The sequence below is a fragment of the Periplaneta americana genome, chromosome 15, assembly GCF_040183065.1.
Source record: "Periplaneta americana isolate PAMFEO1 chromosome 15, P.americana_PAMFEO1_priV1, whole genome shotgun sequence".
NCBI lineage: Eukaryota > Metazoa > Arthropoda > Insecta > Blattodea > Blattidae > Periplaneta > Periplaneta americana.
The window spans coordinates 149498077-149570165 of record NC_091131.1 but is presented as its reverse complement, the minus strand read 5'-3'; the positions used below and the strand labels follow the sequence as shown (position 1 = coordinate 149570165).

Here is a 72089-nt window from a genome sequence, read left to right as displayed (position 1 = left end):
GAGAAGAGAATGATTATTGCAAAATATTATTTACAGTATACATAAATTTCTTAGTGCTGTTAACATTAAATAAGCAATTTGAATTGTTCACCTGCGCTGGCACACAACTATGAACTCTAATAAAATATAAACACAGTAAATTCACTCTCACAAGCAGTCAAACACAATATTTTATTAGGCTACAATTGACAAGTTGAGCTGCCTGTATACAGGACGACCTGTGAGCTTGAAAGAAGCGAGTATCCCCACCACTCCACCGTGCGCACGCAGAGAATTATAGCAGTAACTCTCAACCGGGGATGTTCTATTGTACGGTCAGGACAACCAGACCAGACCTCATTCCACTTCATCCTGCAGAGCGTAGCCGTTCTGGGGATTGTGTGCACATTCAACCAGCAGGCATTCAAAATATTTAAATGGTAATAAATCAAAATTAGTCTTGAAATATATACGTCAATATTCAATGAGATTACCATGCATTAAATTGTGATAAATTAAAATTGTTGTAACTTTATATAAAAGAATTAAAAAAATGAGATTATCGAATTTACAGAGTATCCAGTGCACATTGATATGAATTTACGGGGAAACGGACTGCAAATGGTACAAGGGAGTTCACGGCTGAGCACCCGTAGAATATCTTCAACTACTGGAGTGAGTCGTTCGCGTTTATGGCGAATCCTGCAGCTGTAGTACAGTTCATGGAATCCATAAGAAGGGCAAACTTAGTCATTTGTTTTCTATGATTCTTTATTTTCTTACTGGGTTACCACTTAATATGAAACAAATTTATTGGAAGAGCACAAGATGCAGCATTTTGAATCATGTATCATATTACAATGTTCTGAAACATAGGATGTTTATAATGCCTATCTCCATTTAAAATTCCGTCAATCAATAATGTCCCAGTCGTTACATTTCGGACATAAGTATGTCAGGTTAATGGGCGATATACAGGCTTGAGAGTGGAGCAGAGATGGTGGCTGCACGGCGTGGCATGATGGTTGGCTGGAGGAGGAGACGTGATGGCTGCCCGGCGTGGCATGATGGTGGGCTGGAAGAACAGAAATGGTGGCTGCCCGGCGTGTCATGATTGTGGGCTGGAAGTTCAGAAATGGATGCTGCCCTTCGTGGCATAATAGTTCGCTGGAGGAGCACAGATGATTGCTGCCCGGCGTGGCATGATGGTGGGCTGGAAGAGCAGAGATGGTGACTGCCCGTCATGGCATGATGGTTGGGTGGAGGAGCAGAGATGGTTGCTGCCCGGCGTGGCATGATGGTGGGCTGGAAGAGCAGAGATGATGGCTGCCCGGCGTGGCATGATGGTGGGCTGGAAGAGCAGAGATTGTGGCTGCCCGGCGTGGCATGATGGTGGGCTGGAATAGCAGAGATGTTGGCTGCCCGGCGTGGCATGATGGTGGGCTGGAAGAGCAGATATGGTGGCTACCCTGCGTGGTATGATGGTGGGCTGGAGGAGCAGGGATGGTGGCTACATGGCATGGCATGATGGTGGGCTGGAAGAGCAGAGAAGGTGGCTGCCCGACGTGACATGATGGTGGGCTGGAAGAGCAGAGATGGTGGCTGCCCGGCGTGGCATGATGGTGGGCTGGAAGTGCAGAGATGGTGGCTGCCCGGCATAGCATGATGGTGGGCTGGAAGAGCAGAGATGATGGCTGCCCGGCGTGGCATGATGGTGGGCTGGAAGAGCAGAGATGATGGCTGCCCGGCGTGGCATGATGGTGGGCTGGAAGAGCAGAGATGATGGCTGCCCGGCGTGGCATGATGGTGGACTGCAAGAGCAGAGATGGTGGCTACCCGGCGTGGCATGATGGTGGGCTGGAAGAGCAGAGATGGTGGCTGCCCGACGTGGCATGATGGTGGGCTGGAAGAGCAGAGATGGTGGCTGCCCGGCATGGCATGATGGTTGGGTGGAGGAGCAGAGAAGGTTGCTGCCCGGCGTGGCATGATGGTTCGCTGGAGGAGCAGAGATGGTAGCTGCCCGGCGTGGCATGATGGTGGGCTGGTAGAGCAGAGATAATGGCTGCCCAGCGTGGCATGATGGTGGGCTGGAAGAGCAGAGATGATGGCTGCCTGGCTTGGCATGATGGTGGGCTGGAAGAGCAGAGAAGGTGGCTGCCCGGCTTGGCATGATGGTGGGCTGGAAGAGCAGAGATGGTGGCTGCCCTGCGTGGCATGATGGTGGGCGGGAAGAGCAGGTATGGTTGCTGCCCGGCGTGGCATGATGGTGGGCTGGAAGAGCAGAGATTGTAGCTGCCCGGCGTGGCATGATGGTGGGCTGGAAGAGCAGAGATGTTGGCTGCCCGGCGTGGCATGATTGTGGGCTGGAAGAGCAGAGATGGTTGCTGCCCGGCGTGGCATAATGGTTAGCTGGAGGAGCAGCTGTGAGTTGAAAGTGTAAACTCATACCTTATTGTTGAGGGGCTGGGGGAGGGGGCGAGGACGTTTCGTCGTCCCCTTTCTTTGCATCTTGCCCCTGTTCTTCGGGAATTTCTGGAGCTAGTTCTTCCGAGTAGACCCTTTTCAATTCACCGCCCTCCACAACAACAAAGTGGCCGGTGTTTCTCTTGCTGTGAGGAATAAAGATTGGCGGTGGGGTTTCTTCTCCTGCCAACTACCCGCCCTGACCACTCTGGCCTTGCTCTTGTCCTTCCTCTGGTTGTCGAGGTAGATATTTAGAGTAGTCGGTGACCTTGATTTCTTGCTCAGATGGTGAATTCAGGTCCTCCTCCCGCAGTTTCGGGCGCCTATGTCTATCCTTGAATGGGATGTCTTTGGGATAGGGCCCTGAGTACTACTGCGTTTCTCGCCGGTGATGATTTTATATATTCCGTATCCTGTGCCTATCAGGGACCCTACTCTGATTGATGTTGCTCCGATATCAAGTAGTCTTCTGTTATGCGAAAACTATTTTACCGCTGTTCTGAACGAACGGAACATTTTTCCTAGTATTCAGAACGTATGTAACATAGCAACGGAATTGCTATTGTTGTGATGCATCATCTCCATAGAGACCGCAGTTATCGTTTCATGTAGATCAGCGGTGAACAAACTGGGTATCGTGATTACATCGTGTAGTCAAAGTCATTCATACTGGTAAGGGGAGTTTCCTGTACATTGCTCTCTGTCTCGCTCACGTACTGAAGGTATCAGTGTCGGTACCATGTCGCTCTACAAACCCTCTGTCTCTCTACGAGCAGGAAAGAACTTTTCGTACAGAATGAGAAGAGGAATTTATTCGATGTTCTGTCGGAGAAAATGTTAATGTTCAATTAGTAGTCGTATATAGAAGCCACATTACAGAGCATTACGCTGAATACAAGGAGAGGACACGCTCTGTACCTCATATGGTGGTGTGCTGAGTTGTTATCCAGGTAACCTAAGTTCGAATCTTAACTGGACCTATATTTTTTCTTCTTTAAATAACGATTGATAGTGTGATAACAGTAATCTATTTACATATATCATATTTCTCAATGTATTGAACGCTTCATCATGTTTTAAACAAATTACTAATTAACTAACATTGTGTTGTAAAGGATAAACAAGGAAATATTGCTCACGTAGGCAGGTCACTGCGTCTGTTCTGTTTCTATTCGATTTCATTTTGTACATGATTTGTTATTATAAATGACATAAAAACACACAAAACATACATATTTCCTGCACCATGCACAGCAAATGAAAGAAGGTTGTCCAGTCACACACATTTTCCCGCACTTCTGCTGCGAAACAGATATCCTTCACATTCACAAACACTTTCGTTCGTTTATTAATTTTGATGCATACCACGCATATTTCAACATGGCTTTGAATATAGGAGCTGACAACTGAAAGTGAATTAAGGAGTGAATTTTGAGGGCATCCTGCCTTGAAGCAATTTGTCGTCCAGTTTGTAAAACCAAATAGCTATTTCGCAAATATTTGATAAAAAATCTTCACCTGTCTAAAAGAATAAACATCGCAGGACTGGCGTAATTCAGTATATTTGGGTGAAATCACTTTAAGGTTGCACGTTACTCCCTTTTCTTCATTTTTAAATATTTCATCATACAAAGTAGGAGTTACTTGCCCTTTCCACTAGTCCAGATTTAGAAGAAATGGCTGCTCTTTCACATATGTCTTTATTACTTTCTCCAGGTATTGCTTATGGAGTTGAAATGTCAGCTTTCCTGATGAAGAACGTGTTAAAAATAAGTCTACATGAACTTAGGTACATTAAATATATCAGAAAGATACCAAAATTACTTAAGTACTAGCTGTACCCGTGCGCTGCACTGCACGTATTAGAAATAAATATTAAGTAATTACATAATTAAAATTGAAAATTGGGTCCAGGGAACATTCGTGTTTTCATAGAAGAATAAATCGTCTAATGTGCTACTTAATTTAAATTCTGTTTAAATAATTAAAATGCTATCATTTTGGTCCAGAGACCACTCATTTAGTGCAAATATAATTCGTTTAACATTTTTCTAAATTAGTCTTGAATGCATCCTTTAATAATCACTCCAAAGTAATAGAGTTGATTGTGTACGAAGATCATTTCTATGTTAACCTTACTGTGCATCTTTTTTTCTTGTTGTTAAGTTTATTTAATTCACGCCTTAACATCTGTGGTCATGTCACGTGTTTAGAATGTGTGGGTATATCAGTAGGCCGTTTTACTCTTGGGTTCCTGTTTCTATTGTGTGTTGGGATGGCTTGTGTTCATGTAACTGATTATAGACTTTGATTAATGTTTTTGATATTGGTAATTGAGGCGGTGATAAATATTGGCATGTATCTTTCCAATCCGGCATTTGGCTTTATCTACTAAGGGAAATCATGAAAAACCCCCGTCAGATTGATCGGCCACGGGGTTTGAACCCGGGACTCCCGAATGCGTATCTCAAATGCTACCGCCTGAGCCAACTCGCTCGGTTGTATATCATTGTTTATGCAAATAAAAAAATTAGTTACCCTACATAATTATTATTTTAAGAAACACTGGAAAAGAATATGGGTAAATTATGAGCGCAGGAACGCCATTTCATTACATCTTTTAAAATAATTCAGCTCCAGTGATCTCTATGGTAAAATGAATGTATAAAATTAGAGTATTTTATGTGGAACAAATAAAGTTGCAATAATCAAGTTATACAATATTTCGACAGAATATCAAGTTTTCTGTGCGTACAGATTTCTTTTCATCTTACCTCAGTCCTTATTTGTAGCATTACATCCATCTAGAGAAACTACAAATTTCAAATAGTGAATGTTAAATAGATTCTGAGTTTACTTCATACAAACACAAAATATTCTCTATATATCAATATTGATAAACGTCAAGGCCGCCTTAAATAGACGCAGTCATTTGTTTTGATTTCATTGTAGCCATTGTCGTCGTTCCTGCAATAACTCCTATGTCACATATCGATTTTCAATAAATTAAATAGTGATGCAGGAAATAATATATCTACTACATATAACTTAATTATATTTCTTTCTTTGGAAAATGTAAGAATTCACGATGTCCTATGCACTACTGCCACAGAATGAATAAATTTGTTTTTCTTCCTACTAAAAAATTTAATATTTTGCACATAGAAGTTGCGGAACAACGACACTATAATCTGAGGCGGAAGTGTATTGTATTGTTATTTGGAAACTCTTGTATATCCTTAAATATCAGTCCTATCAAAATTTTGCCTGGAATATAACTTATCGGAAACCATTTTTAAAGAAACTTTTGTTATGTAACATTTTTCAAGAAAATCAATAATAAGCGAGATATTTCGGTTTATTTAATTCAGACCGCCTTATAACCCCCCTTTTAAATAAAGTATTTTGAATGCCTTATAGCCTAAAATCTAAGTTACAACGAACTTAATTTTTGTTCCAATTTTTATCGAAATCCGTTCAGCCATTATCGCGTGAAAAGGTAACAAATATCCAGACAGACAGACAGACAAACAAAAATTTCAAAAAAGCGATTTTCGGTTTCAGGATGATTAATTATACATGTTAACACCAATTATTTTTAGAAAAGCGAAAATTACCAGAAATATTTCGCTTACAGATTTATTATTAGTATAGATAGTAGCGTGTACCTGTATCGTTCCTAAGATATTAACATATTATTATTATTATTATTATTATTATTATTATTATTATTATTATTATTATTATTAGGTACTGTAAACGCTAAGTTAAACTGGTTTGCCGTACACCACTGCTTCGATCAGGTCAGGACTTGCGAGAGTCTATCTCGATTGCTACGGAGAACGCGAGAAGCTCGCTATGACGTCACGGAGCATTGAGTTGGAAGTGACTGCTGTAATAATTAAAATACTGTCTCTACTACCTACATCACTACCACTATTACATTTGAACCATATTCTATCAGGGAGTAAAAAGGGATATTTGTAAAGGACTGGTGATCTTATAGAAACGTTGAGGTTTTATATTTGGTTGAAGATCTTATACCGATACTTTTACTTTGAAACAAAATATTATGCAATATTTACATTGAGTGTTACAAATTAATGCAATCATATCAATGCATTACCTCATATTTTTCAGATTTATGCAGAGCGTCTTGGGATAGTTTCTTAATTTTTGTCTCGGGCTGTAGTTGCCTTTTATAGATGTACTTTTCTTTGTGTCTGAAGAGCAAATATAACTATAAATCTCTTGCTTACTTTTTGTAGGCCTGTATGAGTATTGTTTCTATTGCAAGTGACAAATTTATATGAGTTCGGTAACTTAAAACAATATTAAAATTTTCGCAAAAATTTGCCGGAATTTGTCGGAATTCTCTTGCACTTTCCTTCACATCACTTAAGATAGTGCCCCGAGAAGAGGGGCTTAATGGTAACATCACAATCTAAATATAATGTATGTGAAATCTGTTGCCTACTTTAGTGGCTTTGATGTTTATGATAGTTGATGTATAAAAGTTTCTACAGATTCTGTTCAATATTTGTTGTATCTCTTGTTGTGTTTGCCGCGTTGGTCACTACGCGAAGCTGTGCTGCCATCTTTAATCTGCTTCTGGATAGTCTATATTCCACTACAGCTGGGATGCAGTCTTTGAAGAAGCGAACATGCGTTTTCATATGTTTGATTGAACTCCTTTCACTTTCACCGTATGCATAAAGAACACAATTCGTCTCGATTTTCTTTTCTTCACGTATCTGTATTGGAAGATAGAAAAATAATAGAATAGTCATAGAAATTTCTAAGACCACAGTATTAGAACTAATCCTACATGTAAGTCTCAACAATGTTTACTTACGATTTCTTTATTGCTTACATTTTTATTGCCTGAAACAAGTACGTGTTGTGGACAAGATGGCTTCCCATGTCCCAAAAAGAATTCAACCTCTGATTTAACGTATTCCAGTACTGGCTTTGGCACTCACATGGTGGCCAAAGTTGTATTCTTGGAATCGCATTTTCTTTATGGGTTCTCTTATGTTCAAGGCCTAAATTCACTTTTGATTTTCTTTTATTTCTATTATTTTCATTTCTCTCTTTCTCTCAACCAACCTCTCTCTCTCTCTCTCTCTCTCTCTCTCTCTCTCTCTCGACTCCTGTCTCGTTTTTCAGGCGAGAGTTCAACTCCTCGTGAAAGACTTAATCCTGAAAACTGAAAGAGAGGAGGCTTATGTGTTTCTACTTTATGCACTCACATTCCATGATGCACAACACACGATGTTTCCTAATCACATACTAATTAAAACATACCTGTCGATCGCTGTTCGTAACATCTACACCTGTGGAGTAATTGTTAGCGCGTCTGGCCGCGAAACCAGGTGGCCCGGGTTCGATTTCCGGTCGGGGTAAGTTACCTGGTTGAGGTTTTTCCGGCGTTTTCCCTCAAACCCAATATGAGCAAATGCTGGGTAACTATCGGTGCTGGACCCCGAATCATTTCACCGGCATTATCATCGTCATCTCATTCAGACGCTAAATAACCTAAGATGTTGATAAAGCTAAAAAAACATAGCCTGTATCTGGGTTATCATCAGTGTCATCTACAGAGCCGTTCGGGTACATAGAAATAAAATTTCTAAATCACACCTCGAGACTTTACTACTTAAGCAGAAGAACGTCCGTCCTTGGTACATCCATTACGCTGAATACCGAAGTTGTGTTACGCACTATAAATGAGTGAGTTAGAACATCTGTGCCACAAAGCAGCGGCAAGAAAACCATCTGTTTAATACTAACCAACAGAGGTCAGAAACAACTCAAAACATATTTTCTTGCATCAATCAGGGTCACACGTAGCAGCACATAAATCAAATTACGCACAAAGGTGCACTGGGGGAGTGTTGCACCGATTCATTCAAATAAGCGTTAAATTTGTGGATAAGTGTAAATGCTCTGAAATATAAGCGTTTATTGTTTGGTATGTGTTATTACTCTCAGTACAGATGCAGTGAGATACTGGAGGGCGGTTGGAGAAGCTCCGCATTAACACTGCTAATCATTGTAACCTAAATGCATTGTTTTAATATTACTATGGAAACAATTTAAAAATGAAATAAAGCAACTACACGTTTCCAATATTCGTTGCATAGATGTGTTCTTCATAGGAGTATATTAATTTTATTTCGCTGTTGCAATTTAAGTATTAATAAAGTAAGAAGACTAATAATTAAGTAAACATAAATAAAAGCAATATCAAATAGACGTATATAACCCACCGCTTGCAAACACAATCCAGCAAATTACCAACACGCTCTGAAAAAAAAAACAGACCGATGCTAGTTGTAGGCCTATTTCTCTTACAGCTATATTGCTATGTATAGAAGGGTGAGAAAATAATCTTTGTCATTACTTTACATTGTATTATTTTGCTACCTGATAGTTTCTTCTTAGTGCGAACAACAACTTCAATAGCAAATTTGTTTTTAGACTTCGCGTCCTGATTAGATTCACATACCCTGAAATATGTGAATCGCTTATGTAGATCTTGGTTCGGCATAAATTTCATAAGCATGCGTAGGTGGAGACGGGTTACGGTTTGATTCACAGTGATCTGCTCTCTAAAGAGAAATATATTCTTAACACCTCTGAATACAAGCCACTTTCTTGCGCACAACGAACTCATGAATAAGTTACGCGTGATCCTGATAAATTTTGTGATTCACTCAATTCGTATCAACAAACTTGATCCATTCCGAATTTAATGTTTTTAGTATTAACCAAATATATAAATATTCTTAAATGAAATGTCTGCGATGAAAACCTAATTAATTTTGTAGCTCAAACCCATGAAATAAAATTGTTACTTTAATTGAACCTTAAATCTTTCACATCGAATGGTTTACTACAGGGACATCATTTTATTTTTACTTCAATTTTTATTGCACCTGAGTTTTCGAATATACTTCACTCCCACTCCTTCTACTAATGAAGTTCAACCGTCCTCCACACAGATCCAAGACCGCCTTAAATAATTAATTATATATTATATAATATCTTATATTAATTAAACAAACCGATATTTACCATTTATATTGTTATCGTTTTTTAGTGATCCTGTATAAATAATATTGAAGTTATTTATATTCTGTTATCGTTGTTAGCCATATAAATAATATTCAAGTCATCATTTATATTCTGTTATCGTTCTTAAGCGACATAAATAAGATACATTTAATATTAGGTTTGGAACAATACAGTTGCATAATATTGGTGTTAGTTTTTTTTTCTTTTTATATTATTATATTATACCATCTTCAAACACAATAACATGAAAAGCAGAGACGAGGAATTGAAACTGAGACGTTTACATCTAAATTCCGACGTATTTCCGACTGAACTACGAGGGCACAAGTAAAGAAACATTTGCGGAAAAAGTGGCCCAATCCCCCTCCAAGATTTTCTGACGATTTCTACAAGTTCGTCCAGGATGCGGGAGGCAAAGGCTAATTGGGATTTGCCGGTTGTGATCAGGTCAAAAATCCTAATAGAACTAACATTTAACCCTTGCGGTGAATTTCGGTGAAGTCCGGAGGGCCCAATTAGTCAAATTCACTCTCTCACCGCCACGCTTGGGCCCCTGGGATCTATTAAGATTCGAAAGAGACAGTGGTGTGCGGAAAGCAATGGGAAGTTAGCGCATTTATCCTTCCCAAGAAAAATAGCAAAGATGAGCAAAGGAAGCTTTTAACAGAAAAAGTAGCAACCTCTGGGGACTTCTGGAAAAAGAACTAAGGAATAGACTAGTGAAGTGTTTTGTGTGGAGTGTGGCACTGTATGGGGAAAAAACGTGGACATTACGATGAAATGAAGAGAAACGAATAAAAGCATTTGAAATGTGGATGTGGAGAAAAATGGAACGTGTGAAGTGAACAGACAGAATAAGAAATGCAGTTGTGTTGGAAAAAGTGGATGAAGAAAGAATGATGGTGAAACTGATTAGAAAGAGAAAAAGGAATTGGTTGGGTCACTGGTTGAGAAGAAACTGCCTACTGAGGGATGCACTGGAAGGTAATGATGAACGGTAGAAGGGCTCGGGGCAGAAGAAGATATCAAATAATAGACGACATTAAGATATGTGGATTATGTGCGGAGACTAAGAGGAAGGCAGAAAATAGAAAATATTGGAGAATGTTGGGTTTGCATTGAAGGACCTGCCCAATTATGTATGTCCCATGGTGGAAGAATACTGGCGAGGCGGTGCGCAGCTATCGTCCCCTCTCACCTGCACAGATGACGTCACGCTGGAACCAATATCCAGTCTTGCCTTCAGTAAAGCATTACATTGAGGCGGTTGTGATCATGATTATGTTACTCGAAGGCATCGTTGATGAAAATAAATATTTGTTACGGGACATTATAATTATGAACAATGATAATATGCTAACAATTATTATTATTATTATTATTATTATTATTATTATTATTATTATTATCATTATTATTATTGTTGTTATTATTATTATTATTATTATTATTATTATTATTATTATTTCCACATCAATAATATTTAATATATTTGTAAATGCATACATTCAAATGTTTCTACTGCAGTGAGAAAGACTTTAACAAGTATATTACTTTTATGAAGTTATTGTAATGTCAGAACAAACATTCTTGTTTTAAAAATCGTAATTTAGCGTCTTATAAATTGAACTTGTCCGCCCTTTGACAGTGATCCACGAGCTCGCTAGTCGCTCCGTCTTTGTCCTTCTGAAATCCGTAGTATCTTATGTTGTTTCATTTCGTTTTCTTCGAGCCATACATAACACAGCCCGGCATTCTATTGCATATTTCTTTCGCATAGATTAAAAAAATTCGCGCAATCTTTGTCACCATAACTAAGTCTAAAGAAACTGCTGTGCTTGATTCCCAGCTCTGACCTCCCATTGTGACGTCACATGCACAGACCCGACGCATTTGTGTCAACGATCCGCCACACCAGTATTCTTCCACCATGTGTATGTCCAGGCTGCTTGGAATGTCGTGGCTGAGAACAGTCGCTATTTGAAAAGACTCTAGTCGGTTCCATGCCCACTCGACTGCAAGATGTGATCGAGATGTGGGGAAGATAGAATCGTGGCTTTTTGTGGTTTTTTTAACGATTAATTTTTTTAATGTTCTAAGGCAGACGCCAGTAAGTTAGTTTTGTATATGTCACGAAACAGATTTTTGTTGCGAATAAAATCTTTTTTTCTTTTCATTTGCAGCCATAATGTCATAATAAATAACGATAAAGTCACGACATAATACATTCATGAACCTGATGTTAATTACTAAAATAATCATAAAAGAGAAAGGAGCAATTATGTATGTTTTGTATCTCTGTCTTAAAAACAATACAAAAAAGAACATAAAAAGCACTTGGTTGTATTCGAACGGAGGACCTCACGCATAAGAGGCAGGAACGCTACCATTACGCTCTTAAGTAGGTATTATAACTGTACATATCAGGCAACGTGATACAACAACATGTAACATCGCCTATCTCCGAATTGTAGCGAAGATACCCGAAGGAAACTTTGCTTCTGGAGAGCATCCACTTTTTCTTTTGACAACTGTACATACCTGTAGTACAAACAATGTCTATATAATTCGGTAATAAAACATCAGCTAGAATTGCCGTCTTATAGTAATGAAATGTTCGATTCCAGAATCAAATAGTCATAGGACAGAGTTCCCTAGTTTATGTAATGTATCACGTATTTTAAAACAAGTTTATTTGTTCTCTAAGTACATCATATCATTTCTGTCAATGTTATATTTTCGTTAATATATCTATATGATTTGCTGCTATTGACACTAACTATAATAATAATAATAATAATAATAATAATAATAATAATAATAATAATAATAATAATAATAATAATAATAATAATAATAATAATAATAACAATATAATCCAATCTTCATTCTCAACATAATATTTTCTTCATTCTGAAATTATTATATAACTTATCGCAAATTATAACATATATTATTGTTATAAACTTTATTATTATTATCTTTATGTATCGTACTTGTTAAATATCTTATTCTGGTGTTTAAATGTTAGTCTACAAAGTATGTATATTATGACATTTCTGTGTTTTGTCTATCTATTCCTCGCTAGAATTTGATCCTGGTATTACAATTTTTAATTTCATTTTATAAACAACAGAGATATTTGTGTATGCGAATTATGTAAAATTCGCTTTTAATACCGATATAATTTGAAAATACATACATACAAAATTATTCACGTTGTAGCATGTCTTTGCTCTGAAAAATAACACCAGGTTTTTAGATTACCTACTTGAGCTGTTACTTTGCAATGAATGGCTAAATTGTAGATACTCCAGTCGCAACATTGAATTCACCTTAAGTTTACTTATAGCCAAAATTTTGTTTTGCAATAAAAAACAAAGTAGGAAATGTAGGGCAAATTTGCGTACTGTCTTTGTCAGATGCCGATACTGCCTGCTCATTGAATGATCAAACATGTAACATGACCTATAAACTTACGGCTTTTAAGGAACCCGGAGGTTCATTGTCGCCCTCAAACAAGCCCGCTATCTGTCCCTCTCCTGAGCAAGATTAATCCAGTCTCTGTTATATTCCACCTCCCTCAAATCCATTTTTATATTATTCCTCCATCTACGTTTCGGCATTCCCAAATGTCTTTTTCCCTCCGCCCGCCCACTAACACTCTATATGCATTTCTGGATTCGCTCATACGTGCTACATGACTTTTACTATGCCTAAAGCCGACATTTAAGACTATTTTCCAGTCTTTTTGCATCCTACCTCGAATGGGGATCACTTCAAACTACAGACTTTAATTTCTCAACTTGAAGTTTTAAAGCAGAACATGCTTACATTGAATGAGAGGACACTGGATAAAATCTACAGGTCGTTTCTCGTCAGAATAGAAATGTGTATTAGAATACTACCAACTAAATATAAATATCTCTAATATTTTTATACGCAGAGCTATGAAAATCAGGACACACAAAGTACAAGAGGGGATAAGCAAAGTGAGGTAGTCGGTCTGGATGGCGCAGTCGGTCGAGTGCTATTCACTTTATGACTCTTAATACACATAAAAAAACTATTACACTTTGAACAATTTAAATTGTTTAATTCAACTCAATTTGTCAGTCTCATTGTAACTGTATCTAGGCTTATACTTGTTATTACCGCTTGCAGCCTATGCAATGCAATTCCTCACATCTGAAGTGGATTTACAAGTAAACTCCTATGTGAATATGAAGCATATATTTTTTGTAATTGTGACGCACTGGCTTATTAAGTGTAGATTATTGTTATCAATTATGTAGTCTGACTGCACGTAGATGTTATTTAAATGTGTAGAAAAAATAAATGAACAAAATCCCACTAATAAATGTGTTTATTCTTCCTACTGAAAAAATTACAATTTGCACATAGGAGATATTGTAGTAACAACGACGATAATGTTTTTATTACATTCATCTTAAGGCAGAGCACGGCGGGTACAGGGTGTAAGGGCGATCTCCACGTGACTGCCATCTGTGCTGCAGGGAAGCGTGTTTCCGTCTGTTGGCAAATGCTACTGAATTTACTGGGATATAGCGATGTTTCCTAGAAACAAAATCGATTTCTTACTAAATAAAAATTAAAAAAATGGAGAAGGAAGATTCTATTGTTTTTATCTTAAGCATTTAGTGCGTGGACGTACAGTTATTGAACACCTTTCACCCTGTATAAATTTTTGTACCACCTTTCAAAGTTGAGATGCAGCTCTTCGCTTGTTTCATTCTGTATGAACTGAAACAACCCAGAACTCACCACGTGGAGGTGGCTGCATGTCGAGTTCCGCCCTGCCCATCCCAACCTCCCTACCATTATGGGCAAGTGCAATCGGGTATTAATTTTTTGTGGTTTGCATTTTCTTAGACTTGAATCAATATTTACTTTTCCATTTTATATTTTTTTTGTCTCTTTTATGACTGTCACTTTTGGAAAGATAGAGAAAGACTTTCACTGAAAATTTGGTATATATATATATTACACTTATTATTATGTGAAACATATATATATATATATATGTTTCACGTAATAATAAGTGTAATAATTAAGAAGTAGAATTGACTCTTACCTCCTTTTACTCCCCTACTTCCGCCCGCGTCTAGACGATGGTCCGGGTACATCGTCACAATCGAAAGGTTTTTGTAGTTCCCGAATAAATTCCCAAGTCATTATTCGGTCCCTCGTATACCTCATAAAAGCGTCGATGTACTCGAAGTCGTTGTCGTCGTCGTCTTCCAACTCAGAAGGTTCCTTGGGCCTCTGGCGCCAATCGTCCTTCTTACACGGAGGAACAGGACGATGACGGGGAGTCTTGAATTTGCTCTTGCCCGGGGTTGCTTTGCCTTTCCCCTTCGTCTTTTCTGACTTCTGGGGGAGGTCAAATGTCACCGTCTTCTGCGGGCGGTCGGGATCCCGATCTTCCTTTTTATCTTTCTTAAGGATAGAACGGGGGGGGAGTTGGGGGTGAAGGTGGAGGTGGAGGTTAAGGTGCAGGTGGGGGATGGGGATGGAGGTGATTTTGATGAGGAAGGTAATGGGGATGGGGGGAATGACTGTCGTTTGGCTGTGATTATTGGTGTGGGGGGGGTGCGTAATAGTATTTAAATTGGGTGACATACCGGGGGTGTTCTGGTTGTGACGACGTGGGTGAGGAGGGAGTTGGATCAGGAATCTTGGAATCATTCCTGTCCGCTAGGCTACGACTATTCCATAGACAATAGCCTCCTACTCCCACCGTCCCAAACATCGTCACAATTCTGACCAATTCTGGTCTCCCTAAGGAGAACCGCGTTGCGCCTCCCGAAAATTCTCGGCGTCCCGCAATCGCAGATACTCCTTTTAAAACCGAAAGCGCCGTTCGCATCATTTCTAACTTTTTCGCAGAAAATGGCAAACCACAGTGTTTCCATGGAAACGATCCGTCTTGTCGTGTCTGTCTGCCATTGTTGATGACGTCGGACGACAACACCCAATGGCGCGAGTACGTTGAAATATCGATACAATAAAAGATGTGAACGTTTTCACGTCTTCTATCTTTAAGCTATTATTATTCACGTCGTTCATACTTAAAAAAAAATTGGTTGCTGTTTTATAGCTAGACGAGTACTAAATGCTGACACACAAACATGTAGAAATTATAATATTTTATTAGAATGCAATCTGCCTACTTATACATAGGTAGTATTCAGGGTGGGTTACTACTCTTTTGACTTCATACAGTGATAAATTTTAGAGAATTTCTCTGTTGTTTAATTATGCTGTTCCATAAGATATTTTATACTGACAAGAGTGTGTTGGCATACTACAGCTTTTATTATCGAAATATTAAATGTGTAGAGACGACGATGAATGCACGTTATTGGACGCAAACGGGTTTGAATAAGTAATATTTTAATGGAAATGAAACAGTAACAATTTCGAAACATTTACAATGAAGTTAGAATACTCAGTTTAGTGCATTGTACTCTTCCCAGCAAGAATATGCTTACTAAGTTTATTTTGAATACTGTTTAATTCCGACAGTCTCTGATGTCACTGGGTGGGTATTCCACAAGCGCTATAGCGAGATTGTGTATAACGACGAATACGATGATGTCTTATGTGTTGTTATGTCTAGTATGCGGCTATTCTGGGTGCGTGTGAAGAGATTGTGGTTCGATGATATGTAACTGAAGCGAAGGCAAGGTAGATAGATAATACAGAGGTGTGAAGGATTGGGAAAAAGAGAGCTAAGTCCTAGTTTTCATTAGTAGAGTTAGCAGGAGTGTAACTTGGGCAAGTACTAACTATCCTTTTACAGTATCTCTACCAATGTAAACGTAATTGGTAGAGTAGAGTACTTGATCATTGTAGAGTAGAGTAGGATTGCAGAGTGGGATAGTAACTCTACCAGTCGCCTTACCCCACCACTGATTTCTACTCTACTCTGCTCTACTTTACCGGCACTATACTAACGAAAACAGGTTTGGCATAGTCGAGTGTACTGTTTATGAAGATATTACATGTTAGGGCTTTGTTCTTAGTTTTGTTTCGATATGGTGCTTAAGGAGGAGCTGAACTGAATTTTGATAATTTCTAAACTATAAAACTGTGTTTTTTTTTGCATACTAGTTCTGAGCATTACTTGGTACATACATTGCAGATTTTCAAAGCTTTAGTGTAAGTAGGCTACAATTGGCATTATTAATTAATTATATTAATTTTATATTAATATTTTTATATCAATATAATTCCTGTCTTTTGCCATAATTTCACAAATTTTTCAATAAATTTTATTCTCAAGCTATCTTATGGCATGGGATATATAATTGCCTTTAGTTAGCTGAGGCTTTAATTATGTTTTTAATTGAAAATTATTCAATTTATTCATTTCAAAATTAAAAAGAAAGCATGCATTATAGGGAATTAAATATTTTAGACCCAATCATACTTTACAATTGCATAATATTGAATGTTAATTATCAAATAATGGAATATACTGAAACAGCGGAAAAAATCAGAACAATGTGTCAATAAATGTGGGAGTAGATAAATTTTGAAAAAGTGAATGCGTAGAAAACATTTAAATCCAGAAAATAGACACCGAAATTTAAATGCATTCTACATATATCCTGAAACTCTGCTATCAGTTGGACACATATATGTAGTAACTGAAACGGACTCTTTGTCTCAGTGTGCGAACAAGTATTGGAAAATTAAGGGAAACCACAGTAATTTTGAGATAAAAAGAGGAGAAGCATTGCAGAGGGAGCAGACGTGACCCATCGTGGCATTTAAATAGGTAGCAATTTTGTAGATATAAACAAATAGAACTGAACCTAAACAATAACAGCGATAGCAGACGACTGGTGGGGAAGCTACTAGCAGACATTGGGAATTCATTGGCGACTCGTGATTTTTTTTATACGTAAGATATGAGATTGATGACTGATGACCAAGACAGAAACTGATAATAATAATAATAATAATAATAATAATAATAATAATAATAATAATAATAGAGCATTCAAATTCAATACTAATAGGCCTATGTTAGTTTTTGACTCACCATTCTTGAACTGGCAATTTATTTGTAATGAAGTTCGATTCTCCTCCCCTTTTCACTTGCGAAGATGGCTCCTAAGCCATTGTACTGCCCGATATTTACCGATGCTCCGTCGTACGTTTGCGCAATTAATTTCTTGCTATAGTTAAATTCTTCTAAATGATCAAATGCAACTTCAGATTTTCTTTCGGCTGTCATGTCATCTGAAAATTCTGTTAATTCTTGTATTTATTATAGCCTATTTTATTTACTTTTATGTAATTTATTTTAGTCCTTTTATATTTAATAATAATAATAATAATAATAATAATAATAATAATACTTTGTTTATTTATGCTGGGAGAGTTAAGGCCATAGGACCTTCTCTTACACTCTATCTGGTCACAAAGTAAACAAGCAGTGAAAATTTTACATCATTATATCATTTAAAATTATTTATTATTTCGTTTATTCCATTCTTTTAAAATAACCACTGAATTGCATTTAAGAAGGCTATAAGGATACTTGAAAATTCTTATTGTAATCTTTGACAGGGTCTTCATCACCCAGAAAGAAGGGTCTTAGTATTAGGATTCACGGTCATATCCTCATACGCGGTTAAAGTCAAGCCATACTCCGCCCTCAGCATCCTCCCCTGCCCACTTAATTCACTGCTAGAAAAAACCGTTTGCTGTAAGATATTTGGATGGTTCCTCAGAAATTATTTCTGAGCTGTGCAGTGGCGACAACTCACGACAGAACGTGGAAGCTTAAATAAAATTAGTACGTCAGCTGCGTTGAAGATGAAAATATGCAATTAAAATGTTTTCTGTCCTCAGAGGCACGAAATTAAACTGTAGGATCATTCTCATATCCTTCATGGAGGAATCGCCACTGTGTGAGTTATACCACTACACCGGTAGTGGTGCGGCGATTCCAGTTTCTACTGGAAAATCTTTGAAATAAAATTATGTCACTTCACAAGTTAATAGCTAACACCTTATGGATGAGAACCTAGCTGTAACAAAAAATGAATACAGTAAAACCTCGTTAATCCGGACTAATTGGGGGATACGTTGACCGGTTTAAGTAAAATAACCTAAAAGAACAGTAGAAAGTGCATTAAAACTCCGTTTATAGCAATAAAACACGTTTATTATAGTTTAAGTGCATAGACCTCAATTCACGTTATAACACAGTAAAATATAAATAAAATATAAATATAAAATATATACATCTGTACCAAAAATCGGAGGATTCTTGATGTAACTGCACATTAATTTGGTTCAGTACGTGACACTACTGTATTTGATACCTGGCTTCAGTGTGCGAATTTGGAAAACAATGAATATCCAATTATTGTTTATATAGTATTAAAAATCCCTGTAAAGAGATTATTTGAAGTTTGGAAGAGGAGATGTCCTGTCCTGGCACTAGAAATGAGGGCGAAAATTCCTCAACATTGGCGACCATTGTAGCGACAGCAGTTCTGCACAACATAGCCAATGAGGTGGCAGATGTGCCTGTGGAGCCGGTCGTTACAATGGAAATGCAGAAAGAACAGCATTAATGAACACAGTGTTCTGCAGACAGTAATTATATTTTTATACCTTTATTTATTTATGTACTTTTTTACATTACACTATTAATTATAACCTAATTATGTATGAGAAAAGTTGTAAAAATCACTGCAAGAAATACCGGTACTGAAATAATAATACTGAATACTGTGTATGTAATTATTGATTCAAAATAGTCAAGTAATAATTTATTTAACTAGCTAGCTAGTGAGTAAAAATTAAAATTATAAAACATAAATGTTTCTAGCCACTACCGTAAGAGGCAGGCTCGTGTACGGTGTGGTCTTAGTCAGTAATGTAACATTAAATTTACAAGGACAGTTTACTAAATAAGTAACTTAATTCAGGCCATTAAATAACACACAAGAGCAAAAAAAAAAAAAAGAAGAAGAAGAAGAAGAAGAAGAAAGAGAGAAACAGAAAAAAAGCATTTAATATAAGTTGACAATCGGACAGAAGCCAGTGATATTCAATAAAAACATGGATATAGTCGACAGAAGTAAAAGGTAAAAAAAATACACACATTTTTTTAATATTATATATCATGAATAATTTTACAATTCTCTTTTTTAAAAGCTTCAGTTTTTAAATAGTTCAAATTTGGTAAATGGTTTGTAATTTAATTATAAGTATTGAGCCGAAACTATCACCATGTTCAAGAGCTGCACTTGTATCACATTTAGGCTCAGTTAATGAGAAAGTAGACTTTTGTCTTCGAGTACGATATTCATGTCGATTAGATTTAAGTTGTATTTGATTTCTGTGGTAGTAAGTTAGTAAACTATATTTATAAGCTTCTTCAATAGTTAATACTTCAAAATCTGTATAAATTAAATTTTTTGGGTAATCCATATTTTTGTTAGACAAATTTTTATTAATTTTCTGTGTAATAAAATATTATTCTCAATGCCTCCTTAGTGATAAAATTTCGAAGGATTATGATTTAATAAATTGTCTTTCTTATACTTGTACACATAAAATCAAATTGTTTATCCCAACGTAAATGTTTACCTATAATAATTCCTAAATATTTGACTTGTGTGGATGGTGTTAGATTTGGCCAATTACAATCATTATTTGTTAATTCATTACAAGTAATATTATGTATTACTAAGTGATAATTATTCATAGGTGGAGGTAAACCTTCAGTTGTTAAAGAAAATTGAACATAAGTAATCTTATTAGTATTTAAGGACAGGAGATTGAAGTCAAGCCAATTTTTCACCACGTTAATTCCATTGCTAGCATTTAAATAAGTGTCATCCCAATTTTCCCCATTAAATGTTAGTACAGTATTATCTGCAAAAGAAAATATATTACGACCTTATTTCTTTAGAACTATTTTCAACAAATTATTAATAAGTATTAATTCGTATATATAATAAATAAGATTGGTTCTAATACTGTAACTTGTGAAATTCCAATATCGATCAATTTATAATTGTCAGTTATAACTTTTTGATATCTATTTTCTAAATATGAACGAAAAGGATTGAGTACAACTACTCTAATACCAGTAGTGCGTGACCGATCCTATTGGCTCCAAGGACAAGGAAACGGTATCTGGGGGAACAGGGGGGAATAGGGTAGGGTGGGGTTAGTTGAATAAAGGGGCTAGTAGGATCAATTTAAGCATTTGGCATACTGCGCACAAACTGTTGCACATACAGGCAGCCATTACCATTGAGAACTTGTACATATCAGTTGGCCGTGTTGTTCAAGCGTTTTTAAGTCATTACATACATTTTTCAAGCTTCAGGAGAACTTCAAAGACGTATAGGTAAGCGCCATTTGCTTTGTTTTTAATGCCATACAATCTTTAAACGTTAGTAAATAAGGCTTAGTGTTAAAATTATGTAGTTATTCCTCTAACCTATCTGTTGTCAAGTAACATACTACTACATTCGTTCTTTTACGGTACAACTAGCGCATTCTGTTACGAAACGTAGGAACTACGTGAGTTATACGTAAATCCAAAGGATGGGGTGAGTTGATTCATTTTTACTGGGGCTATCTGAATCATATGAAAAATATGATAAAGAAAAATGTAAACAGACAAAAGCAAGCTAATTCTCATCTGACATCCTCTGGAAATATTGAGAAAACCAGAGCGAAGAGAAAGTTACAGTTAGAGAAGAGCACACCTGTTAAGGAATCAAGAAACTAATCCACAAAAGGCAAGAAGATATTTTGCAAAAAAAAAAAAAAGTAAAAGCCAGCAGTTCAGATGAAGAATCATCACAAGAAACGACTGAAGATGACAATGAACTATGTGGTTTTTGTGGGGTCAATTATTTTGATAAGAATTTGTTCACAAAAGGTGACTGGATAAGATGCCAGTCATGCAAAACCTGATGCCATGAAATGTGCGTAGGAGCAGCCGGGCGAAAACAATTTACTTGTGGAAAATGTGTTTAGTTCGCCTATATTATAAGTAGTTTCATGTTCTGAGTTTATAATATTTTATATTATTATGATTTTATTAGTTTACAACATTGTGGGTTTGCATTTCAGTACAATGTTGCAACAAAACATGTAATCCAAATAGCCCCACTAGTGATCCAAATTACCCCACCTTTTATGAAAAATCGATGTTTTGACATGTTCTATAATAGCTTGTTTATCTTGGAATATACTCGCGTATGAAAACTAAATTTGCTATTTCTTAATAGAAAACACCTCACTGCAATGTAAAATGATGTTCCAATTTTGAAAATGGGAATTCTATAGCTGTGAATTGAGACTGAAGTAAAATTGATTCAAGTAGCCCCACCCTACCCTATAAGGTACACATATTAACTGACTAGTACAAAGGATGCAGGATTTAAAGCCACTCAGATGAAGCTTACAGCAAATACAATAGGCCAGTAATATTAATTTCATAATCTCATTACCTCTATCGTAATTGATTCATAATTTTCATCAGTCACTACGTATCGTCCCTGGATTTTACATTTCAATGCAGAGAAAATCTCTGATATCCAACTGGTATAATTCACTTTATTGTATAGCACTGGGTCAGTCACTAACAACTATTACTATATGTGTAATAAGCAAATAATTAGTTCTCACACAATTAGAACGGAGAAGTTCATTTGTCTCTTCGACACAGTTATAGTTATATACTAGCTAAGTATATAAGTAAGTAAATAAGGAAATAAGTAAGTAAATAAGTAAATTAGTAAGTTATTAAATAAGTAAATAAATAAATAGCCTAACTAATAAGTAAATAAATAAATAAATAAATAAAGTTAAACGCTACTGAGAAAGTCAAGTCCGTACAGAATACTAACGTCGGCACATTCGGCGGAATAGAAAATTTCGTGTCTCTCCCAGCAAGAAGAAGTGTAAGTTCAAATCACAATAATTTATCCTTGATATTAGATCTAATTACATAGGCTGTATACAATAATTGAGGACTCAATACGGTAAACGATTAAAGTGTCTCAAACAAAAAAAAAAAAAAAGCGTGGGAATCTTGCCAAACAGTATTTTTCCATATTTCTGGCACTTTCATCGTTCACCATTTCCACATATTTTATTAAGAAACATATTTTATTACACTGAAATAATAGCCTATAGGCCTAACTTATAGGCGTTCTGTATATTGGTAGGATTAGGCTAATGTATAGTCTAATTGTTATGAAAAAATAATGAGCATTAGGGATAAATGAATTAGGGCCTAGTCTACATCCTCAGATTTCTTCCACAAATTTTTGTTATTTTACTTTTCGAAAAGTTTATTTTAAATTATTAGGCCTACAATTTTGTATTTTGTATTAGACATAAAAATTTTGTATTAGGCTACTGTAAAAAAATAACAGAAACCCCTTAAAACCAAACACGACAAAATTTGGATAAAGGATGTAAGAAAATCTCGATTTTTTTAAATTTAAACTCTGAAAATTTAAAAAGAGAATTAGTAATGATCGGAAAATCACAGTTAAGGTTTCAGCTCTAAGCATTTCAAACTTTCAATTGCTTCCCCTAAAAAATGTATTCCAAATGATATCAATCATTCTTGCAGTGGACTCTTCAAGTTCAATGACACCTTCATAGAGTGCAACATCTGACTGTGCTTTTAGTTTTCGTTTCATCCGAATTCGCGCATTATAGTGGCAGATATTGTTACTAATAGAAAGAAGTGTTGAATACTTCCTGTTGACGTGGTGGTTGTGTAGACGTGTGTATACAAAGACGGAAAGAAAATGTTGTTCATTACCTACGTTTGTTTGTGCATTAAATATCAAAAGCTGACATTCCATATTATAAGGTAAGCCATTTATATAATTAATATTTTCTGTTAATAACTCATCAGGCCTTAGCTCGTTTTATGTTTTTCTTAGCAAAAAATGTCTTCTCCAGGGTAGTGTGAATTAACCATTTTCCTTTATAGTGATACATTGCTGCTGTCTTTGAACAAGAATATATACTCGATGGTAAAATCTAAGAATAGGGACGTATGAGGGATTTTTACAGTCTTCAATGCAGCACTGTGTGTGCGTGGTGTGTTGCAGATATGCCAATGGAACGAGGACATTATTCTGAAAATATTCCAAAGTTTATTTGCGGGCTGCGGTTGGGAGTGTTTTGAAAGATAGATGGTCGTCTTATGAGGCTTCTAAGAAGTACAATGTGCCCTTTAACAACGTAAAGAGGTTTCAGTATGCATCCTCAGAACCCGATGACGTTGTCATTCCCAAGAAAGGACGGCCCCTAGCTCTAACCGTTGAGGAAGAGCAAAAACTGGTGACATATGTAATCAAAATGCAAGAACTTGGGTTTGGGCTATCGGCAAAAGAAATTACAAGATAACCCTTCACTTAATTAATAAGAGTGGTCGGAAAAATCCATTCAATTCTTTTTTGTTTTGCTTGCATTTTGTGCTTACGATGTTTAGTGACTTCTTGTCCCAGTAAATTAAGTCTTATAAACCTTGTACCACTGTTTTATTTTGAAATATTTACTTTTTAATCCTATTCCTAATTACCCCTGTACTATTGCCAATTTATCCTGATGAAGTATCAAATCTGGAAACATGTAAATTGTTATTTATTAGTGTGTTCTCTCTAAAGTAATTTAGATTTGTAGAATTTTTTTTCAGAGGTTTATTGGGATTTAATGTTTAAACATATTCCATAATAGAGGAACATTTAATTTCAGAATATGTAACTACAAACTGTGTCAAAATACAAAATATTGCCAAATTAGACGAGTCTCCCCTAAGAAAAACTGGAAGTTTTAAAAATCAATCACACAATAAAATAAGAACAAGCCGGCCGCCCCTTTCAACTACAAATGGCATCACGCCTAGCAGAGGCACTTCCAGCGTTCCCCAGTGTCACTCGACTGAGATAGGCCTATTCATCATTAGGGAAATCTTACGACAAAAATTAAGACTAAACCGGATGCATCTGGCACATTCCACGTTTATGAGGTTACAAAGCACGACACATAGGTAAGCCTACTATCGTTTGATGCAAAGAAACAGAAATTGACATTGTGACACTCATCGTTTACCATATTCAGTCCTCAATTACTCGACGATGAAGCCTATCTCGTTTATATGTGGAAATACATAGGCCAGTGATGTCAAAGCAAGCGCATTTTTCTGACCTTGACCCGTGCGCGGGCAGCAAGCGCTGAGTATGGAAAGAGGAAGGGTTGTGTCTATGAAGAGGCAACCTGTTGGATTAAGAAAACAGTGGTGCACAAACTTCAAACGGAACGTGAAATTTTATGTCGTTATTTTTATATGGCTTCTTTCTGTTTTATATTATCTAATAGGCCTATTGTCTGTAAAACAAAAGTACTAACACTGATTTCTTAATATTGCACTTGTGTTTTAAATCTTAATAACATAATAGAGAGTTAAGAAGGAATATTCACTTAAATTCCATAGTAGTATAATATTATCCTGTATTAAGTGGATGAAACACATCATTCATAAAGAAAGTGATATTCCAAAGAAAGAGATTGAGTATGACATGATAAGTTCGAATTTATATTGATAGTATTTTTAGCCTTAAAAAGTAATCAGTAAACTAATCAAAACAATATTACAATATAAAGCAAAGTTATCTAGGTACTGTATCTGTTTTAAGTGTAACTAATGTTAAATAACAAAACCCTTATCGCATTATACTTTTAAGGTGATATTTGTGAGCAACTTCCTATCATTAAATTATTTTCTCGAAATCTGCTGAAGCTATAGAGCTGATATTTTTACAACGCATGTGCACGTATCTTTTGCTTATGATGTAACAGTAGTTGCTTTGTTAATTCATTTCCTTACAAACAATTTCCATGCGAATATTTTCAAAATTTTCAATACACTATCTTCAGTAATACGTATATACTGCATATTAGATTTACGAAAACATTCTGTAAGGCTACTAAATAAATAGGCCTATTCCTGACAATTTCACTTTTCTATACGAAAAGTTGAGAAAATATTCCTTTTGAATAATAAAATAAAAGTTGTGAAAAATGAGCATTAAAATTAAAACTTACATTCTTATAATGCGCTTATAAAATAGTAGGGGTGGGACAAGGATATCAATAGGAAGTAAAGTGAAGTGAAGTGAGGGGAGGATGTAAGTGTGGGGGTCAGTAGTGGGGAAGTGGGGAAATATAGATGGATAGGCCGGTGAAGGAGAGTTGACAAGATACATTTAAAGAGAACATAAGTGAAAGAGACGGAAGTAAGTTATGACTTGCATAAATTTGCTATGTAATAAAGTGGATGGCACTGTATACAAATATGTGAAGCGCCATCTCACCGGAAGAAAGTGCTTAATGACAAATATATATCATATCATATATCATATCTTATCATAATGCACTTATACTTCTCAGGCAAATCTAAAAATTAACATGAATACAGTTTTAATAAGTTCTCTTCCCTTTATCTATTGAATCAGTGCTGGCCATTCCTGAATATAGCTCGACCAAGCTGCATATATACGAGGGGGATCCAGGAAATAACGACCATTTCGTTGTAATAATTAAAAAAAATATTTATTTGAAAAAACAAAGTCTGTTACATAACTGAAGCTACCTTTACTTCTCTACATAATCACCATCTACATTTAAACATTTGTCGTATCTGTTCACTAGCTTTAGAATTCCCGTGTTATACTCCTCTGCCGCCAGTTCATTAAGCCAGGTGTTCACTGTCTTCTTCAACTCTTCATCACTTCCAAAACGCGTACCACCTAGAAAGTCTTTCAGCTTAGTGAAAGGGTGAAAATCGCTAGGAGCAAGGTCTGGACTATAGGGCGGATGATCAAAGATTTCCCAACCGAATTGATCCAGTAATTCTCGAGTTGAAGCAGCAGTGTGCGGGCGGGCACAGATTTTGTGGTAGCCAAGATGTTGCGACACAATTTCACTAAGCAAAGAACGAGAAATGTCAGGAAAGGCAATATGCAATTCGTCGAGTGATGTGCGCCTGTCTTGCAAGATTCTGTCGTTCACTTTAGTCTTCAGGTCTTCTGTGATGAATGATGGGCGTCCGGGTCGAGTTTCATCGTGGACATTTGTTCGCCCATTGTTGAACATTTCGCATCATTTTCTCACATTTCTTTCATTCATTACAGTATCACCATACACTTCTTTCAATTGCCGGTAAATTTCTGCAGGTTTCAAATGTCAGGCATTCAAAAATCGAATCACACTCCTCACCTCACAGTCGGCGGGATTATCAATCACGTCGTTCTTTTTGAAGGAACACAAAATGCACAATGGCGGCTTGTTGCAACCAGTACTCACAACATTATGAGAACACATGTTAAGGAAGCCAGTTGATCTTCAAACAAGGGAGGGGAGTCAGCTGCGCGGCGGGTATGCGCGAACGGTCGTTATTTCCAGGATCCCCCTCGTACCACCTTTTTCGTCTGTCTCTTTCCTTTCCGCTGTAAAGCGCTCAGGCTCTCCTGGGCTTTAAAGCGCGCGCTTGCTCCTGTGGGCTTAATTGACATGCCTGACATAGGCTATTAGTATTATTGTCTTTAATCCCTGATCACAGACGTGTGTTTTTTTAGAAACTTAATTAAACATGTTTCATTACAGTTTGTAATACTACATGTCCTGGTTTACATCTGTATTGCCTGGGTTGCATATTAAGTTGAATTCCAGTTGTGTTAAGTTGATGATTGATAAGCTGCCATAGGCCTATACCTGATTATTGACTAATTACAATATAAGCTTCTATATTGCCGCTATTTTTAAGGAATCCCTGAGTTTAGTAATGTTGTGTTTTGTACAATTTGGCTATTACTTCTTAAAAAAATCCTATTCTGTCTTACCTAAATCTACGTTTATGTATTTACACTATGTACAGATATATGCTGATTACTACTCTGTGTTCTATTCTACTTTAATTTTTTTGTAAAGTCAATTGAATTCACAAATTTGCAAAAGTCTTTTAAGAATCTTTTTGTTTGGTCTCTTCTATCTGGTGGTCAAATTCCTCTCTTGGTTATTATGTTTCTCCGCAGTGTTTGCCTTTCCATGTATTTGGAGCATTCGAACAGAAGATGGTAGACGGTTTGATCTCTACCTTCACAGGGCACGTTGCATCTGGTGATATGTGGAATCTATAGAAATAGGCCATCATTTTTCCGTGTCCTGTGAACATGGTCGTGAGTCCCGATGTAATTGGGATTTTCGTAATTAGTCCCTCTGCGATGCTTGGAAAGTATTCCTTTGTTTCGGCTCCGTTGTTTGTAGCTCGTTCCCAACTCCTCATGCTCTCTTCTCGTAGCATCTTCAGTACTTCGGTCTTTGTGTGTGTGCGTGCGTGCCTCTGTGTGTGTGCGTGCGCGTGATCAAGGCTTTAACGTGGAAAAATTATCTTTCTTGATTTTTACCCTACAAAGACTTTTAGGATTTTCTCTAAGTTTAACAAGCTCCAGATAATTTTCATATCCAATGGACAGAATAAAATCATGAAACTGTTGAAACCTTCTTGCTGCATTAATTGATCTCAAATAATTTTATTCCATTACTCGTAACGTTTGATTTTCCTCATTACTTTTTTAATATGCCAATAAAAATCTGTGTTTTTATTATTAAGAACATTTATTTTCTGAAATGTTGAGAGCGTGCAGTTCAGTATGTGCTGTAAGTTCATGGTTGAAGTACAGCATAAGCCCCAATTCCGAAGAGATACGCTGACAAAGACATGTCCAGTTATTAGTCTGAAGATATCCGTTGCTCTTCATGGAGAATTACGAAACACAGTTTGATTTTTTTTTAAATTTCGCACCACGAGTTATGTTTACAAACTTTATTGTTAAGCGTATTCAGGGGCAGGCATACCGATGCTCAGTTTGGTCAGCTACTGCGCATTGCGTCATGTGGAACACACTTCACTGCAAGTGAGACCGCTTGCCGCTTAATCGCCACAACACGAGTTATTGTTTCGGGATCAAGTAATAAAAGACATCTGATGATGCCATTGTTCTGTTTGGTTCTGCAGCGTAGGGAATGCTATTGAGAGAGATGTCGGTCAAAATAAATAAATACATTCTCAAAACAGTTAAAGAATATGAAACTGTTTAATAAGGAAGAAATAGTATTGCACTAAACTTTAAATATTAAACATCAAGTTAATATATATATATAATGAACATTGCCTACGATTATTTCAACTATACATTCTTTTGTATTTTCAGTTTACAAAATTCAACATACTATACTAAATTTAGAAAATTGCTCCATAATTGAAGACCTCCCCGGAAGAACGATTAACATCAAATCTTTAAAATATGTGGTTTAGGTGGGACGAGTAATTTTGAAGATTTCATATTTATAACAATTAATTATTGCATTCAATAACTGAATAAACTTGTATGCTTGATTAGTCGAATTGTTTTGCTAGTAATTATAATAAAATATGCCCCTGATAGTAGGCTTATGTTTCTTTCTTCTGAAAAATTATAGTTTTGTTGGTTACATCCCGGCAGGTCTTCAACTGTACATTTACGTGACAATTTTCCTCATCTTATTTCTCTGTCTTCTTTTCTCTTCATTCAGATTTTGTGCTACCCTATTAAGATGCCGCACTCGTATGTATGTCCTTGTTGTAACAAAACATCTGACAGCTTCGCGCGGTATTTTTTCATCTACTGCTTCCATTATTTTGTCTGTCACGATATTAAAAATATTTTGTGACTTACAATAATAAGTGCCATGAATGTCTTTGAAAATGTTCTCACCTACTATCATAGCATTCACAAAATTCTGTGAGGCTTTCGTTAAATTCCCTCTGGAAAGGGAATCAATCCAAGTGTTCCCTTTAGTGGGATTAATTTCGCAAAGTTCGGGATGCTTTCCTCTCAATCGATGGGCAACATAACCTGCGAGATAATTCAGGCCTTCCCGACTTGCTATGTCGCCGTTAAAAATCCGTGAATCACAGAGTTCGGGAATATCCGCTACATCGGAAGTAGCTTCATCTATTGCAGCAGATCCCAAGCTAATGGTAAGTCTGAACTCTTTCTCAAGCAATACATTTTCATTTGCCCCTTCCTGGTGTGAAGAACGTCCTTGTATATCTGTAACTAAACAGGTTTCCTCAACTCTTTCGTCTACATTACGTTTTGTGGAGAAAACCACTGCCGAATGTTTGCCCATCACATAATTTCTCATTCGATATTTAAATTCTACAGGTGTTGGATGGGTGTTTTGATGTCCCATGCCTCTTATATAAGAAAAAAAGCACTCTAGTACATCTTGATTTAATTTGACAGTAGTTATGTAGCGGACTGTATATTTTTGGCTTAGATATTCAAACAAGTCTTTTAGGGATTTGACGCTCATAAGAATACCCTGCTGAAACGGTAATTTCATTCTAAGTCCCCTGGCTCTTATCGTTTCTATTATGTCGCTCATTTTATTTAAGATACTGTCTTGCTCATCTTTGTGCACACCGTATGCACTTAAAAGTACAGTCGAATTAAAAACATCGAACCAATCGTTAACAGATTTAATAAAATTTGCCGTGGGAATGGCGTCACCAGTAATGAGATTATTTTCCTGTGCATAAATTAGAGCCTTTGAAACAGTATTAGAAAATAGTTGTGCTGCCGTTTTTACCTTTTGCCTTTCAGACCCTACTACATCTAAATATTTTTGTGAAAGCTTGGGCAGTAGTGTAAGTTCAGATGTTGATTTATCAATCAGTTGTTGCACAAAACTTTTGTCTATAATGTCACCATTGGAAGTAATGAAGCCTTTGTCTAAGAAATGGTTTCTTACTAATTTCAGGAGATGTGGAATATCGGCGAATACAAACACCTTTGTGGTGTTGTCATACGGGTTGAGAAAGTGCGTGTTTTCAGAATTTACGCCCGTTTTTTCCACAGTGCTCCATTCGTCCCACCCATGTCACAACAGCTACCGTATGAAACCCACTTTCTTCAAGCCTTATGATAACATCACAAAGAATGTTTTCAGTCATCGGCTGATCAAAACTATAATAAATCGGCTGCTTTCAATTACCAAATAAGCCACGAGCCATGATAACCAGTGCATATTTATGAGGACCTACTATCTGACCTAGTTTTCTATCTACACAAATTGTATTATTTATTTTCATTTCATCAAACGAAATAACTGTTGTTTTTTTAAACTTGTCTAGATCTTTACCTTTTGCTTTCATTAAGGAAATAACATCATTCAAAATCCATTATCACAATTAAAATTTTGGGCCCATTTCCTTAAAGTGATTATGTCCGGTAACGGATATTTAAGTTGATTGCGTAAATATCGGTATGCCTTTGCACTAACACATTTCAATGAAATTGCGGAAGCGATGTCTTCTGCTGACCAATGAACTTTTCTTTTCCTCCCCAAGACGCAACTGATTTGGCCCGGAGTAAAAAAATTTGAGAGTACTTCTTTTATCTCGTTTTGATTCGAATTGGCTGCTTCTAGTTGCTCCCTTAATGAACATTTTTCTTTTTCAACCATTTCAGACTTGATTAAAACTTCCGTTAATTTAGCTTCAAGCTGCTGGACTCGCTCCTGCAATTGTTTAACTGTTTCCTGAGAAAATGGTTGAGGTTCATTTGATGAGACAGATTCATAATTTGTGTCACTTAGCTGTGCATTTGAGGATGGTCTGAAATAAAAGAAAAGCAGCCTATATAATTTGGAAGTGTGTTGAAAACTATGCAGGCCTAATTACCAATTAAAAATAAACTTAATTTTTCATTACACTGTTTTAACAATTTGAATGTATTACTTATCACTGCATTGAAAATAAACTGTAGCTTGTGACAAAATGAAGAAAAAATAGAAGGGAAAGTGAATGTTTTGTTGCTTGAGCTAAATACGACAAAATACTATACAGTATAAAGTTTTTTAAAAACAAAAATATTTGTGTGTACTTTCTGCTTACAATTAACTTTTAAATTAAATGTATGTTTATTAGGATATCTTACTCTGCTTGGTTGGCTTGTTGAAACAGTTCCCGCACGAGATTTTTTTTACTTCTTTTGTTTACCCTATCTTCCCTTTCAGTGTTTTTGATGACTGAAGTTGTCGGAAGATTCAAAGTAGGAAGTGCATCTTTCTTTAATTTTCTCACTTTAATGGGGGAGTACTTTAGAAGTTTTTCTTGTAGTATGAATCCTCATCAAAATGAATGGAACATATTCGAGCTGTAACAGAATTAATTCTTAAGTTCGCAATGCAATGGAAACCGTACAATTGAATCAATATCCTAAATATTTTGTTTCAATTACCTGTTTTGACGTTAATTTTATCTGCTCTCTTGCACAAAAATGTCCACATTTTGGCAGTCTTCGTCTCTAGGGAAACGAAAAAACTTAACACCTTCTTTCCCCGCAGTATTCCTCCTTCCATTGTTACAACCAAACACTGAACAATGCGACATAACAGTTCAAAGTTAACTGCTTGGCACAAACAAAATCAGCCCTCGTAGGAATAGCATTGCCGAATGCTTTGTTCCCTCGGCAGCCACATCAGCCACATGTGTTCCAAATGACGTCATGCGCTTAGGAGGAAATGCGCACACTTTTACCATCTCTTCTTAGTACCATGTGTCAGCCTGTTATGGGCCATCTTCAGAACTCTGAAACTAGTTAACCAGGTACTGTAATATTTAACACGTGAAAGATATATAATACATATTCCTAAAGTTTTCCATTGTAGATGGTAAATCAGATAATCATCTCACAGCAATGAAAATTAGTATATACATTCATTATTGTTGTAGAAGTTTATTGAAATATTAATTTTGTCGGTATTTATTTTATGTAATTTTTATGTTACTTTTTTATAGTTGTAACACTTTCGCATTAAAATATCCAGACAAAACTTCTCAGATATAACTGTATTACATAATATTTTATTATTTGCAACAGGTTTTTCCTTATATGACTATGTAATAAGCTCAGATAATACAATGGAAAAATATGCCAAATATAGATTTAGAAACAAAATGAGAGTGGTTGGTATCAGGATTATTACAACAATAAAAATAAATAAATTACACCAACCAGGATGACTACAACAACAATAATAATAAATAAATTGCATCTTGTAGTCAGAAAAAGCATATTTTTATTTGTTAGTCAAATGTAGCACTATTTTCTAAGATGTCTGGTGTATCTAGTTCATTGACTTTGTACATATTGACTTTTCTCTTGACCAATTTCAGTACTGGTACCTATTGCGTTAGCAGTATAATAGGTCCTCCTTTAAGAACTCTTCCCACCCCCACATTCAATAGTAGAATGCACAGAGTCAATCTCATTCTGGGTATGCCCTGATTAAAAATTTCTGTGCTATGACCAGGGAAAGGAAGTTCATGCCCTGAAAACATGAAGAATATATATATGCATTTATGCCGTAAAAATAGATAAATATGCAACAAAATATGCATTATCAGTCTGACATTATTTTAACAGAATAATAAGGTACCGGTACAGGTAACTTACGTTTAGTCTATGGATTTTGAAGTGATTGCCTCATTGCTGAATGCTCCATTTATGCTGTTATAGTTCACAACCAAGCAGTGACGTATGTTTTCTGTTGTCATTCTTCGCCTGTTGTCTCTCAGCATAGCTTTGTAGCGTGAAAAACTTCGTTCTACGTCACAAGAAGTAAGAGGGGTTTGCACAAAAGCTGGGAGCTGTTTTATAGAAAATTTTCTTGATTTTTGGGGTGTTTTTCCTTCAAGAATATCTTGAATTACTTTAAGTTGATAATAACCAGGGTTTTTGAAAATAATATTTGTTGTTTTCTCGTTCAGTTTATCTCCTACATTTCCTGGAACTGATGTTAAACTGGATATTGTTCTATCGAAATCTGCTAAAGACTGCAGTAAAGGAATACCAATTGCTAACTTGAGAGGCTCCCTATGAGGGTGTCATCATTAAATTCAAAATTCATAAACATAAATTAGTCGTGTTTACGAGGTTACACACTTTTAAAAATGAGGGAAAGACAAATAAACATACATAATATGCAGTTTCCCTGCATAAATGTTAAAATATGATGCTTTTATAAATAAAGACAAAATATGCACTTTTAAGTTACGCACAATAAGAGTAATATCATTGTATTCGGAAATTTGTGATTCATGTAGATAATCTTTCAGCATATTCACACAACAATAGAGAACAAATATGCAAATGCATGAAATTCCTTTCCCTAGTTATGACATTATATGACTCAGGTTAGTTACGCAGTACAAAAGTAATGAGGCAATGGATTTGTTCTTGTTTTGTCCAGCACAATCGTCTGAAAATAAAATTACCTGGTTTTTTACTGTGTTGGGCAAAGAAGTAAGAAATTTATAGAGACATGTGTCAATCTGATTTGAACCTCTTTTTGCCAAGCTCTTATATCAAAAATAACAATGGCCCTGGCTGTTTGTGATGTCATTCGTATATATATATATATATATATATATATATATATATATATATATAAATCCCCCCCCCCCGCTGTTATTTATACTCGCTTTAACATCTTTGGTGATATCGCGAGTTAATCTTCTGGGTGAAATCCGAAGGCCTGTGTACTATTGTTGAGACTGGTTCTATTGTTGTAAACTAGATGGCGACTGTATATGTATTACTGATTTGTTATGAATACGATTTAGATTATGAATGAGGCCGGTGAATTTCAAAGACATTGTGGCCCGAATTTCCTAGCATTTGGCTTGCGGTTGAGGGAAAATCCTGAAAAACCTCAACCAGGAAATTCAACCCGACCAGGAATCGAACCCGGACCCTCTGCGTAAGAGACCAGCATGCTGACCCTTACACCACAGAGGTGGTCATATTCATATATTGTGAGATTGTAACAGGACAGTTTTCTTTTATAATATAAAGATGAACATTCACCACAAGATGAAAGAAGTAGCCTACTTCCTGAAGATCAGAGTAGCACAAAACTTTGCTTGGAGCCTGTTTTGCTGATTCAATATCTTTAGTCTTTGTAGCTCTTGATGTTTCTTTCGTATATTGTAAATTCACAGGGCTAACGGCTTCGAAGCTGGGTACCTGGTTCAAATGAAGTGCACTGGTAGCAATTTAAAACTTGGGGGCATGAGATAGTTACTCTGCCTGCGATTAAAATTCACTTCAATTAATTCCCAGAGGTAAAAAAAAAAAAAACTTTATGTTTCTTTCTTTATATCTCTATTATAACTTTCTTGCAGGTTTAATTTCTCTGTTTCTGTACTATTCTTATTTGCAGTATATATATACACAACATTGATCTTTCTTAGGGATATAAAATATGAAGGATTAAAGTGAATTAAATACTCATGTGTAAGAACATGCACGATGATTAATATTTCAATACTACTTCGATGGTGAAGACAAAATTAATAACAACATTGTTTTTAAACAATGCAGGCAGCATTATGCTACCATTATAAGTACTGCAAGGTGTGCAAAATCTAAACTCGAAGCATGGATATTTTCAGTACGAAAGTGTTACAAGTCAAAATGGAACATTGCTTTTAGCAACAGTTGAGAATGGAAAACTGTTACAACGTAAAATATAACACTTTCCAATTTGAAAAAAGACTAAATAGCATAACTTTAAAACTGTTATATGTGCATTTATGTCCTAGTAGGTAATTTTTAGAGTTGTAACAGTTACCCTCATCTAAAGATTAAGAAGGTTAAAATTGAGATAAAACCTAATAATTTTACCCTTCTAGGGAGAAGATCTAAAAATATTAATATTCATGTACGTACATAAGAAGTAGATGAAGCACAAAATTGTTGCAAAGTTTTCAAAGCCCATGTAGGCTAGTTGTATTGATAAACGGAACTCTATGTAACTAAAGTAATTCCCTCCCTTAAATTCCCATGATATTCAATCGTGAAAGTGATTTCATTGCATTTATTTCTGCCAGTTATCAATGCACTTACCGGTACATGTAAATTAAGATATGAAGAGTCCATTGCAAGAATGATGGATGTCATTTGGAAAACATTTTTCAGGAGAAACAATTGAAAGTTTGAAATGCTTAGCGCTCAAAGCTTAACTGTAATTTTCCGATCATTACTGGACAATAACTATCAGTGTTAATGCCATATAGGCCTAACTCTCTATGTACAGTCTACATGTCTTAAGCTATACATTGACAGTATTGGTTCATTTTCGAAAAGAAAGTGACATCCATCATTCTTGCAGTGGACTCTTCATATGCTTATTGCTTACCTATCTTGTACACTAAGTTGATTCTCCATTCCTTCAGGGCTGCGAACCTGCCAATAACGTTCTCATGGAGGGCCTGTGATTCCATCATCTTGTCCAACATATCTTTTTGGAGCGAAATATTCCCTAATGCTGACAGTCTCTACTGTGACATTGAGTTTCTTTGTTTTGTTTTTATTCGTTTTAAACACGAGAAGCTCCTCTCGACCGGTACGCTAGTAAGACGGTAGTATTAAAATGAGGGAATATAACTTATACACTTCTCCAAATACATCTTTGTGTCACGAAGAAGTCTAGCACTTTCTTAACTGGTATATTCCTATATTCACTGTTCTGGTATAAAACTCAAGTTCAACTTTTGGAACCTGCGTCTTTTTTTAATATGTAGAAATAGCTAGCTTATACTGAAAAAAGCGGATCATGTGGGAAATTTCTACTATAGGTAATAATTGTCAAATTTTGAAGTATCAGCAAGGCTGACGAAACGAAGTATTTCTAAATCCCCAAATCTTTTATCGATCTGCATGATGATGTTGTCAATGACCTCAAAGAACAATATCTTGTAATTACGATCATGTTCTACATCACTTTTTCCACTGTAGCCGCAGTCTGTACTTTCTCCCTGAGAATTCACTTCTACTCTTTGCTACGTTCAAAATTCTAGCATAGTGCAGTAGGCCATCTGAAATTTCCACATTAAGCGAAGAAGTGCTTTCGTCATGGTCCCGAAATGATAATTCCTGCTTGCTTAAATACAAAGCAGTGTCGATGACTGACCGCATAACATTTTCAATATATTGTACTAACAATAGCCTAGCATTTTCTTTCAGGTTATTCCCAATAGTGTTCATATTTTTCTGTAAAGTTTTGAACTGCAGCACGCACTTAAAAAAATGTTCCGCCGAATTTTCATGTTTTTGTAGAGCAAGATTAACATTATTTTAGAAAATCGCTGAATCCGGCTTCATTCCACACATTTTTTTAACTCAAAGTAGTAGGCATGACTAACAAAATAGTATTTCAATGTAGTGGCTCCCACACAACCACTCGCTGATGCTTGCAGTACCATGAAGTTTTAAAATTAAGTTCGTATGATTTACCAGCTTGTGAGTTTAACTTTTTACAGTTTATGTCTAAAATTGGTTGAGTACTGTCTAAAAACAATAGATATCTCTTATACTGCTCACACCAGGATTAAACGAGGTTTGAATTAATGTACACACTGTGTCATTGAACGGATTCATTTGCACATTGCAACATAACAATACAAAAACTTATATGGTAGGTCCTAACACACTTATTAGAAATTAATTAAAAACTGAAATGCACTTAATATCTTCACCTAATAAAGTGATAAGTAAAATAAATTATATTTAAAAAATTAGGCCTATCACAACTGAATAGCTCGACATATGCCTACCGACACAAAACACGACGAAAAACAGACTGAGGAAAGGCAAAAATTCATTCAAACTTCCACTAAAAAGGCTGTGTTCGGAATATCAAACTTTCTTTCCATTGCTTTCATAGTATTAATTTTTAATAGAATTTTCCTATGAGGAACAGTAAAATTGTGGCCAGAAGAATAAAAAATGAAAGGAATGAAGATATCAGCACAAAAATTAAAAACATAAAACATAATAGGACCTATATGGGAAGAAGAATTGACGAAGCAGAATTTTTAGGAAAGAATTTTCTTTAGGACGGGCCATGTTGCTGGACAGACAAGTAGTCGTAAATCTCCGTGTCACCCATTATAGAAAGCGCATCGGCTGGGCTGAAGGCCAAACACGTGTTCGTCACAGCAACACCCGTTTCTTGATTGGCGGGGAAGTGCGGGGGAAATGTCTCAGTCGTTGTCATAGCAACCACCCTAACATAGAAGAACAAAATAATATTTTAAATCTGAGAATCATTGCCTCGTCGCTGCTGCTCAAGGAACTGAGACGTGAACAGCGGGAATATTAAAACAGCCTGGTGATGCTGTACTTGACATTTATTGATTCATATCGCTATAGTTTTTAAATTGAATAATTTAATACATGAAATATAAATCAAATGGCTCGCAAAATAACAAGTGAAATGTTCTTCACCTTCTTCATTTGAATGGCCGCTACTGCTATACAGTAGAATCTCGCTAGTTCGAACCAATTGGGACAGGGACCTGTTCGGATTATCGAAATTTGGGATTAAGTGAGGGACAGGAATGCAAGTAGGGAAACCACGCCTTATCCATCCCCTCCCCACCCCTCACTGATCACCCTCTGTTCAGTTTCATGGTCGGAAGAAGCTTAGGCTACAGATTATCATAAACTTATAGCAAACAAGAACTTACATTCATTCATCAGTGATAAAGTAAGTTGTAGTACTGTGTATACCTGTATAACCTGTTTCGTATTTACTTTTAAATATTTATGAAGACTTTCGGTATTTTTTTAGTTTTCCATTGTTCTCTTCTGTTCTCTGTTCCATTCCAGCTTGGGCTGATTAGTTGGTTGGTTTTGTCCGAGATTTTCCCCAATCGTAAGGCGAATGTCAGGTAATCTGTGGCGAATCCTCGAACTCCTTTCGCCAAATACCATCTCGCTATCACCAATTCCATTAACACTAAATAACCTAGTAGTTGATACGGCGTCGTTAAATAACCAAATAAAACAAGAGTATTATATTATTCCTTGAACTTCATATCGCCACCGGCGTAGCTTAGACGGCTGAGACGCTTACCAGCCGATTTGGAGTGCGCTCGGGAGTGGGTTCGATTCCTGCTTGGGCTGATTACCTGATTGGGTTTTTACAGAGATTTTCCCCAACAGTAAAGTGAATGTCAGTTAAAATCTTAATTTTGTTGCATGTTTTTTCCTTTATATTAGCTAAATTCCAGGATGTTGCCTCCTCTCTCAGAGATTTGCATGGCAGTCATTTGAAAGAAGGTGACTAATTTTAAGAAGTTGTGGTGCGAGTACGTTGAATAACATTTAAATGTCATTTTCTTTTAATTTCATGTCATTTTTCCAATAGTTTAAGGGCATTTTAATGATCATTTTAAGTAGATTTTCAGGTAATCAACATCCTAAATATAAGGTTATGTTTAGTGAAAAAGTTAAGAAGCTGTTAGTGGTGAACAGGTTCAAATTCTGCTTTGACAAACGGTTACGTGATGATGTGGAACGGTACAAATACACGAAAAGGACATGTGAGTGTTTTTGTAATTTACATTCAGTGAATGTCATTATTGGTTCTCAGTTGTGCCATTCCGACGAATGTGATGATCAGACACTTAACGTTGCTACACTTACGTCTCACAATGTCGAACGTATAAGAAAGAACATTCACTCCAGTCGTAGTAGATTTCTTCCGAAGTTGCCTAAAACCCTAGCAGAATTACATGAATCATTGAAAAAAAAAAAAAAAAAAAAAACATTGTCTTATTAACATGTATAAGCAATGTGGATGTTCTCTCGAAAATGATAACCCTATTTTTACATGGAACGTTCAAATCCTGTCCGTCTTTTTTTTTTTTATCAGATTTTCATAGTGCATGGATCAAGGAATAATCATTACGTCCCTCTAGTTTTTTCTTCCTGCCAGGTAAAACTGTCGAAATATACTAAATGTCTCCTCAAGTACTAAAAAATCATATAAATCCCGATGCTGTTTTAGCTGATTTTGAGAAAAGCATTCACTCAGCAGTTCTCTGTTTGGCCAGAAGCTATACTACGAGTAAAAAGCTGCAGGTTCCATTTGGCGCAATGTTCCATTCATTCATTCATTTATTTTATTCCATAGATCTTACATGAGCAATGAAGCTTTAAGATGTGGAACATGTCAACATTTTACAATATTACAATTACAATTTTTACAAATTTTTATAGTTTTACAATTTAGTAATTTTCTACAATTTTTACAATTTTGTACAATTTTTTTATATATATATATTTTTTTACATTTTGGCGAGATGTAGTGAGATGAGATGAGGTCCGAGGATTCGCCAAAATATTACCCGGCATTTGCCTTTTCGGTGGGGGAAACCTCGGAAAAACCCAACCAGGTAATCAAATCAAAGGGGGTAATCAAATCAAAGGGGTTGATGCCAAGGACTCGCTATAGACCATCCGGCTTCAGTCCCACGGCTGGGGAAAACCTCCGAAGAAACCAAAGTCCAAAGGGGGATCCAACCCAAGCCCGAACGCAGCTCCGGATCAGCAGCCCAGCGAGTCTGTCGACTGAGCAACATCGATGGCTCTACTAAAAGTATACAATACATAGCCAATCAGATTATTAAATTTACAAACGCAAACGATCATTCATAAGTTGAGCTATATTATAATACAAAACAATTTAATTAAATTTAAGGCATAAACAATTCAACCAGTTGTGATATACAGAAATTGATAATACATATCATGCAAACTACTTCAAATTACAAACACAAACAATTTATCAGTAGAGCTATATAGATTACTATTCAATTTAAAGCATATACAATTCATCGGCCAAATCTATACAAATATATACAATACAAAGTAGTATGCTTTCATTAAGCTATACGAATTTGTGCAATTAATATCAAGTAGATTAATTCAATTTATAATCATAAACAATTCATCAGTTGAGCTATACATATTACCATTCAATTTACAGTAGGTCTATATACAATTCATCAGTAGAGCTACACAGACTAGTAATCATTTTAAGAACACATACAATTCATCAGCCAAACTATACAAACATATACAATCAAATTAGTTCAATTTACAAACTTATTTTCGTTAAGCTATACAATTCATATGAAGTAGATTAATTCAATTTATAAGCTTAAACAATTCATCAGTTGACCTATACAGTATACTATTCAATTTACAGTACATACAATTCATCAGTTATGCTAAACAAAAAATACAATACATAGTAAACAGATTAAGTCAATATAAAACATATTTTAGTTGAGCTATATAAAATTGTACATGTCATTTAAGTAGAATAATTCAATTCACAAGCATAAACAGTTCATCAATTGTGTAGAAGGTATGAGTATGTAGAAATTTGGTTAATTCTTTTCTGAACCTTTTCTCGTTGTTCTTCAAATCTTTAAGATAATTAGGCAGTGCATTGAAGATTGTTATACATGAATAGCGAACTCCTTTTTTAAAACAGCTTAGACTAACAGAGGGTAGATGAAGATCTGATTTATGTCTTGTATTAAAATGATGAATGTCTTGATTAGTACATAATTTATCTTGGTTCTTAATATACAGCATCATTAGGGAAAGAATGTATTCACAAGGTCAAGTCAAGATTTCTAAGTTTCGGAAAATATTTTTACATGAGGTCCTTTTATGCACACCGGCCATTATTCTTATAGCTTTCTTTTGTAAAACAAAAACGTGTTTAGCTTCAGACGAGTTACCCCAGAATATTAATCCATATTTCATTACAGAGTGAAAATATGCAAAGTATGACATTTTAAGTAAGATTATATCACCAATAGTAGATAAGGATCTTAATGCATAACAGGCAGAGCTCAATTTACGAGTAATACATTCTATATGCGTTTTCCAGTTCAAGTGATTATCCAATTCTAATCCAAGAAACTTTGTGCTTATAGATTCTTTGAGATGAGTTCCATTTAATCGAATACTGTAGGAAACCTGAGCACTATTGTGTGTACTAAATTTGACTGCACTGGTTTTATCAACATTAAGTGCTAGTTTATTTGCATGGAACCATTCATTCATTAGATTCAGCACTGTATTAGAAGTGTTTATAAAATGATCGTATTGTTTGCTTGAAATAATTACACTTGTATCATCTGCAAATAAAATTACATGGGATGAATTGTTTATGGTCAAGGCTAAATCATTAATATAAACTAGAAACAACATTGTACCTAAAATTGACCCCTGCGGAACACCATGTTTAATATTTCTAAATTCTGAATAAGTAACTTTATGACTATTTGGTACATTTATTTCTACTTTTTGTTTTCTATTTGATAAGTACGATGTAAACCAACCCAACATCTCATCTTTAATGCCATAAAACTTCAATTTTTTTACTAATATACTATGGTCTACACAATCAAATGCTTTAGCCAAGTCACAAAAAATCCCACCTACATGTAGTTTCGAATTTAATGAATTTAGTATTTCATCCACCAAACTAAAAGCAGCATTCTCTGTCGATTTTTGTTTTCTAAATCCAAACTGTTCTAAAACTAATATATTGTTGGACTCCAGGTAATGATATAATCTATTATACATAACTTTCTCAAACACTTTTGAAAATGTTGTTAATAATGATATGGGTCTGTAATTAGCAATAGTACATTTATCTCCCTTTTTGTATATTGGTTTTACTATTGAATATTTGAGTCTTTCTGGAAAAATACCACATTGCATTGACAAATTGCATAGATAGCTTAACGGAGGGGATAATATTTCAGAACAAGCTCTCAGAACTTTACTTGGAATTTGATCATACCCAGAGGAATATTTTGTTTTTAGTTGTTTTATCACATGCATGATTTCTGCTGCGGTAGTGGGAATAAATTTGAGACCTAAAAACTCAATGTTAAATGCATCAGTTAGGTAACCAAGTGCAGCATCTTCGGCACAATCTTGAATGTTTAAGTTCTGAATAATATTTATATAGAAGTCGTTAAAATGATTTGCAATTGATTTTGGGTTATCTATTTTACTATCATTGATTTTAATGCAAGTAATATTTTCACTCTTTGAATATCGATTAGTTTCATTTTTAATAATATCCCAAATAGTTTTAATCTTATTATCTGAATTTTGTATTTTTTCATTCAGATACATTTTCTTTGCATCTTTTATAACTTTTGTCAAAGTTTTACAGTAATTCTTGTGGTAATTAAGAACATGAGGATCATCACTATTCCTACTCATTAAATATAGATTCCTTTTCCTAGCACATGATATTTTAATTCCCTGAGTTATCCACGTGTTTTTACTTTTACATTTTTTCACCACCTTGACTGGAAAACATTCATTGAAATAATTCGTAAATGTAGTGAAAAATGCATTAAATTTAGTATTAATATCAATGGTATCGGTACTATATACATTTTCCCAAGATTCATTTTGTAGACATGTATTTAAATGATGAAGAGATTCAGCATTTATAATCCTTTTTTTTTTATTTTTAGATTAACACTTTGGAATTTTTCACTCATATTGAAAACACTTAGAATTTGTGCATCGTGATCAGCCAGGCCATTGACTAATGGTACTGTTGAATAGGAATTCAATCTACTTTTATCTATAAATATATTATCAATAGCAGTACTACTTCCAGCTTGTGTTCTGGTTGGAAAACTTACTGTGTGACTAAGATTATAAGTTTCAAGAAGTGAGTTTAATTTTCTTTTACGTGAGCTTTCTGATAGATAATCTATGTTTATGTCACCACAGATTACAAATTCGGTATGTGGTTTATAAAGTCTTTTCAATAATGAATCTAAGTTAGTTGTAAATTTCTTATAATCTCCCATTGGCGCCCTATAAACACATAAGATAATTAAATTTGATATCTCATAACCAATTGGTATTCCACAGATTTCAATATCTTGTTCAAGGCAAAAATCAGATATATCAATTTTACTAAATAATAGATCCTCTCTGATAAAAATACAGGCACCCCCTTTTTGGAAGATATGTCTACAGAAATGAGAACCTAATACATATCCATGTAAAGACAGTTGTAGTATTTCCTGTTGCTTCATATGATGTTCAGTTATACATAATATCTGAGGTTTATGCTTTTGAGTTGCTAAAGAAGTGATCAATTCATCAGTTTTTTGTTTTAATCTCCTAATATTTTGATGAAAAATAGTGAAGTTACTGTGTTCATTACTAGAAACATCAGAGCATTTACAATTTAGTTGAACTTGTTTCAAACACCTTACTGGTGGGAGGTTTAACCTAAAAAAGGAGAAGCCCTAGCATTAACTAACACAGGAATATTACAACTCTGCTTTTTAACATGGCTGCCTCTGATGCTATTAGCAATAAGAACCGAAAGGTGCTCCTTGCCTCTACCATTCAGATGCAGGCCATGTGACGTATATTCATACCTTCTTATAGGGCTTACATCTATCAAACCAATGTGTGATGCCCCAGGTCTCATCAGAGCCCGATCAAGCCGCATATTCACGCTCCGCACCCTCCTATGAAGATACGGCTTGTCGTACCTGCTGAAAAGACTGAGAAATCCCACATTGGTATGGCTGCTCATCTCAATTATGTTGTTGACATCTTTCTCAATAGAGTAGTTACAATCGTTATCAATACTATTACCTGGCCCACCCACTATAACTACATGATCCCTCTTAGAAAATTCTGAACTCAATTTCATCATATCCTCAACAACATTCTTGAGAGGAGCATTAGGCTTACATACACTAGATACTTCAAACTCATTGGTGGAGGAAAATAAAGGCTGTGTGCTTGTCAAATGAGTTTAAAAATAAGGACTCTGAGATTGGGAGACTTTTAAATTGTATACAGTAAAATCCCTCGTATCCAGCACCCAAATAACCTGCAAAACAACGGCACTTTTGGCTAGGCCAAAAATAAATAGATAGATAGATAGATAGATAGATAGATAGATAGATAGATAGATAGATAGATAGATAGATAGATAGATAGATAGATAGATAGATAGATAGATAGATAGATAGATAGATAGATAGATAGATAGATAGATAGATAGATAGATAGATAGATAGATAGATAGATAGATAGATAGATAGATAGATAGATAGATAGATAGATAGATAGATAGATAGATAGATAGATGGGTGGATGGATGGATGGATGGATGGATGGGTGGGTGGGTGGGTGGGTGGGCGGGCGGGCGGGCGGGCGGGTGGGCGGACGGACGGACGGACGGGCAGACAGATAGATAGATTTATTCGTTCCATAATATTCTTACATTTGCTTTATAGCATAGAATAAAGAACATATTCAATTCTTACGTTTAAATGTAAATGCAATACATATACAGTAAAATGCAAATATGAAATATGTACAGAATTAATACCTTAATAACAATAATATTTTAAACAATGTAATATGTTTACCATTTAATAGTATTATAATATTTACACAGCGCTGTGAAATGTCAAGAATTGGTCTACAGAATAGAAAGTGTGAGATATTAAGTAATTTTTTAGTTTTACCTTAAATAATGCAGGGTTTTGGCTATGATTCTTAATGTCTTCAGGAATACTATTGAACATTTTTATCGCCATGTAACGTACTCCCCTTTGATAGCATGATAAATTTGATGATGGCGTATGAAAATCATTTTTCTGCAGGTATTTATACTATGTATGGCTGAGTTAGTTGGAAAATTTAGAATTTTATCAGTTAAATTAAACGTCGCTTGCTCAGTTGATTTATTCTTTCTGAATCAGAATTGTTCCGGAATGAGAATGTTGTACCTATCAAGATGATGATATACTCTCTTATGTATAACTTTCTTTTTCGAAGACCTTTGAGAAGACTGGTAGCAGGGATATAGGCCTGTAGTTTTCGGGCGTGGTTCTGTCCCCTTTCTTGAATAAAGGAATAACAACTGAATATTTCAGTCGCTCTGGAAATACACCATTAAACATTGAAAAGTTACATAAATAAGACAGGGGCTTGGCTATTATTTGTGAACTGGCTTTTAATATTTTACTAGTAATTGCATCATATCCCGAGGAATTTTTAGACTTTAATTGCTTTAGAATTGTAATTATTTCTCGTGTATTTGTTGGAAAAATTTGAATATTTGGCAAAGTTACAGGAATAGATATTTTCAAACAATCGATGTCATTATTATTATTATTATTATTATTATTATTATTATTATTATTATTATTATTATTATTATTATTCTGTGGGATGTTTAGGTTATCAGTTATTGAGAGAAAATGTTTGTTGAATATGTTCGCAACTTCTGTTATATCTGATGTTTTTCTATTATTTGTTACAAAAGTGTAACCTTGTTCTTTACTTCTAAACTTTCCGCTTTCTTTTTTTATTATGTTCCAACTTGTTTTGTTTGTATTACTCGAGTTTAGAATAATTCCATTGTAGTAAAGTTCTTGGCTTTTAAGATTACTTTGTGCAATATTTTAGAGTACTTTTTAAAGTGAGCTATTAATTTGGGGTCATTACTATTTCTACTTTGAATATTAGAGAGACCTCTTAGTTTTACATGAGATTTTTATTCATTCCAAAAGGGAAGAGTCAGCCAAAGATGTGAGTGGTTTTCGTGGATTGCACATGCCGTATAATGTGTTTACTGTTTATATTGTTCACGCGTGAAAACATAGACAAAAAACCCGTTATGTCCTTGGAGTACATCGGGTATCATTGGTAAGCTGTCACTTGGACCTTGCAACAATGCGCAGAGACGATATCTTTAAATTTACCACTTGAACTCGCCCGTTTCGAAGGGGTGTTGGACGAGTCTAAATAGGAAAGTGTGAAATTCTCTGTTCCTACAGCGCGTAAAAGTTTCATCGAGTGATAGATAGTATCATGGTTATTACCGCTAAGCGCTGTTGTTGCACAATGGATTCTGCGAAACGCAAGTGAAATGTTCTCACACACAAATCATCGAACGCTACTTCATACTTGCAACGTTGGTTACACTGCTCTTCATGTCACGTGGCCGCCATTTAAAATTGTCATAAGGTTACGAAAACGTTTAGTATTTTTTACCCTATTATGTATTACTGTATTACAATAATTATGAACTGATTAATGTACTTTACCGTATTCAGTACTACAAATAAACATTGTACGTATTTCAAAACTTTACTTTTAAATATCTCTTCGAAAATACTAAATTTCAACAAGGAAAAAAATGTTTGTGCACTACAGCATGTCTTTACATAACCTGTAGGCCTAAACGTATTTTCCAGTTATCCGGCACTGGCTTTGTCCCACAGTTGCCGGATACGAGGAAATCTACTGTATTTGGTTTACCCGTAGGCCTACTTCTACCGGTTGAAGTGGCAGACTGTTTCACTTTTGATCTTATGGCTCGTAAACCCGTGAATGAAAAGCTGGATGAGTTTTTTTGATTACTTACTGGATACTTTCATCGAAGAAAATTGCGAATTTCCACCTGTAAGAGGTTTTCCTCAACCGTAAGGTAAATGCCAGGTAATCTATGGCGAATCCTCAGCCTTATCTCGCCAAATTTCATCTCGCTATCACCAATCTCAACGACACTAAATAACCTCGTAGTTGATACAGCGTCGTTAAATAACCAAGTAAAATAAATCCACCTGTAATGTAGGCAGCATTTAGTTCAAACACGGAACGCACTACAAATTGTGAAGCGTTTCTCAGTAAGTTGAATGCGGAATTCTATTCACTTCATCCGAACATTTTTCACGTCATTGAGGTTCTAAAAGAAATTCAATGTGACATTTACGTGGAGCTTCGAAGTCATGAGAACATCCAGAAAAGAGTCCACACCTGTGGAGTATCGGTCAGCGCGTCTGGCCGCGAAACCAGGTGGCCCTGGTTCGAATCCCGATCGGGGCAAGTTACCTGGTTGAGGTTTTTTCCGGGGTTTTCCCTTAACCCAATACGAGCAAATGCTGGGTAACTTTCGGTGCTGGACCCCGGACTCATTTCACCGGCATTATCACCTTTATCTCATTCAGACGCTAAATAATCTAGATGTTGATACAGCGTCGTAAAATAACCTAATAAAATAAAATAAAAAAATCCAGAAAAGAAAAAAAAATAAGAGGAAGAGCAGTAGGTCTATGTTGACCACGAAATGATTAATTACAGTAGCGGAGCAATTAGCCGTTTTGATTATTTAAAGCTTATGTGTTGGAAGTTCCTCAAAACATTGTTATTATTTTTAGTCGTTTAGTTAATTTTATTTACAAATCTGACGCAACGGAGCAATTAGCCTTTTTGATTATTTAAAGCTTGTGTGTTGAAAGTTCCTTCCCTACATTAAGTTATTATTTTTAGTCGTTTAGTTAATTTTATTCACAAATCTGATACAACGGAGCAATTAGCCGTTTTGATTAGGTGACACATTTTTAACCATGCCTGTTTACAGTATTGTCATGGTCGCTCCTGCATTAGAACAGAGCATCTGTTGGACCCCTCCTCCCCGCTTGAGCTGCAATGTGTACTTCTAAACCACCTTCCACCCGCTAGAGCTGTACTATGTGCTTCTAAACTCCCTCCTTCCCATCCAGCAACTTATAAATATAGCAGTGGCGGCTGATTGACTGAGGCAAGTGAGGCCGGGCCTCAGTCACTTGGCTTAACTGAAATCAAATTTTGTGTTTTTATATAATGTATTAGTTATTTGAAAGAAAGCATATATCGCTGTAGAAGCATTTGAAAAGTTTGACGTATATAGAACTGTTTTTCAGTAAAATTTGTTCCTGAGGCCAGGATCGCTCTTGCCGGGTCTCGCTTGTGATGTATATAGACCTGTTTTGCAGTAAAATTTGTTCCTGAGGCGAGGATTGCTCGTGCCGGGTCTGGCTTGTGATGTATATAGACCTGTTTTGCAGAAAAATTTGTTCCTGATGCCAGAATCGTTCGCTTAATGCATTTCATGTCCTTTCGCGGGCTTTGAGTTTGCGCTTAAAACGTTGTAGCTGAGGCACAATTCGTCTGGCCTGGTCAGGTTTCACTCGTCCCATCCATGGGTCGGCCTCAAGGGCAGAGTGGGGTGGGAATAGCAGTGGTGACTTGTCTTCCTAACTAGGCCATAAATAACAAAATTCCAGCTCTTTGGCAGGCAGAGACCCACTCGATTCTCTCCCCTTATGTCTCATTTTATGATATATAAGCGAGGGTGTAGTACAGTAGTGAATGTGGGCCAATGTTGTTATGTATTTCGGGAAAATATAAACAGAAACAAATGAGAGAAGTAATGCTGGTGCAGTTAATTCATTGTTAGAGTGTCCTTTTTTGAGAAGAAATAATACTGAAAGAAAGGAAGTTTTAAATAAAGAGAGAGACTACCGAGATACCTACGACATCGCTGATAATTTTTCTCACACATAATCTTAAAATGCGAGTTTCTATTGCATCCTGGTATGGGAAACATAAATGGTTATGTGGTAATGTGATGCAAAAAAACTTCTCTTGGCCTTGTTTGTTGCTGTCAAAGAAAAAAAATAGAAAGAAAAGAAAGAAAGGGGGATTTCAACACATATGGGTTGCTTCATCACACTGAAACAATCACTGAAACTCAGAGCATAACAGCTTATTTGGTGAGTGAAATTATTATTTTTCATTGATAATAATAAGAATAGACTAATAATAATAATAATAATAATAATAATAATAATAATAATAATAATAATAATAATACAGTAATAATGATATTAATAATATAATAACAATAATAATTAATATCATAAACAAACATTTCCTATCGGAGGCAATTAAACTAGTTGCATCTGGCCTCACCGAGGATTTCGATCACCGGCCGCTACTGAAATATAGAGATAAAAATTTAAGGTCATTGTAGATTATCCACCGCCCACTGAACGAATATTGGTTAAACGAGCATTGAGAGACTTCCGCCGATTTTGGAATAGACACCGACGCGGTTAGGTTAGGTTAGTCTTTTGTTATCCCGTCAAGATGAAGATGAAAGCTATTGAGTGTGATTTTTTGTTTTCTATGTTCTAGTGCGTCGGTGTCTATTCCAAAATCGGCGGAAGTCGCTCAACGCTCGTTTCACCCGAATATTTCACACTTTTATCACTGCCAATGTTGCGCTATAAACCAATTTTCGCTAATCTAATGTAAAAGACTGCCTACACAAGCAACAAGTTATACTAAATGTTTAGGATTAGTGTAAAACTGGCCTATGTCTCCTATAGTGGGCGGGACATAAGTAACATTCACCAAATTTAAACAGAACTTAATAAATGATACACAAATAATTATATTATTAAAAAATATTCGTCGCTTTTCTAAAACCTCTAGCAATATATTACATGTGGAAGAATTAGAATGCTTGGTTCTAAAATTCGGACGCAGTATCTATCTATAACGCTGTACTAAAATTGCAACGTACCTGTTTTTTTTTTCAATGAAATTATTTACGATATTCATGAACAATACTACACATCACTATGTCCTAATGGCACTTAACATTTTTACGCTGTATTTTAACAATCAATATAATTTTTATATTTAAGCATTATGATCAAGACATTGCATTATTACCTTTTAAGATCCGGAATCTTCGTTCCTTCCATTTTCAAATATTAATACATGTGTTATCTAGCACATAATAAATCAATATCCCTTATGGCGACACACGCATCACAGATTGCTACTGGATAATTTTACTTACAAAATTAACAGAATTTAAATATTTACAAACACATTTATTCTAAGAATAATGAAACACTCCGCGCACCACATCGAACACGATACAGATGTGAGGAGAATGCCAATATAATTCCTGATATACGAAACTCCCTTCCTGCCTTTTAGTTTTTATGGGAAAAGTTGACCTTGCAGCGTCACAACTTGGATTCGTCTTATTTCGCTCTCTGTGGTGCAACTTCTAAACTACTGGGATAGGGATAACTGACAGGCATTTAGTCTTCATCGTAAGACGATAACTTTATTAACTTGCATTATATTTCTACTTTCATAAATAAAGTTCTCACTGTCATCGTTTACAAAATTAATTTGTTCGTTAATGTTAATTTAGTCAAATTAACAAATTATAAAGAAGCATATCATAATAATGTAATGTATTTAATTGAATAGGTTACGGAAATTGTATTGAAGTAAAAGTCACATCAGCTGATTCATCCGTGGTACTTACTGTTATTTTACTTTGGTTTACTTAAACATTTATTAAAATCCATAGTGATATTGTACTTGCTATTTGGGAAAAGGAAATTGTACCAGAATAACGGAAAGAGTCCATAATCGTGGGGGACAAGACTAACTGCAGTAACTTTCGAGGAATTTCACTTTTGTTGTCGTCGTACACAATTTTGTCCAATATTCTTTTGTGGAGATTAACTCCATATGTAGATGAAATTATTGGGGATCATCAGTCTAGTTTTAGGAGTAATAGATCAACTAGCCTATTGATCACAGATTTGTATTCGACAGATATTGTAGAAAAAATGGGAGTAGCCCATAAGAGTACAGTACATCAGTTATTCATAATTTCAAAAAGGCATATGACTCGGTTATGAGAGAAGTTTTATATGATATTCTTATTGAATTTGGTATTCCCACGAAACTAGTTCGGTTAATTAAAATGTGTCTTAGTGAAACTACAACACACTCCGCATAGGTAAATTTCTGTCAGATGCGTTTCCAATTCACTGTGGGCTAAAGCAAGGAAATGCACTATCACCTTTACTTTTTAACTTTGCTCTAGAGCAGCGGTCATCAGCACAGAGCACCTTGGGGCTAGCGTCTCTTACCCGCGGAGAACACATTGCAATATGTTGCGTTCGTAGTCGCTTTCGGGTATGCTCTCGACTTCTTCTTGCTGCACGACGGGGCACACGGGACAGCTCCGCTTACCCATTACCCATTTCAGCGAGTGCTGACGTCCACTGCTGTAGAGCATGCCATGAAAAAGTCCAGGATAACAGAGAGGGTTTGGAATTGAATGGGTTATATCAGTTGCTTGTCCATGCGTATAACATGACTATGTTAGGAGAAAATCCACAAACGATTAGGGAAAACACGGAATTTTACTTGAAACAAGTAAAGAGATAGGTTTGGAAATAAATCCTGAAAAGACAAAGTACATGATTATGTCTCGCGAGCAGAATATTGTACGAAATGGAAATATAAAAATTGGAAATTTATCCTTTGAAGAAGTGGAAAAATTCAAATATCTTGGAGCAACAGTAACAAATATAAATAACACTCGGGAGGAAATTAAACGCAGAATAATTATGGGATATACGCGTTATTATTCGGTTGAGAAGCTTTTGTCATCCAGTCTGCTGTCAAAAAAGCTGAAAGTTACAATTTATAAAAGAGTTATATTACCGGTTGTTCTGTATGGTTGTGAAATTGGACTCCCACTTTGAGAGAGGAACAGAGGTTAATGGTGTTTGAGAATAAGGTGCTTAGGAAAATATCTGGGGCTAAGAGGGACGAAGTTACAGGAGAATGGAGAAAGTAAGACAACGCAGAACTAGACTAGGCCTAAGTATTGCATTCTTCACCCAACATAATTAGGAACATTAAATCTAGACGTTTGAGAAGGGCAGGTCAGTAGCACGTATGGGCGAATCCAGAAATGCATATAGAGTATTAGTTGCGAGACCGGAGGGAAAAAGAGCTTTGAGGAGGCCCAGACATGGATGGGAGGATAATATTAAAATGGATTTGAGGGAGGTGGGGTATTATTGTAGATACTGGAGTAATGTTGCTTAGGATAGGTACCGATGGCGGGCTTATGCGAGAGCGACAATAAACCTCCGGGTTCCTTAAAAGCCGTAAGTAAGTAGGTAAATAAGTGATATTGTTATGCTCTGATTAGACGTAGGTAATATTAAACTAAGAATTTCTATTTTTAAAAAATCACAGGTGGCTAAATTATAAGATGATGTGATCATTGCATGCTATATGCGATGTCATTGGAATATTGCAGGAAAATTAATTTTCTATCGCTAAAATTGGAGGAGAAAGTATTATGGTTTTATCACCACTCGTAGGCCCTACATTTCGTTATATTCGATCTGACATAAAACGTGAAAAAATCAGTCGTAGTCCAAAGTAACAAATATTTTATCACAAGATAGATTAGGACAGGCCTGGGCATAGGTACCTCAACTCAGGTACTGAAGACTACCCCTTAACTGTCCCCGGTAGAGACAGTTATATATCGAACCGATACGAGTAGACCTGAAGTTAAGCAATGCTAAGTGACGTATTGTATATAAGGCCTGCATCATAGCTTTCCTCTCGCTCCTCGCCTAAAATCCACCACTGATGCACCGGGATATGTAAACTGGTCCCGATCATGGAAAATACGGTAAATTGGTCCGGGTCGAAGAAAGTAGCGTAGTAGGTTAATTGGGTGCCAGCCTATTAGCATTACCCAGAACACCGCTTGGGGTTTGGCTGGATCGTCCCCCCAAAATGTTTGATGTTATAAATTTAAATACACTGAGTTCACAAATTCAAACGTACTAATTTTTCTCGTTGTCAACATTGTCATTTGTTATAAATTTAAATACACTGATTTCACAAATTCAAACGTACTAATTTTTCTCGTTGTCAACATTGTCATTTGTTCTGCAATACAGTAAACTGTTCCTTTTTCTTTCTATTTTAAGCCTGCTTTTCTGAACTTCTACATAAAATGCAAACTTCGGGTTTAAAATCATTCAATAGACTACGTCAATTAAGTTAAAGATTGATGGATGAGCGTTATAAAAATAGGATTTGAGGCGAGAATGAAAGAATTCACGTGCATTGGTAGTTCTGTTTGATGAGGCAGAAAATTCACACCACATAGGAACAGGGAGCAATGTAGTCTATGTTTCGAACTCATAATCCGTGAACTCTTCAATTTTTTTCATTACCAACTGATAGGATCGACATGAAGTCGTCGACGAAACAGTTTTCGACATCAGGAGATGAAAAACTGTAGCACAAAAAATATTTTTAGATACTTGAAACACTATGAATTAAATTTATAAGTGTTTAACAATCCTAAAGACTGCATTTTCCTCCACAAATTTTTTTCCGAGATGGAAACGAAACTTCTTACGTTAATTGACTGCGAAATTATTTGGGCCACAGAATGTAGGTCTATGAATGTTTCAGAATCTACAAACATTCGCTCTGGCAGCAGGATTAAACCTCTGAAAACACAATGTTCCACAACGTGTCGGAATGTATTTACTGCATTGCCTGTAGCTCTCGGTGTTTTTGTTACGAAGTAAACAAACACAAGAGGGATGTAGGTCTACAGTTTAAAAAAAAAAAAAAAAAAAAAAAATGGCCGCTCTCTAGAAACTAACGATCCTTCGAGTACAATTCGGAGACAGGCGATGTTACATGTTGTTGGACCACGTTGCCTGACATCTAGGCCTACTTTATAATTAAAGTGTTTTTCGTGTTTCTCTCCCCAGCTGTTATAGCTGGCTTACATAACCGGATTTCGCTACCTAGGCCTATCGTAGCTCCCCAAGTGCATCACGATGCTGGATGGGCACCGGTCCCATACACTGGCCAAATTTTATGAGAATTTCTTCCCCATGAGAACTCGAACCAGCGTGCATTGCGTAACGCGAGTCCTAGGTAGGATGCCTTAGACCACGACACCACGGCTTGGGACAAATCTAGTTATTGGCATAATATAATTTCAGCTTTATGTTGAATGAAGAATCCATCCATTTCATCCGAAGATTCGTACCCATGACACTATTAACTCCTTCTTTCCTTCCTTCAATCGTTCATACGTGGACGTATACAAGCTAAATTTCCATCAAAGTAGGCCTACCTTCTTCAAATAAATATAAATGGAGAATTAATTTAATATAGGTAGTATAATTGAAGAGTATTATTTAAAAACTCACTCAGTCCATTTGATCATTTTAAAGATTTATACATATTATACAGTGTGTAACAGAATAACTATTCCTAGATTTCTTGTGCGATAGGGGGCATGAAATTAAACATTTTTTCTTAATAAAGTAGGCCTAATGTCAGGAAATGCTTCGTTTTCAAGTGATAGTGATATGAAGGAAAGAACGAAAGAAACTCAAATTGAAAAGTTACTTTATTTACTTTCTGTGGTTACATAGTAACTTTTATGTAATAAGTTACAAGATAGCCTATTAAGAAAAAGGTAATGACAAACTGTATGAACTGTTCAAAATTGCTACCGCCATTGTTGACACACAAAGTACGTATAACTTCATATGATTAAACGACGAATCCTTCGAAATATCTGTAGACGGTTACGAAGATCGTCAAAAGCAAGAATAATTCTATCAACTAATTCTTCCGCTGTATCGATGGGCGTTTCATGAACAATTGATTTAAGGCCTAATATGTCCCCAAAGACAAAAATCAACTGGAATTATATCTGGGGAACGTGCCGGCAAAGCAACTGTACATTAAAATAATTTCGATAATTTAAGCTGTCTTGTTGAAAGATCATGTTTCTCCCAATATTAATCGGGACATCTTCAAGTAACTCCAGAAGAATTTCCGCAAGAAAAATATCATAAAAATGGTCATTCAATCGCGCAGGCATAAGCTAGCCTATAGACTACGATAAGAAGCTACCATGATAAGGATCACGATATGGACCACGATAAAGATTACGAAAAGTAGCTACCAAGACCAGGGTAAGGACCATGACAAATACAAGGCTCATGATAAGAAACACGACAAAAAAACAAGAATCAAGATAAGGACCACCACAAAGAAAACAAGGACAACTGTATGGATTAGGCCTATGACATGGTCCACGACAAGCACCGAGATAAGCATAGATATCACGATAAGATACACAACATAACTGACTTATAGGCCTACCCCGATAAGGATCACAACGATCACAACCACGATAATTACTTAGGCTACACGACATGGACACGAAATACGGATCACGACATGCCCAAGATAAGGACCACAAATAAATAAATAAATAAATAAATAAATAAATAAATAAATAAATAAATAAATAAATAAATAAATAAATAAATAATAAATAAATAAATTAATTAATGAATGAATGAATGAATAAATAAATAAATAAATAAATAAATGAATAAATAAATAAATAAATAAATAAATAAATAAATAAATAAATAAATAAATAAATAAATAAATAAATAAATAAATAAATAAATAAATAAATAAATAAATAAATAAGTCATGTCCGTACAGAATACTGACGCCGGCACATTCGGCGGAATAGAAAATTTCGTGTCTCTCCTAGCAGGTAGGCCTAGAAGTGTAAGTTCAAATCACAATCATTTATGCTTGATATTAGATCTAATTACATAGGCTGTATACAATAATTGAGGACTCACTACGGTAAACGATTAAAGTGTCTCAAACAAAAAGCGTGGGAAACTTGTCAAACAGTATTTTTCCATAATTCTGGCACTGTCATCGTTCACCATTTCCAGATATTTTATTAAGGCACTTTCATCGCTCACCATTTCCACATATTTTATTAAGAAACACATATTTTATTGCACTGAAATAATAACCTATAACTTATAGGCCTACTGTATATTGGTAGGATTAGGCTAATGAATAGGCTAATTATTATGAAAAAATAATGAGCATTAGGGATAAATGAATTAGGGCCTACATACTAAGATTTATTCTACAAAATTTTGTTATTTTACTTTTCGAAACCTTTATTTTACCTTATTAGGCCTAAAAATTTGTATTATGTATTACTTACTTACAAATGGCTTTTAAGGAACCCGAAGGTTCATTGCCGCCCTCACATAAGCCCGCCAGCGGTCCCTATCCTGTGCAAGATTAATCCAGTCTCTATCATCATACCCCACCTCCCTCAAATCCATTTTAATATTATCGTCTATATGCATTTCTGGATTCGCCCATACGTGCTACATGCCTTGCCCATCTCAAACGTCCGGATTTAATGTTCCTAATTATGTCAGGTCAAGAATACAATGCGTGCAGTTCTGTGTTGTGTAGCTTTCTCCATTCTCCTGTAACTTCATCCCGCTTAGCCCCAAATATTTTCCTAAGCACCTTATTCTCAAACACCCTGAACCTATGTTCCTCTCTCAGAGTGAGAGTCCAAGTTTCACAACCATACAGAACAACCGGTAATATAACTGTTTTATAAATTCTAACTTTCAGATCTTTTGACAGCAGACTAGATGATAAGAGCTTCTCAACCGAATAATAACACGCATTTTCCATATTTATTCTGCGTTTAATTTCCTCCCGAGTGTCATTTGTATTTGTTACTGTTGCTCCAAGATATTTGAATTTTTCCACCTCTCCGAAGGATAAATCTCCAATTTTTATATTTCCATTTCGTACAATATTCTGGTTACGAGACATAATCATATACCGGTACTTTGTCTTTTCGGGATTTACTTCCAAAACGATCGCTCTACTTGCTTCAAGTAAAATTTCCGTGTTTTCCCTAATCGTTTGTGTATTTTCTCCTAACATATTCACGTCATCCGCATAGACAAGAAGCTGATGTAACCCGTTCAATTCCAAATCCTGCCTGTTATCCTGAACTTTCCTAATGGCATATTCTAGCGCGAAGTTAAGAAGTAAAGGTGATAGTGCATCTCCCTGCTTTAGCTCGCAGTGAATTGGAAAAGCATCAGATAGAAACTGACCTATACGGACTCTGCTGTATGTTTCACTGAGACACATTTTAATTAATCGAACTAGTTTCTTGGGAATACCAAATTCAATAAGAATATCATATAATACTTCCCTCTTAACCGAGTCATAAGCCTTTTTGAAATCTATGAATAACTGATGTACTGTACCCTTATACTCCCATGTTTTCTCCATTATCTGTCGAATACAAAAAATCTGATCAATAGTCGATCTATTACGCCGAAAACCGCACTGATGATCCCCAATAATTTCATCTACGTACGGAGTTTATCTTCTCAAAAGAATATTGGACAAAATTTTGTACGACGTCAACAAAAGAGATATTCCTCGAAAGTTACCACAGTTGGTTTTGTCCCCCTTTTTAAAAATAGGTACAATTATGGACTCCTTCCATTGTTCTGGTACAATTTCCTTTTCTCAAATAGCAAGTACAAGTTTATAAATTTCGCTATATAATGCACTTCCACCCTCTTGTATTAATTCTGCTGGAATTTGATGGATACCTGGAGACTTGTACTTTTTCAGATTTTCTATCGCAATTTCGACTTCTGAAAGCGTGGGTTCGGGTATAAATGGTCAGCAATTTGTATTTCAATTTCGTCCCGGTCATTTCTATTTGGCCTATGTACATTTAGTAGTTGCGCAAAATAGTTTTTCCATCTGTTTAGGATTGATGGAGAGTCTGCAAGCAAGTCACCATTCTCATCCTTGATCACGTTTACCCTTGACTGATATCCGTTCTTAAATTCTTTTATACCCTTATATAAATCTCGAATGTTTTTATTCTTACTATTTGTTTCTACCTCATTCAGTTTTTCCTTCAAGTAACCTCTCTTTTTATTCCTAAGTGTACGACTTGCTTCCCGTCTTTCATTGAAATAATTATCTCTCTTCTCCTCAACTGGATCCTGTAAGAATTTCAATTTTGCCTGTTTCCTTCTTTCTAGATTAGATTAGATTAGATTTATTTATTTAACCTGGTAGAGATAAGGCCGTCAGGCCTTCTCTGCCCCTCTACCAGGGGATTACAACTATAACATGAACAATAAGATTACAATTAATATTAAATTTACAATTACAATTACAATAAAAATTAAAGTACGACAAGAATACCTGATTAATGAAAGCTAGACATTTTATCATAGAAGTTAAGAACAAAGAATATTTTTGTATTTACTAAATTATAAATTAAATCTACAATAACAAAATTCTATAGTGATGAAATTACCGGATATTGAGATATTTTGTGGTAGATTAAAAGAACTATTTACAAGAAACCATGTCTGAACGAGTCTCAATTACTGACCAAGTGCCTAGTAAGTTTGCGTTTGAATTGAATTTTATTTCGACAGTCCCTGATGCTAGCAGGTAACGAATTCCAGAGTCTTGGCAGGGCTATTGTGAAAGAGGATGAGTATGAGGAGGTGCGATGGGATGGTATTGTTAGTATTGTTTCATGGCGAGAGCGTGTGTTCAGATTGTGGTGGGAAGAAAGGTAAGTGAAGCGAGACGACAGGTACGAAGGAATAGAAGAGTTCAAGATTTCGAAGAGAAAGAGAAGTGAATGTAAATTTCTTTTCTTATCTAGTTTAAGCCAACCTATTGCTTCCAGGGATGGGGTAATATGATCATATTTACGAACATTGCTTACAAAACGTACACACAAATTATGAGCACGTTGAAGTTTCATTTTGGTGTCGCTGGAAAGGTCAGTCAGTAAAATGTCAGCATAGTCAAAATAGGGAAATACAAGGGTCTGCACAAGGGACTTTTTTAAGCAAGAGGGAAGATGAACATTTATCCTTTTTAGCACATGAATAATAGAATATACTTTTCTGCAGGTTTCTGTGATTTGCATGTCCCAGTTGAGATTATTATCCATGTGAATGCCAAGATTTTTAACCGAAGAACTGAAAGGGATATGCACTGTACTTACTTTAACGGGGGAAATGTCGAGGTGCTTTACAGCGTCGGTTTGCCGTTTGTGTCCTAATATGATTGCTTGTGTCTTTCCAGGATTGATATTAAGATGGAATTTCTTTGTCCATGTCACAATCGAGTCAATGTCTTTGTTCAATTTATCTATAGCGTCATTTATTCGATCTAAGCGGGAAGAGATGTAGCATTGAAGGTCGTCAGCATACAAGTGATAGTTACAATGCCTTACATGAGATGTAATATCACTGACATATATTGTGAACAACAATGGTCCGAGTACCGAACCCTGTGGTATACCTGATGTTATGTTAAGCCAGGAAGAGCTTCGATTCCCGGATACAACACATTGTTGTCTTTCCCGTAAGTAGGATTCGAACCAACTCACAGCAGTCTCTGAAAAATGCAGATTTCTCAATTTATGGGTGAGCAGGTCGAAATTTACAGAGTTGAAAGCTTTGCTAAGGTCAAGAAGTGTTAGTATTGTTACTTTATTAGAGTCGATTGCTTCACGAATGTTTTCTGTCACTTTAAGTAGAGCAGTGCTTGTGTTGTGTCCAGCTCTGAAACCTGACTGATACTTGTCGAATAGTTTGTGTTCGTTCATGTAGTTAGTAATTTGTCTGTGTACGATTCTTTCCAGTGCTTTTGATATGGCTGGCAGGATAATGATTGGTCTATAGTCGTTCGGGTCGGTGGAAACTTTGACTTTTGGAAGAGGAAGAACGAAAGCTTGCTTCCATATTTTAGGGAAAGTTGAAGTGATTAAGGAACTATTGAATATGTGTGCAATTGTAGGTATTACTATGTCTTGTATTTTCTGTATGAGTAATATGCTAATGTTGTCTGGCCCTTGAGCTTTCGTCTTGATGCGTCGGATGGCTTTCATTACGTCAATAGGAGTGACGTCAGTAAAATAGAATTTGTCTCGAGTTGGGGGAGCTGAGTCAGGCAAAACTGTGCCTTGTTTCGTTGTGTTGTTTAAGGTCGGGTCCTTTACAAAGTGTTCGTTCAATCTGTCAAGTGGGATGGGTATGTCTGCTTGTTCACTAGCCCTTCCAAGTCCAATGACCTTCAGATTTTTCCATAACTCGGAAGGGGTTGTGTTGGGCTCTATAAGTTTGTAGGAGTATTTGAGTTTAGCGTTTCTTATTAGTTGAGTCGTTCTGTTTCTTAGGTGTTTATATAAGTTAAAATATTCGTCGTTTTTATTGCGGGTGTATTTCCTATAGGCTAAGTCGCGTTCGGACATCAGGCTACGTATTTCAGTCGTCATCCAAGGGGCTGGGGTCTTTCTGGTACGTTTGGTCTTTAATGGTGCGTGCTTGTCATAAAGTTGAAGTATTAACGTATTGAATAAGTCTACTTTCTCGTCTACAGTTCGTAATGTCCAGATCATGTGCCATGGAAGTTGCGCAGCGTCTTCTTTCAGTGCAATATCATCTATTCTTTTGATATCCCTGTAAGTAATTACTCTAGGAGTCGCTTTAGGACACTGCAGATTAAACGATAGATAAATGATATCATGCCCTGATAGTCCTGGTGCAGGCAACTGTCCATGCGTCAGTATTTTGTCTATTTGTCTATTTTCTACTACCATGCAACAATCTTCATCAAACCACGGTTTCTTTTTCTTAGTTTCATAATAACCTATGCTCTGCTCAGCTGCAATTTTGATACTATCTCTGATATATTCCCACACACTATTAACATCTAATTCTTTCTCAACTTCGTCGGAACTTTCTAAAGTGGCAAACCTATTCGAAATTTCGACCTGATAATTTTGCCTAGCTTCCTCGTCCTTTAATTTCAAAATATTGAATTTAGTAATATTAACTTGTTGCTCTACTCGCTTGGCTACTGATAATCTTTCTCTTAATTCTCCAATCACCAAATAATGGTCAGAATTACAGTCTGCACCCCTGAAAGTTCGAATATCTATTATACTAGTATGTCTCCGTTTATCTATCAAGATGTGATCTATTTGGTTGTGTGTCAATCAATCTGGAGAAGTCCAAGTATATTTATGTATATCCTTATGGGGGAATGTTGTACTTTTGACAATTAAATTTTTCGATGTGGCAAAGTTGACTAATCTAACTCCATTGTCACTACTAAATGCGTGTAGGCTCTCTTTTCCAATAGTTGGTCTAAAAATATCTTCCCGTCCTACTTTAGCATTGAAATCCCCCAATAAAATTTTCATGTGATACCTAGGGAACTGATCAAAAGTATGTTCCAATTCCTCATAGAAGCTATCCTTTATATGGTCGTCTTTCTCTTCTGTAGGGGCGTGAGCATTTATAACTATGATGTCGCACCATCTACCCTTAAGTACTAAAAATGATAACCTGTCACTGATAAATTCGACCTTTTTTACTGCTGATTTTATTCTTTTATGAACAAAGAATCCTGTTCCTAATTGGTGATTATTGTTTCCTTCCCCATAATACAACAAGTAATCTCCTATTTGTGATATGCCATTCCCATCTAACCTAACCTCTTGTACTCCTACGAAGTCTATTCTATATCTAGCTAGTTCTTTTGCTACTAATGTTACCCCTCCTGTTCTATAAAGACTAGTTACGTTCCAAGTGCCAAATCTCAAAACCTTATTCCTTTGCTGTGGTCGTGCCAGAGAATCAGTCCTATTCCGAGGCTTATTATAGGGATACGTAACAAGCTGTTTTTTACGGTGATGGGTTGTTAGCCCTTCGCCCAACCCCCAAGCTGGAGGACCACACCTTATCGGCTGTCCACGACTGCTTATTCAATATATTCGCAGCTACCCTCCATATCTGGAGGCCGTCTCCTCTATCCGCAACCTGAGGACGCGCCATGCCGTGGTGATAGGGACCCACAATACATGGTTGTATTTTGTATTAGACTTAAAAATTCTGTAGGCTATTAGGCTACATTAAAAAAATAACAGAAACCCCCCAAAACCAAACACGACAAAATTTGGATAAGGGTGTAAGAAAAGCTGGATTTTTTTAAAATCAATCACACAATAAAATAAGAACAAGCCGGCCGCCCCTTTCAACTACAGATGGCATCACGCCTAGCAGAGGCACTTCCAGCGTTCCCCAGTGTCACTCCACTGAGATAGGCCTATTCATCATTAGGGAAATCTTACGACAAAAATTATGACTAAACCGGATGGATCTGGCACATTCCACGTTTATCAGGTTACAAAGCACGGCACATAGGTAGGCCTAAGCCTACTATATCGCTTGATGCAAAGAAACAGAAATTTACATTGTGACACTTTCATCGTTTACCATAGGCTATTCAGTCCTCAATTACTCGACGATCAAGCCCATCTCGTTGTTATGTGGAAATACATAGGCCAGTGATGTCAAATCAAGCGCATTTTTCTGACCTTGACGCCGTACGCGGGCAGCAAGCGCTAAGTATGGAAAGAGGAAGGGTTGTGTATATGAATAGGCAACCTGTTGGATTAAGAAAACAGTGGTGCACAAACTTCAGACGGAACGTGAAATTTTATGTCGTTATTTTTATATGGCTTCTTTCTGTTTAATATTAAGTTATCTATAGTGTCTGTAAAACAAAAGTATTAACACTGATTTCTTAATATTGGACTTGTGTTTTAAATCTTAATAACATAATAGAGAGTTAAAAATGAATATTCACTTAAATTCCATAGTAGTATAATATTATACTGTATTAAGTGGATGAAACACATCATTCATAAAGAAAGTGATATTCCAAAGAAAGAGATTGAGTATGACATGATAAGTTGGAATTTATATTGATAGTATTTTTAGCCTTAAAAAGTAATCAATAAACTGATCAAAACAATATTACAGTACAAAGCAAAGTTACCTAGGTACTGTATCTATTTTAAGTATATGCTAACTAATATTACATAACAAAATTCTTATCGCATTATGCTCTTAAGGTGATATTTGTGAGCAACTTCCTATCATCAGAATATTAAATTATTTTCTCGAAATCTGCTGAAGCTATAGAGCTGACATTTTTACAACACATGGGCACGTATCTTTTGCTTATGATGTAACAGTAGTTGCTTTGTTAATTCATTCCCTTACAAAGAATTTCCATGCGAACATTTTCAAAATTTTCAATACACTATCTTCAGTAATACGTATATACGGTATATTAGATTTACGAAAACATTCTGTAAGACTACTAAATAAATAGGCCTATACCTGAAAATTTCACTTTTCTGTACGAAAAGTTGAGAAAATATTTCTTTTGAATAAAAAAAATCAAAGTTGTGAAAAATGAGCATTAAAATTAAAACTTACATTCTTATAATGCACTTATACTTCTCAGGGAAATCTAAAAATTAACATGGATACAGTTTTAATAAGTTCTCTTCCCTTTGTCTATTGAATCAGTGCTGGCCATCCTTGTATACTATAGCTCGACCAAGCGGCATATAAACTACTGTCTCTTTCGTCTGTCTCTTTCCTTTCCGCTCTAAAGCGCGCGCTTGCTCCTATGGGCATCAGTTGACATCACTGACATAGGCTATTAGTATTAGTGCCTTTAATCCCTGATCACAGACGTGTGTGTGTGTTTTTTTAGAAACGTAATTAAACAACATGTTTCATTACAGTTTGTAATACTACATGTTCTGGTTTACATCTGTATTGCCTGGGACGCATATTAAGTTGAATTCCAGTTGTGTTAAGTTGATGATTGATAAGCTACCATATACCTGATTGTTGACTATTACAATATTAGCTTGTGTTATGCTGTTATTTGTATGGAATGCCTGAGTTTAGTAATGTTGTACTTTGTACCATTTGGCTTTTACTTCTTAAAGGAGCAGTCCGCGATAAAATTAAGTTACCTTTAATCAAACACGTTTTTCAATCTAAGTGGAATGTAATTTGTCGCATGTCAATGCGAGGCATGGTTCTTAAGTTACTGACTCCGCACAAAAACTTATGACGTCACAGCCACTGAACTGGTGTGATTGCGTAGTAGACCGAGAACATCGGCGAGTGCAGCGCAGCGCTTTGTATTAAAATAAATAATCTTCTCTCGCCGTAGTAAACGTGAACAGAATTTCGGACTTAGTTATGATTGTGTGAAGTCGTGTTTTGCTTTTCATTTAATCATAAAACCATCACATACTAATGTTGTGGTTTTATGTAGACGTATTTTCTTTTATATGAACGATTTCGAACTACAGTAGACTAAACAGAAGAAATTGTATTGTAATACAGTTTAAAATGCCGTGGTGTTGTGATTTTTCGTGTTCAGAGGGAACAACAAAAACAGAATATGAAGAAGGGGTATCATTTCATGTATTTCCGAACAGAGAAATGTTACTGGAAAGATTTAAAATATGGGTGAAGAAAATCAACAGAAAAGGTTTTACACTATCGAAAATTACTGTTGTGTGTTCCAGTCATTTCCGTGAAAGTGATTTTGAAGAATCGTCTTTACTAAAAAGACGTTTACTGGAAGACAATAGAACTCCTATGAAAATTATGAAAACTTCTGTCCCTTCCTTACTTTTGAAAGGAGAATCTCCGCAAGATAGTTCTGATCTACGCGCTCCTCTGCTTATAAATGAAAAAAGGTCGTCGAAGAAGCAATAGCAAGTTGCAGTGATGCACCTATAGCTGAAAATATTGACATGTGTGTAGTTCTCGATGAGGCTGAAAATTCACAGGAACCTAATATAAACAAAGCTGTGAGACGCTAAGAAATGTGTGTGGTGAATCAGATGTGGGAGAGCAGAGACATATTTTCAAATAGAAGAAGAACTTCAAATTCTAATTCATCAGGTTCTGAGGACGCTGCACATGAAACAGAAAGTAAATAGAGAGTCAAAAAGTTTTTTTTTTTTGTATTCTGGTCAGCGTTACAAATTTTGTTTTACTTCTGTAATATTTGTCATTTCTCTTTTACAAATATTTGGTAGAAACAATAGGACCATTGCTGAAAGTTAATGCAGTGTGTCAGAATGCCCGTAATTGGGAGTAGAAGTCCGAACAGAGGTGAAGCATAGCAGTGAGTTCTGCGTTATACTTGTGCGATATAAAGATAAAAATTGTTTGAAAAATTTTCAAAAACTTTACAACTATGTTTCATCGGCAAGACATTTTATAAAAAATTTCAAAATTCGTAGAACCAACAGTCAGATGTACTTATTTTCAGATTCATGAACAACTTATCAATTCCCTAAAGGATAAAAACGTGGAAATCGCTGTGATGGCCAATTTGACTCACCTAGTTACAGTACAAAATATGTGACTTACAGTGTAATGGACCTCGATTCAGATAAGATTATAGACTTCGTAGTTCTGCAAAAAGGTCTAATTGAAGGCGAAGCAGCATGCGAAAAAGTTCTAGATCGCCTAAAAGAAAAAATGAACATTACCCTCTTTCTATCGGACTGCCATTGAGGAATTAGGAAATTGATAAGGACCAAATATGAATGGATGGGCTATCAATTTGACATTTGACACGTGACAAAAAGCTTAAAGCCGCCGCACAAATGTGAAAAGAGAGCATCATAAATCATCTATGTGGTCTTGTGCTACATGTCAAGGTGATTCTGACGACTTAGAAGACAGATTCATTTCTATATTAAATCATGTTTGTAATATACACGAATGGGGAGAAACAGAGACATAATAAAAAATGTGCACACATTCACCCGTACAATAGTGAGAGGGAATGGATCGAACCTGGATCCAGCGATTACAATGCTCTGAAAAAAGTTGTATGTAACCCTGCCCTTTTATAAGACCTAAATCGGACTAATCAATTTTGTCACACCAGCAAATTTGAATCATACCATAAGGAGAGATTGCTTTACACTCCTAAGAGAAAACACTTTCCATGTGGTGGAATGGTAACAAGAACTATGATTGCGATAATAGACCATAATTACAACGTGAAAAGAGATGTAACTGGCTCCAGACTCCAGTACTCTAAAGCCACTAAACGATGGGTGGAAGACAAACATACAGCTGGAAGAAAAATGCGTGGAGAGAAGATACTATACAGAAAAATGTCCTGGAAGTAGTTCTGGTTATCAACTGCCGCAATTCGATGATCTACATGTTTTAGAGGTTCCCCCAAACATAGCTTCGTGCCTAAACCGTGTGACTCAACAACTATGACGCAATAGAATAATATAAACCATGTACTAATTTATTGTTGACGTGAGATAAACACGTATTTGCACTCCATTCATAACGAATATTTCACGTTTCACATACAATCACTCACTCAGTGAAGGCGTTGACTTAGGTTATAATGGATCGACATATTAAACCTTTTCATTTTGAACCCCTACCAGACCCAAGTTGTTCTAATCACTATGAAGACGAAATTCAAAATGGGTAAGTTATTATTGTTATTATTATTATTATTATTATTATTATTATTATTATTATTATTATTATTATTATTATTACAGTACATGCATGCGATAGGTCCTAAGTGTGTTAATAATAATGACTGTAACGTATGAATATATATTTACTCGTTCTGCGCTGTATGTCAAACGGAACTACAACGCAGTCTTATGAAGCGATCAGTGGTTATGACGTCAGAGCTTGCAGTAAGACCTTTAATATTTCGCAAACTAAAAGGCGTAGAGCGATACGACAAACGCCGTTAATCCAAGGATTACTTTGGTAAACATCCCCTAATATAATCGAAATATGGAATTTTATCGCGGACTGCTCCTTTAATAAATCCTATTCTGTCTTACCTAAATCAACGTTTATGTTTTTACACTATGTACAGATATATGCTTATTAATACTCTGTGATCTATTCTACTTTAATTTTTTTGTAAAGTCATTTGAATTAATAAATTTACAAAAGTCTTTTAAGAATCTTTTTGTTTGATCTCTTCTATCTGGTGGTTATTATGTTTCTCCGCAGTGTTTGCCTTTCCATGTTGTATTTGGAGCATTCGAACAGAAGATGGTCGACGGTCTGATCTCGTCCTTCGCAGGGGCAAGTTGCATCTGGTGTTATATGGAATCTATAGAAGTAGCCCTTATTCTTCCGTGTCCTGTGTGCATGGTCGTGAGTCCCGATGTAATTGGATTTTCGTAACTAGTCTCTCTGTGATGCTTGGAAATTACTTCTTTGTTTCGGCTCCGTTGTTTGTAGCTCGCCAATCTCGTTCCCAACTCCTCATGCTCTTTTCTCGTAGTGTCTTCAGTACTTCGGTCTTTGTGTATGTAGGCTATGTGTGCGTGCGTGATTTTTCTCCCCCCCCCCCCCAAAACACGCCCCATTACAAAAGTAATATTACATGTTTTAGTTTTCTTTTAGCCGTATGTTATAACTTAGCACAGGTGGTTAAAGTTTATTCACTTTCGAAGTTGGAGGTGATTGATTTATTTAATGTTGGTAGTGTTTTTTTGTAATCCTTCTCTAATTTATGGATGTATATTGTTACTTTTTTATATTTGTATATATATATATATATGTCTATATATATATATATATATATATATATATATATATATATATATATATATATATATGTCTAATCCCAGAAAAAAAAGTAAAACTATAACATAGTTACATCAGTTATCATTTGGTATATATATATTACTAATATGCAAGTGTGATGTTGAGTTTTTCTTTTATATTGAAATCCTAATTCTGCAAACTTAAAAAAATTATATATATATATATGATACATTTGCATCTCATCTGACTCGCGGTATTACTGCGATTTGTCGAAGTCTATCGATTTAAAGAATCTTGAGAACGCATTTGTATATCTTGCTATGAGGTTGCTGTAAGAGTTTGGCCAATTCCCTCCGCTAGATACAATCTGGTTCTTCAGAATTCTCCGCTGTCTTTCCAGTATTTTGCATTCATGGATGAGATGGTGTGCAGTTTGCTCTCCAAGACTGCAGGGGCACAATCGATCGTTTGCTAATTCAAACCTATGAAGGTATGCTTTTATTTTCCCGTGCCCTGTACCAAGTGCTGTGAACTCTGGTGTTATGGGGATTTTCAGTTTTAGTCGTTGTTCTATTGTTGGAAAGAATAATTTGCATGTGGCATCGTTCTGTGTGTTTTGCCATTGAATCTGCTACATTTGAAGACATTGTGTGTATGTATGTGTGTGTATGTGTGTCTGTGTGATCAGGGCTTTAATGTGAAAAAATTGCCTTTCTTGATTTTTACCCTACAAAGACTTTTAGGATTTTGTCTAAGTTTGACAAGCTCCAGATAATTTTCATATCCAATGGACAGAATAAAATTATGAAACTGTTGTAACATTCTTGCTGCATTAATTGATCTCAAATAATTTTATTCAAGTACTCGTAACATTTGATTTTCCTCATTACTTTTTTAATATGCCAATAAAAATCTGCGATTTTATTAAGAACTTTTATTTTCTGAAACGTTGAGAGCGTGCAGTTCAGTATGTGCTGTAAGTTCATGGTTGAAGTACAGCATAAGCCCCAATTCCGAAGAGATACGCTGACAAAGACTTATGTCCAGTTATTAGTCTGAAGATATCCGTTGCTCTTCTTGGAGAACTACGAAACACAGTTTGATTCTTTTTTAAGTTTTGCACCAAGATTTATGTTTACTAACTTTATTGTTAAGCTTATTATTATTATTATTATTATTATTATTATTATTATTATTATTATTATTATTATTATTATTATTATTATTATTATTATTATTATTCAACGGTGACAAATATAAATGACACTCGGGAGGAAATTAAACGCGGAATAAATATGGGAAATGCCTGTTATTATTCGGTTGAGAAGCTTTTGTCATCTAGTCTGCTGTCAAAAAATCTGAAAGTTAGAATTTATAAAACAGTTATATTACCGGTTCTTCTGTATGGCTGTGAAACTTGGACTCTCACTTCGAGAGAGGAACAGAGATTCAGGGTGTTTGAGAATAAGGTTACAGGAGAATGGAGAAAGTTACACAACGCAGAGCTGCACGCATTGTATTCTTCACCTGACATAATTAGGAACATTAAATCCAGACGTTTGAGATGGGCAGGGCATATAGCACGTATGGGCGAATCCAGAAGTGCATATAGAGTGTTAGTTGGGAGGCCGGAGGGAAAAAAACCTTCGGGGAGGCCGAGACGTAGATGGGAGGATACTATTAAATGGATTTGAGGGAGGTGGGATATGATGGTAGAGACTGGATAATCTTGCAAAGGATAGGGACCAATGGCGGGCTTATGTGAGGGCGGCAATGAACCTCCGGGTTCCTTAAAAGCCAGTAAGATTATTATTATTATTATTATTATTATTATTATTATTATTATATTGTCTGTCTGTCTGTAATTTTCTTTATTTATAATTTTGCTCAATAATACGATATATCAAAATGATACCTTTGTTGGATTGTGGTTTTTTTTTTTTTTGATGTCAAATAAGTTTTGATCAGATGAAAGAGTAGTGGAACTGAGAAAAATTCTCTCCGGCACCGGGATTTGAACCCGGGTTTTCAGCTCTACATGCTGATGCTTTATCCACTAAGCCACACCGGATTCCCATTCCGTTGTCTGATCGAATCCTCACAGTTCAGGTTCCACCTCTTGGGTTCCCTCTAGTGGCCTGCCCTCTGCACTACGTCATAGATGTCTATGAACGTAGGACATTGTCCATATATGTGCGGAGGTGCACTCGTTATGAGGGACTAATTGGCCGGGATCCGTGCATCAGCACGTAAAGCTGAACACCCGGGTTCAAATCCCGGTGCCGGAGAGAATTTTTCTCCGTTCCACTACTCTTTCATCGTACGATGACGCAGAATATCTGCATGGAAGTATCATATGTACTTCGGTACATTAAAATAATATATAAGTTTTGATCCATTTAAGCACGGAAAAACTTTTCGTTTGACGCAACAGTCACTAGGATTGTCAGAAAGATCCTAAGGACAATGAAAAAAAGAAAATTGGAAATGTAGTACCAAACCTATTGTATTTTCATGTTGACTTTAATTTCTGCTGGAAGAATTGTCTTCAGTACTTCATTCCACAAGCTGTAATAATTTAAATTAACAACTTTATTATGTTCACTTATTCTTTTAAATAAATTATGGTTTATTTAACGACGCTCGCAACTGCAGAGGTTATATCAGCGTCGCTGGTGTGCTGGAATTTTGAACCGCAGGAGTTCTTTTACATGCCAGTAAATCTACTGACATGAGCCTGTCGCATTTAAACACTTAGGGTGCTATTCATAGACATTTCGCTAGCCCGCGCTACGAGCGTGCTAAACTAGCCCCGGCTATCGACTGGTTACTTCTACGGTATTCTATTATATCATATCGCTAACACTGGTTTATGAATACGAAAAACGTTAGTTAGCTGATCATCCACCGGAAGCCCGCGCTAAGAATGTCTATGAATACGGGCCTTAAATGCCATCGACCTCGGCCGGGATCGAACCCGCAACCTCGAGCATAGAAGGCCAGCACTACACCAAATATGCTACCGAGGGCGACTTCACTTATTCTTGTTTCTGTTGTATCCTCACATCTGTCATTGCCATTTCCAGATCTGCTACGCATTTTCCTATAGTAGCCATAGACGCTGATATAACCTCTGCAGTTGTGAGCGTCGTTAAATAAATCATAATTTACTTTTCCATAGGTTGGTCCTGAAAATAAAAATTATTGTGCTTAGGTACGAGGGCTCCATTGGCGTGGAGCCCAATTCAGATAAATTAGTCCAAATGGCTTAAAGCCCGCCCAGGTAATTTTATTTTCTAGTTACTTACTTTATATTAGTTACTTTAAACACTGCACGTGAACAATACTGATATATCATAATATTTCAACTACGAGAATAATTCTCTAATTATTAGCTTCACGTACCATGAATAATATTATCCCATAATTGCATTTTGCACTGAAACAAGACTGGCAGACAGGCGGGTTTTCACCTTTCAGTCTACCTGCAGTGCCTGCTGTCGTGATTTGGTGTAAAGAAGTCGCCTATCGCAATTCGCGGAATACCTTCACTTAGATAAACTTATTTCTTATTCTGCTAAATCTCCCTTTTATCCGACTTACAGACCAGTGCGGGTAGGTTCACAAATTCGGACCTTCCTGAAAACAGTATCGGCGTGACGCAGGGCCACCACTGCAGAGATATCGCAGAACAATCACAATACAACGGATAAACATCCAGTCCTGTGTTGAGAAGCATATGCGCTATACCTATAGTCACAACGGCAGACACTTATTGATAATATGCGATAAGAAAGGTTGGTATTATTTAAGCATCGATTTGAACGAATAAATAGAATGAAACGTTCATAGTTATAGCCTTGAAAGGTAAATTAAATAGCTAATAAAGATACTATTTATTATATGATTGGTCTATCATTTGATATTTTGAAGCTGCAAACAGGTTAAATGCTGCACGCTACAGCTGAGTCTCCTCTCTCCCATGCTATGATTTGACGCTCGTAACAATCGTGGCTGAGGTAGCCACATATGTTTCATTAATTGCTTCCGCAATGTATGTACGAAACAATTTTCATTTTAAACTTATAAAACTAACGTAACAAATGAATGCCCAGCTATTACATTTTAATTTAAAGTTTGTTTATTTACTGGGTTAATCTATTAATGATTTGCTGAAGTTTCACTTCTTAAAATATTGACGGTGGGCTATTGCGTATGTTTTTACTTGTAAAAAAGCAGAACGCAGAGCGAGTATAAAGTTGCACCTCATTGGATGATGGAATGCAGTAGAGGAAGTGCAGCGATATGGCCAACTAAATATATTTGAAAACAACTCGGACAGTTAGTAAATTATTAAGTTTTCTTGGATGTTTAAAGGAATAGGGACATACATAAATAGAATTAACTGTGCTAATTATACTAATTTGCTTCAAATGGATTTTCTTAGTGCAGCGCA

General features: G+C 35.9%; 1 long non-coding RNA gene across 1 annotated transcript; it reads right to left on the bottom strand.

The window, feature by feature from the left end:
• Positions 1-31158: 31158 nt before the first annotated feature.
• LOC138715681 (uncharacterized) lies at positions 31159-32009 on the bottom strand. The gene is made up of 3 exons (XR_011336543.1): positions 31908-32009; positions 31605-31823; positions 31159-31282 (listed from the first exon to the last, which is right to left on the bottom strand). It is a non-coding gene; the product is annotated as an uncharacterized lncRNA (long non-coding RNA).
• Positions 32010-72089: the final 40080 nt, after the last annotated feature.